This window comes from Schistocerca piceifrons, chromosome X (genome assembly GCF_021461385.2).
Source record: "Schistocerca piceifrons isolate TAMUIC-IGC-003096 chromosome X, iqSchPice1.1, whole genome shotgun sequence".
NCBI lineage: Eukaryota > Metazoa > Arthropoda > Insecta > Orthoptera > Acrididae > Schistocerca > Schistocerca piceifrons.
Window position 1 is genome coordinate 377,254,433 of NC_060149.1, and position 72,089 is coordinate 377,326,521.

The 72,089-nt window shown below is 39.7% G+C and overlaps 1 protein-coding gene across 1 annotated transcript; it reads left to right on the forward strand.

Annotated features, from left to right (window-relative positions):
• The first annotated feature begins 7,247 nt into the window (after window positions 1–7,247).
• LOC124721865 (lysosomal aspartic protease-like) lies at window positions 7,248–48,904 on the forward strand. The gene is made up of 9 exons (XM_047247001.1): window positions 7,248–7,404; window positions 8,373–8,523; window positions 23,178–23,301; window positions 23,386–23,504; window positions 38,149–38,348; window positions 38,467–38,589; window positions 41,335–41,494; window positions 44,155–44,247; window positions 48,607–48,904. The coding sequence occupies exons 1-9, from the start codon at window positions 7,325–7,327 to the stop codon at window positions 48,757–48,759; spliced, it is 1,203 nt and encodes a 400-aa protein (XP_047102957.1). The 5' UTR covers window positions 7,248–7,324; the 3' UTR covers window positions 48,760–48,904.
• The last annotated feature ends 23,185 nt before the right edge of the window (window positions 48,905–72,089 follow it).

Genomic DNA, 72,089 nt, shown 5'->3' on the forward strand with positions numbered 1-72,089 from the left:
TTGCCGCGCATAGTGTTCCGATACATATTAAATGACATATATTTTACAGCTAAACCAAAATAAGATCTATCACAACGTGCAGGTAACGGGTTATAGTTTGTTCATCACGAATTCAACTCCAATTTAAACCAATACCAGTTCATTACACTCAGTACACCTACACCAGGTGTTGTGACCATTAGAAATAAACGCTATTTAAGCATTAATTATTTCGTTGCTGTTCTGGCATGAAAGACACAACGAGGCACGCTAAAATATTCAAAGTCTTTACTATTTTTGTCAGTCACTGTGTTAAATTTTTAACTCGTATAGCTCTTGTTTCAAAATTCCTGCACAGTCGCTTTCTCTATTCGCCAGTCGTTTCCAAGTAGACTTGCTGTTCCTACGTGCTGTGAAAAGGTGTGAAAGTTGCTTCATATTCTGTAGTGAGACATAGGCATGTAAAACCCAAAACAGCAAGAAAGAGATTGTACTTAACGTCTTCAGGTCATTTATAGAAGAAAAGTCTTTAGAAAAAAATCCGTCCCTAGCGATATAGCAAATTTCAGAAATAACAGCTGAATTTACCGGAGTTTCTGACGGTTGTATTAGGTGTGCGGAAAGAAAAGTAAAAGACTGGTAAGTATTTTGTTGCAAAATGTGGAAGTGTTGTGCAGTCAATGTGCATGTATTGGAATTGGATGGCTTCATGGATGCTGTTGTTGATCGGTTCCTGATCAATACAGCAGATACAGAAGTCTTTGTCTACAGATAAACGATTAACTGCTGTCATGATTCCGTTGTGCAGCAGGAGGCACCCTTCTGAGGACATGGAGGACAGATGATGAGCACCTACAGGGATACTGCTGCCATGTTTATGATGCGCTGGGAATCCTTGCGCCTGAGTGCTGGACCACTACCTTCCTGCATGTCAACAACGGCTGTGTCAGGATTGAGTGATAAAAGACTGGAGATACAATTGAAGTACTGTTCTGTTTGAAAATACTATTATTGCGTAAGTCACAGTCGTGCTCATTAGATTTGCACTTCAGTGGATTCACCGACAGTCGTTGCTGTAAATATATGAGAATTTCGGCACAAATTCCGGGAGATTCCTATGGCTTCAACAGAACCACAATGCAGATCTATGCAAGAACGAAAAAGCTCGAGGATCAATGAGAGGGGCAAAAATTTTCAGTTTCTGGCAGCTCCTGCGATACCTTTTTTTATTCAACAATGTCTCCATCCATTCCTAAACAGATTTGTCAAGTAGCTTATTTCAATTTAATTTATATGTTTACAGTTTGATTTGCCACAAACCAGCATCAAAATTAGGATTCATGTAATTCTGTGATGAAGTGACAACATATCAAGATCCCCAAGAAATTTGTGCCTTTTAGTAAAATACAACAAAACAAGAGTGCCATCCACAAAATGTGTTGCAATGTACAGTGGTGCCTTTACAGGGCAACAGAGGAATTGGAAAATAGCCATGACATTAATGGAACTTGTTCTAAATGAAAAGAATAACATTGAAATCATGGACCCAAAGTACATGAAAAGTGACTATTCATATCTCCCCAATTATGGTGATTCTGCTTCAGTAGCAAACTGCAGTCACAGTAAGTGGTACAATATTATTGCCAAATGTAGGGGAAAAAATTTCTTTATATAACTATAATGACAATGGCTCCTTCTCTGTGGAAATCTTGCTGCAGTCAGTCAACCAAAAGAAAGCTGATACTTAAAAAATCCATTGTCATGACTATAGATGCAGTGGATTCAGTACCAAAAGAGTGAACGACTCACAATCTGTTTGCAGGAAAATATTTCAGTGGGTATGAAATTTTACAAATCGGACTTCAGCCAGGGATCTAAAACTGGATGCTAAGGTTCTATGACTCTATGACTCAGCTGTACACAGGACAATAGGCTGTTACAAAAGAGAAGAAACAGAACATGGGAGACCCTTTGCCCCTCATCTCCCCCATTTATCACCTCTACTTTCAAAGCTTTCTTCCTTCTGACAATGCTGAAGACATTGGGGCTCTGCATTGAAATTGTAGTATTGATTATAGTTAGCAAAGTTTATGTAAAATTGAGGTGTTGGTGACTGCCATGTATATTTTTGTAGTAAATAAAATCCTTTACATGTTTGTACCACAAGTGGCCTAACTTCATTTGAGACCTCAGATCAAGTCTGTGAATACATAAAATTTATTGAAGTTGGTAATTTCAAGCAGAATAAAGCCATTCAGATATCATATATTGTAAAAAAGTAATTAAAAAGTACTGCTGACATATGTATAATAATCCTCAAAATCCATTAAACATCTCAAAACAAGAATAATGTGAGTTACATCACTTGGGATTTAAGAGGCTCACTTATAAACAGAACTGACAGAATTGTTAGTGCCTCATTCAAGGTCAGTTCACACTAGACTTCAACAGAATGAGACTAAACGTCAGGCAACTTAAATGTCAATGGTGGAGTGTTCAAATTAGATGTAATATCACTACAAGATCAATCTCATAGCCTACTATTCAACAGTGAAAGTGAGGTTATAACACAGAATTAAGGACCTAAGAAAGACAAAGTTTATTGATGGCCAAATCAACTTCATAATGGATGTTCTTGAGCAATTTTGTATGGTAAACTGCTTAGATGTGAAATGACATTTCAAAACATCACCATTTATTTGCTAGTGAAAATATACACAACTCATACAATCACTTCAAACAGTATTTACAAGGGAATACATATAGTCTGTTTTCCTTATCCATTGTGTTTTCTTCGTCTGTGTAACAAATAACATCCAAAATAACTGTATTTCTCTCCATCAATAGAGGTAACTTTTTCAATTAAAAAATGTTTTAATGAAAATAGTTTTATCAATTTATGTTCTTGTTTCTACACTGTATAGCGCTCAGCTCTGTTAAGTAGCTGTAAAATATAATTAATTTATCATTTTCAGACATCTGGGCTCTCTTCTGGAACAACACACAATGTAAAAAATATTCAAGTCGACACTATAATACACCGTCCAGTCACATAACTAAAAAAAGCATGCCAAATTTAAAAGAATGCTAAATCTGCAAGATTGGCAAAGTTTTACATAAGTTCGAAATATGGCGCGTACTTCAATGAGAGATGCTTTTAATAATTTCCACAACGAAATTCTGTCTCGAAATCTGGCAGAAAACCCAAAGAGATTCTGGTCATACATAAAGCACGCCAGTGGCAAGACCCAATCAATACCTTCACTGAGCGGTAATAACGGTGAAGTCACTGATGACAGTGCTACTAAAGCAGTTTTTAAACACGGGTTTCCTAAACTCCTTCACCAAAGAAAACAAAGTAAATATTCCTGAATTCCAATCAGGAACAACTGCCAAGTTGAGAAACATAGAAGTAGATACCCTCGGAGTAACGAAGCAGCTTAAATCACTTAATAAAGGCAAGGCCTCCGGTCCAGATTGTATACCAGTCAGGTTCCTCTCAGAGTATGCTGATAAAATAGCTCCATATTTAGCAATTATATACAACCACTGGCTCACAGAAAGATCTGTAGCTATATACTGGAAAATTGCTCAAGTCACACCAAAACAAAAAAGGAATGTAGGAGTAATCCGCTGAATTACAGGCCTATATCACTAACGTGGATTTGCAGTAGGGTTTTGGAACATATACTGTATTCGAACATAATGAAGTACCTCGAAGAAAATGATTTATTGACACATAGTCAGCACAGTTTCAGAAAATATCGTTCTTGTGAAACACAACTAGCTCTTTATATTCATGAAGTAATAAGTGCTGTCGGCAAGGGATGTCAAACTGATTCCATATTTTTAGATTTCCAGCAGGTTTTTGATACCGTTCCTCACAGGCGTCTTCTAACCAAACTGCATGCCTGCATGCCTGAGTGATTTCGTGTCAGAAAGGTCACAGTTCGTAGTAATAGACGGAAAGTCATCGAGTAAAACAGATGTAATGTCCGGCGTTCCCCAAAGAAGTGTTATAGGCAATCTACTGTTCCTCGTCTATATTAACGACATAGGAGACAATCTGAGTAACCGTCTTAGATTGTTTGCAGATGATGCTGTCATTTACCGTCTTGTAAAGTCATCAGATGATAAACACGACTTGCAAAATGATTTAGATAAGATATCTGTATGGTGCGAAAAGTGGCAATTGACCCTGAATAAGGAAAAGTGTGAAGTTATTCACATGAGTACTAAAAGAAATCAGCTAAATTTCGATTACGCGATAAGTCACACAAATCTGAAGGCTGTAAATTCAACTAAATACTTAAGATTACAATTACAAATAACCTAAATTGGAACGAACATATAGATAATATTGTGGGTAGAGTTAACTAAAGACTGCGATTCATTGGCAGAACACTTACAAGATGCAACAGGTCTACTAAAGAGACTGCTTGCACCGCGCTTGCCCGCCCTATTCTGGAGTATTGCTGTGTGGTGTGGGATCCGCATCAGGTGGGACTGACAGATGACATTGAAAAAGTACAAAGAAGGGCAGCTCGTTTTTTGCATTATCTCGAAATAAAGGGAGATAGTGTCACAGACATGATATATGAATTGGAGTGGCAATCATTCGAACAAAGGCATTTTTCGATGCGACGGGATCTTCTCATGAAATTTCAATCACCAGTTTTCTCGGCCGATTGCGAAAACATTCTGTTGGCACCCACCTACATAGGGAGAAATGATCTTCACGATAAAATAAGAGAAATCAGGGCTAGCACAGAAAAATTTAAGTGCTCGTTTTTCTGGCGTGCTGTCTGAGAGTGGAATGGTAGAGAGACAGCTTGAAGGTGGTTCATTGGACCCTCTGCCCGGCACTTGTGAATAGCAGAGTAATCACATAGATGTAAATGTAGACCACTGCCTATGTTCGACGTAACAGCCACTCGCAGACGGCAGATTGCAGCACTAGCAGTGGAGAGGATGTAAAAAGTGTCCGAAGTATCAGGAAAACAGTGCAGTTATTGTTGTAATGCAGAAACAGAGCCATTTATCTGCCATCAGAAAGATCATAATCATTCGCTTTTAGGCCAAGGGTGGAAGCATTTCGGAAATGGCAGAATATGTAAACTGATTGCATGCCACTGTTGTTAAAGTATACTGTGCATGGCAAAACAGCGCTATCCAAAAGGGGCCTCGAGGCAACTGTGGTGCACCATGGGCCATAGATAACAGGGATGAACAACTGCTGTGGAGATGTATACGACCGAATATACATGCAGCTGATGAGGAACTGACCAGCCAGATGAACCAAGGGCTACCAACAGTGTCTCCACAACGACCATTCAGTGAAAGTTACTCCCCTTATGCTGACTGTTGCTCATTGGTGACGAAAGCTGGACTTTGCAAGCCACTATCGCAACTGGACGTCTGTCGAGTGGTGACAGATGGCCTTTTCAAATGAAGCACATTGTATGCTCCATCTGACAGATGATCTTCGGTGTGTACAGCCCAGCAACAACCACTGGAAGGCTGGAGGAGGGAGCGTTATGGTCTGGGAAATCATGAATTCTGGAAGGCACACTGGATCAACAGAAGTTTTTATATATCCTCTGGGACTATGTCCTTCCCTTCATACAGTTTGTTTTCTCTCTGCAAGGTGACATCTACCAACAGGACAGTGGAACATGCCACACAGCTCTCAGTGTACCTGCGTGGTTTGAAGAGCACCACGACGCGTTTACCATACTCCTTTGGCCATCAAATCGCCCTCCTATTAGGTTACACCCAATCGAGAATCTGTGTGACCAGCTCACTCAGGCTGCTTGCACCATGGCTCATTAAGTGTGAAACCTAGCACAGTTGGCCAAGGCCCCGGAACCGCCGTGGCTCCACGCCCCTGTCGATACCTTTCAGAATGTCACTGACTCCCTTTCTGCACGTTTTCGCTGCAGGAGGTGATTATCCATGCCTTTGAGATGTAGTCACATTAACGTGACTGGACAGTGTAAAAATAAAGACTTAGAAGACGCAAAAGCACAATGTCCACTACTATAACATAAGTGAGCACAGCGGAAATAGGTAGACTTCCGATGACTGCAGACGATGACGCCTTTTTCATACACGAATGTAAATGGCTAAATTTTCTTCTTGAGAATCCTCGACCTTGACGTTCCTTTCTGTGCAGTCCCATTACGTTCCATTGATGTCATCTAAGTGTGCCTCCATTTAAAATGCATTGTGGGATGTTTCCATATTCGGTGCCGATCCTTTAAGTGTGAATGAACCTTCACACTTAATGGGATGAAAAGGGACCGAACGGATTGTTAAAACATTTCCCAGTGGATGTATAACAGCGGCATTCTCGCAGGGCGTCAAAGGAAGGGGACATCAAAGACAAAGTCTCTCGAGAATAAAATCTGCTAACATCGGAATTAAACGTATTTTGGCTCACTCGCTCTTGCTGTAGTAGTGGTTTTGCGTTCTCTTAGTCTTTATTTTATTATTTTGCGGTGTTTTAGCAACCTATTGCAAGTGTTTCATAACGACTTGATTTTTTTTTATATTTAATGTTGTGCAATAAGAGATGCTAAATGTTTAAGAGTGATAAATTATTTATAATATTTAGATCTACTGAAGGAAAAAAATGTACTTATTTCCAACGTTGTTTGTGATATAGGAAAAAAAGATAATAGCTTAGTTTATCATTCTCCATGTATTCCTTTGTAAATATTGTTTTATGTATGGCAGCAGACCATACAAAATTAATCAAGAACGTCTGTGACGAAGTTTGCTTTGACCATTAATAAATTTTATTGTCGTTAGTTCCTTAATTCTGATACTATATTCTGACGTTTTATCACGAATGTTATCTCGTAATCACTCCTCCACCGTAAGCTACTGGCCTAACTGAACTGACATCGTTTTGACGGTCCGCCTAGTGTGAACACTCCACCATGTGACGATGATGTTTCGTCCCATTCCGTTGACGTCTGTTTTGGATCGGCCTCGAATCGACCTGTATCTCATACATTTACAGTCGTTCATCACTGTACACTTTGTGAATCGACACATCATATCGCACCGCTAGAAATGCCATGCAACATATTTCAGCCATAATTGTACTGATTCATTTATAAAAGACGTTATTTATCCATAATAGTAGATGCTGTAGGGTAGTTTGAATGATTTGTTTCCTGTGCTCTGTTTAGTACGTACATTATATAATGGAGTTTAGGGGAATCCCCGTTATGTGTCAACAAAGAGTCATTGAGCAACGCACTCATAGCGTCTCTGGATTCAGTTAAGGAGGAAAAGGAAAGGGAGTCAGTCAGCCACAAGCTCAGCCGGCGTGAGGATGGTGTTCGTGCGATGTGTTGTGTTGTATTCTCTTGTGGGAATGCTGTTGTTGTTCGGTAGATTTACCGAACAGCTAAGGTGAGATAATCGTCAATACATATTTACGTTATTCTGGTTTTGGTTCTCCTCTTTAGCGCAGAAAATAACAGGTAAATTTGTGCTATGTTTATCTTTCAAAAGTACCTAAATTAATTAGTCCGAGTACAATAACTTATTCATGCAATATTTTACAACCCCTTGACATACCGTTGGTATGTTGCCTGTAGACCAATTTACCTTAATTAGCCTACAGGTTTTACTTATAGCCGGTTGATTTGGGGGGGGGGGGGGGGGAGTAAGAAAGAGTGTACAGATTGTAACTTCACACCAAGCTGCTGTATACTGAAATCTAAATGAGGTTTCAAAAATCACTTCTCAGCTAAGACCTGGAGACTGCCATCAATATGGGATACTTTTGCATACATAGTTGAGTAATAAATAAACATAAATAATACTAACATGTAGGAGTGGGATAACAGGAGTCCGGGAGCTTAGAGTTCACTGATTGAATACAAACACTTATTTAGTAAGAAAGCTTTTAACTCACTGTGGGACAGCTTTACTTTGCAATTTTCAAAGGTATGTCACAAGTTTGTGAGCCATATCTGCCATCAAGGACTTTCATCAGTTATTTTTAATTTTGACCTCAGCCTGAAGTAGTTACCTATACTTCTGGTGTTGTAATTATATGTGTCACTGTCCTCACTGTGTTTTTGCTGTTCATAAACATGTAAACAGTTTATACAAATATAAGGAATATATAGTTAAATATTTATGTTGGGCAAAGGATCCACAACAGGACTCACTGGAACTTAGACCATGCATTTATCTAATTGCTCTTTTCTGTATCCCAATACCAATAGTCTATGCAGGTGTAGATCTGCCATGCCATAGAGCCCCACAATTCAGTACCATAATTAAGAAATGTGTAAGTTGTTCCATAGTAGATTACAGAGTAATATTATTGCTCTTACATAACATGGAATAAATAATAATTTTATTTCTAGCATACCTCTCAAGAGGATGAAATCACCCCTACACATGATGATGGAAGTTGGGACTGATTTTGAGCAAGTTGAAGAGCTAGAGAGAGCAATGTGGAACAAGCCACCAAAGCCCAAATATAATGATTCTGTTGCCTTGTTTAAATACCTTGATGTAAGTGTTTCGTAAGTGTATCTGTCACATTAACAATTTGTGTCGCATGGTATGTTGTGTGGTATTGCTCAGAACTGCCACAAGATTTACACACGGTGTTAATAATGCCACTTCAAGTTGCAGTTGGAACTTAAGTTGAGTTTCTACTTTGAAAACTTGAAATGCACACCTCCACCACAAAAATTCTTACTGACATTATGTTGGACACTCTGTCATGACAGTAGAACAAATATTAAAGGATGTTTCACGGTCTGGTATCATGTCATTTCCCTCATCACTGTCGAGGAACTATTACTGCTGTCAGTTAGTACTGTCAGGTGGAAATTCATTCATTCTCCTTCCACATGTTCATATGCACAGTGCTTGATTTATTTAAGTCTGCTTAAGTAGGTTGTGTTAGGACAAGAGAGTGGCTTCATCTGTAACTACATGTTATGTTATGAGTGTCTTTGGAATTAGTGGAGAGAGTTTTATGGCAATAGATATTCAAAGAAGATAGAATTACAAGAGAATGTAAGGAAATTTTTTTAAAGACTGAATATAAGATCTCAGTCTCTGTCCTATTATATGTTTACTGCCCCTATGTCATCTACATTAAATGTGTATGATACAGAACTGGATACAGTAATTCTAATGTCAAAATGTACAGTTATTTAGTTGTGTGAGTGATAGGTGGCTCATTCTAGAATTTGACAATTCCTTTTTCATAATGTATTAGTTTTAATGAAACATCATTTGCTATACCCCCCTTACTAAGCTCTGTATGGGCTTACAAATGACAATGTGATTGTAAAGCTGTACCAGTTTTTTTAAAAGCACTGTTAATTCAGCACAATAACTGTGGCTATTTAATATAAATGTTATAATGAAGTATCAATAACATATTTAATTTTTCTCTGAGTTTGGCTTCACAGTCACTTGAATGCACATTTTCATTTGTACACCAAACATTGAAAGGGATTCAAATTGTTTCTCCTTCATTCAACAATGATTTGCAAGCTACATTTTGTCAAATTGTATATAATTCTTTAATTTATGTATACATTTACCCTTGGTAGTTTCTGTTAGAAGTTCTCTCTGTGTCCATTTCAGTTTTATTGACACTACTCAAAATTGTGGAGCTGATGTGTGTCCATGAAATGTCGGAACAGTAGTTGGTGTTTAAAGCTGTTGGTGGGGATTGTGAATGTGCAGGACTTCAGTGCATTTGGAAATCCAACTTCATTCTTGTTTTAGCAGTCTCAAATTGGAAGTATATTTCTAAATACTAAAATATTCTTGGGAATAATACAGATCACATACTGCCAGTGTTTCCCTATAAAAGTGTTTCTTCTTGCAATAAGAAACCTTTCTTCAGAGGACATCACATCCCATTTCCTTGTTCCACAAATGACAGTATTATGTACCACCTTGCTTGTGTTGTTAGCTGTTGTATACTTGAATATAAACAGATGACAGATATTCATAAGCCTAAGAAGTGCCCTTTTTTTTTTTTTTTTTTTTTTTTTTTTATATAGGGAAAAACCTGTGCCTTGGAGATGGTACATACCAAGTGAAATGCCAAAAGTTCAGTTTGTGCCTTCAGTTTAAAAGCCTGAAATACATTATAAAAACTCGACTTAGTAAAAGACAACTATTTATCACTTGGTTCTGAAGTATTCTTCACTATTCTTTTGAGATATATTTGATACAAAATAACAATAGATTCCATAACAATTCAGACACTTATTTTCATTTCTATTTCCGTTATTTATTTCATTGTGATTCTTACTACCTACTGAGATCAAAGGTGTGATCTATATGCCTTGTGTAGCAAGAATAGAAGAAAATGCTGAATTTTTTAACCACTGTTCAGATATTAACAACCACTTTTTCATCTCCAGACTGTCATATTAATCACCAAACCATTAGATCAGTTGCATTAAGTTTTTATTAGCATTTTAGGTTTTTACTCAGTAGACTGCAGATTATGAACTGTCAGAAAACACTTGAATTGTGTATCATTTCTGGAGCAGTTATAGTAATATCTTGTGTCATTTTCATTTGAGGTTTTCACTTATTTTTGAGCCCAGTAGTGCCAGGGATGTTGCACAAGCATGTAACGACTCACCATCCTAGCATTTTCTTCATGAGCATTTTTGACACCTCTCGCCAGTAGTTCATAATTTCCTTGACTGCACACAGGTGATTAATAATTTGCTATTAATTCTTCAATGGAATGTAACTGTGATTTCATGAACCGTGTTTTCCATGAGATCTGCGAAACATTCCCCTCTGTGAAGTCACCAACCTCGTAGTGCTGTGCAGTGATAAGCCATCGACTGTTTTCTGGAACGACTGTGGTTCCAATCTCCCTTCAAGATTTAGGTGTGTCCCATGATTCCCTAAATGAATTAAGGCAAATTCTGGGATGGTTCTGCAAGGGTCCAGCCAATTTCTTTACACAGTTGGAGCTTGTGCTCTATTTCTGATGATGTCTTCATTGATGGGACATTAAACACTATCTACCTTCATTACATAATACCTCAGCCCCATGCTTGCTATAACACATGTCAAAAAACATTTTTCTTCTTTTCTTTACTTTGTCTTTCAGCTGAAGTTTGATATTCATTTTACATTCATTGATTGGTTAGTGTAGTCTTCACCCTAGAGATTGGTTTAAATTCAATAACAATTTGCTGTGTGTGGTCATGAACCTCATAACAATGCATGTGCACTTGCTAACTGTGCAGCTCATGGACTACTTGAAAGCCACCCCAGAACTAAACCTGTTTCTTCTTCTTTAAATTAAATAAATACTAACCCTTTCTTCCATCATAGTTTTCAGACTAAACAGCCTCAAAAATTTTCATACTATTGTAGTTGGAATTAAAGTAGATTAAGTAAACACCTATGTTTAAAGAATTTGGACGTGACACAGTGATACAAAATTTCTGTGAGCTCAGTCCCCCCCCCCCCCCCCCCAAAAAAAAACGTGTGTGTGTGTGTGTGTGTGTGTGTGTGTGTGTGTGTGTGTGTGTGTGTGTGTGTACTTTTGTGGTATATAGAACATTTTGGGAATGTATGAATGAAAAGTAAGAATGATTTCTATTCTTGTTTTTCACAAGATTAAGGACTGAACAAGTAAATCATTTATGTACACTAACCCATGTGCAAAAGTTGAACGATATTTGATTTCTATGAAAAATCATTGTGACACTGTGCAGGAAGTGGGAAACAGATAAGAAATACACCAGTATAAGACCACATAACTGTTCCTGTGTGCAGAGGTCTTGTATTAGTTATAATTGCATGTTACTGGAAGTTAGCAAGTAGTATTTGAATTACAGGGAATATGATGTTACATGTGACTGGATAATTGGCAGATTAAAGGCCAGCCATCCACAGTAACCACAAGGTGGACTGAGTTGAATGTTACCTGTGGCACCATTTCAAGATTGTGGAGATGATTCCAACGAAAAGGGAACACTAAGTGGCCCTATGGGCAAGGACTGCCGCATAGTAAAGCCCAGTATTAGACTCGTTATGCTTACTTAACTGCCCAAGGATGTCCAGTTAGTACAGCAGATGTCCTGCCTGTAGACCTAACTGCAAATTCTGCGTCATTTATGTACCTTCAGATTGTGTTTCATCAGCTTGAAGAGGCTGCACAGTGACCCACCAGATTCATTCTCCTTGTAGAAAGATACTGTGCACCTCACCATTAAGCTATCCAAGCTCAACTCACGGCCAGACCCAAATTTCCATATGTCGACAACCATGTGTCTACATCCTGTACTCGTTCGTTCATTATGTGTCACATCCCCCCATATGGGGGAAATATTTTACTTGAAAGTTGCTTGCTCGGCTTTGGCACATAAATAAAATATTGCAGGCTCTGTATTATTTTGAATTACAATGTAAAGTTCCTTTGGACATGCATACATGTCTGAAGGAACTTCACATCATAATTCAGAATAATACATGCACTGCTGTATCATAAAATGTCATTGGCAAACTTTTGAGTTTTTATTTCTTCTCTCTGTACTTTAATTCCTACTCCAAATTTTCCTTTTTTTTCCTTTACTGCTTGGTAACTGTACAGATTGATTAACATCAGGGATAGGCTACGACCCTGTCTTTATCCCTTCTCAACCACTGTTTCCATTTCAAGCCCTTCAACCCAGTTTCTGTACAACCTGTAAACAGTTTTTTGCTTCCTATATTTTATCCCTGAAACCTTCAGAATTTCAAAGACTTACTTTCTATAAGTCTACAAATGTTATAAACATATATTTGCCTTTCCTTAACCCATCTTGTAAGATAAGTCATAGGGTCAGTATTGCCTTGCATCTTCCTACATTTTTCCGTAATCCAAACTGGGATAGGCTACGCCATCCCATGTGGGGTTTCTGGACCCCCTCAGGCACCTCCCCAACACTGATATTAGAATATAAGGAAAACTCAGTTCTGAACTTCAAATAGAAGTCACTACATCTACAGCTACATACATACTCTGCAACCCACCACATGGTGCATGGCAGAGGGTGCATTGTACCACTACTAGACATTCCTTTCCCTGTTCCACTCACAAATGGAATGAGGGGCAAACTACTACCTATACACTGCCATATGATTTCTAATTTGTCTTGTCTTGTGGTCTTTACGCAAAACGTGTGCTTGTGGCAATAGAATCTTACCATAGTCAGCCACAAATGCCAGTTCTCTGAATTTTCTCTATATTGTTTCATGAAAAGAACATAGTCTTCTCCCCACAGATCCTCATTTAAGATCACAAAGCGTCTTTGCAATATTCACATGTTGACTGAAAATACTGGTAACAATTCTAGCAGCTCACATTCGAATTGTTTTGCCACCTTCCTTTAATCTGAGTTGGTGCAGCTCCCAAATACTTGGGCTGTCCACAAGGAAGGTCCTGCTAGTGTTCTACATGCCATCTGCTCTGTGGATGAACTGCATGTTCCTCAAATTCTCCCAATAAACCTAAATTAACCATTCACTTTCCCTATTCCCAACCTTACATGCTTATTCCTTTTCATATTTAATTGACATGACTGTGTCAAGCAGCATTCCACTAATACTGTATTTGACCATAAAGGTTTGTTTTTCCTACTCATCCATGTTAATTACCATTTTTCTACATTTAGAGTAAGCTGTCATTTCGCATACCAAATAGAGATTTGAAATTGATTGCATATGCAAAAGATCGGGAATAAATAACTGGCAAGAGGCAGCACAAGACAGGAGCATCTGGAGGAATCATGTGAGATCGGCATGGGAGCTTCGAGTCCCTTTGAAGCCTACTACTACTACTACTACTACTGCTGCTGCTGCTGCTGCTGCTGCTGCTGCTGCTGCTACTAATACTACTAATAGATATTTTGTGTAAGTCATCCTGTACCCTAAAGTCACTCACTGACATCACTTTCTCATACACTATAGCATCATCAGCAAAGAGTTGTAGATTGCTGCTCACCCTACCCATCAGATTGTCGATGCATACATAGAACAAGCAGTCCTATCACACTTCCATGGGGCACTCCTGATGATACTCTAGTCTTTTATGAATGTGCACTGTCAAGGACAACATACTGGGTTCAATTACTTAAGAAATCTTCATGCCATTCATATATCTGCGAATCTATTTAATATGCTCAGACCTTCGTTAACTGTCTGGAGTGGGTCACAGATTCTGCCTGTTGCCCTCTGTGCTAGTTCACAGGACATTGTGTGAGAAAAGAACGAGCTGAATTTTGCAGGAACAATGCTTTCTAAATCAATGCTGATTAGCAGACAGAAGCATTTCTATCTGGAGGGCTACATGTTAGCTAAATATGCTAATATAAAATCAGGTATTACATATTACTGGGGAGCGAAATGTATTTATTCCAGTCTGTTTCAATCAGTGAGGAACTGACAATGCCGAAGTTGTAAATCTGGGAAAATGAACACTATTACTTCACATGTGGCATTCCCTGTATGCCTTAATGGTAGGGACGAGACACTGTATGTTACTGATAAGATGTGTGAGCCAGGATGAACTGCTTCTTCCGTTTAGAGTGGGACCAGTGTCCCTACAAGATGTGAGAAGGCATGAAAGGGAGAAGGTGTTGTTAATTATAGGGAGCGCCATCATTGTCCATTAAACAACTTGGTGCAATGGCTAAGGTGCTGGACTCTTTATTTGGGAGGACTGTAGGCTCAAATCCAAATCTCACCATACAAATTTAAGCTTTCCAAGGTTTCCTTAAATCACTGAAGTTGACTTCTGGAATGATTTCTTTGAAAAGGACATAGCCAGCTTCTTTTCTGAAATCTGAGCCAGTGTTTTGCTTCCAGTGATAATCATTGATGGAATGCTAAACTGGAACCTTCCTTCATGAGCGAGGTAATGAAGCCACATAAAATAGCTACTGTCCTGTAAATTCAGCATATGTGTAGTATGTTTGCTGAGGGGTTTTGCACAAGATATTAATAGAATTTAGCAGCATTTCACTGACTATACCTTTCACCTCAATTCAGAGACTATCCTCAGCCACTTCTGAAATATGTTCAAAGTTATGACTGCCACTAATCTTGCTTATATCATGAAAGCAAGAATCATAATTTGCAGCATTGTTCCCAGGGCTTATCATGGTCTTATATTTTGGAATGGGATGGGCCCCCTAAACCAGAGGCTCTGTCAACCGTGTGACAACTTTGGATTTAGCTTTCTGTAACTGCAGTATTTGGACGGAGAGCTACAAGGCTCCCCTGACTAGGTCAAGCATACATTACTCTGGTAAGAAATTGCATGCAGCACTCATATGATCAGAGTTATACTAAGTTTGACACATTGAGCACCAACTTGTAGACTCTCACAGGGCAGTAAACTGATCTTCTCATTCATCATGGCAGAGGAGGAAAATACTTCCTTATAGGCCAGTCATAGAAAATAGACCTCATTGACTCAACACAGCTGTCAAGCATCCAAGCATTATTCACAAGAACAGTATTAATTTACATAGTGCTGCAAACAGATATCTAGCTACAACCAGATGTATGCTATAGTGAAATTCTTCTGTTGTGAATAGAACATAGGTAAGCTATATAGCCAAACTGGCTGCCAGTGTAGATTGTATGTTAGCTACCGTCAAACCTCTGTTAAATTAGTTTTATATATGATCAAAAATGTTAAGTGGATGGCTCTGTTGCCTCAACTGTCAAAAGTGGTGGAATGCATCAAAGAAAATCTGAAGGTTATTGCATGTATAGTTCTTTTTTGTGCCATAGTAATGGGAGGTAATTTCAGTCTCTCAAAGGCTGATAGGAATGCACACATTTAGTATATAAAAATTGCAATACAAAGCAAAGCAAAAATTTTAACTAAGTTGTTAGGTGAGGAACAAAAAGATTCTTTTTTCAAGCTCTTGGTGGTCAGACAGTTTTAAAACATTTGAGATGCTAATGCTCTGGACGTCCTGGCAATGAACAGGCATTTCATTTGTGTAGAGGAAGGAGTAAACACCTGCAAGGCTATTATAGCATCAGTCTAGATGAAAAAAGCATTTACATTTATACTCCACAAGCCACCCAACGGTGTGTGGCGGAGGGCACTTTACGTGCCACTGTCATTACCTCCCTCTCCTGTTCCAGTCGCATATGGTTCGCGGGAAGAACGACTGCCGGAAAGCCTCCGTGCGCACTCGAATCTCTCTAATTTTACATTTGTGATCTCCTCGGGAGGTATAAGTAGGGGGAAGCAATATACTCGATACCTCATCCAGAAACGCACCCTCTCGAAATCTGGACAGCAAGCTACACCGCGATGCAGAGTGCCTCTCTTGCAGAGTCTGCCACTTGAGTTTGCTAAACATCTCCGTAACGCTATCACGCTTACCAAATAACCCTGTGACAAAATGCGCCACTCTTCTTTGGATCTTCTCTATCTCCTCTGTCAACCCGACTTGGTACGGATCCCACACTGATGAGCAGTACTAAAGTATAGGTCGAACGAGTGTTTTGTAAGCCACCTCCTTTGTCGATGGACTACATTTTCTAAGGACTCTCACAATGAATCTCAAACTGGCACCTGCCTTACCAACAATTAATTTTATATGATCAATCTACTTCAAATCATTCTGTACACATACTCCCAGATATTTTACAGAAGTAACTGCTACCAGTGTTTGTTCCACTATCATATAATCGTACAATACAGGAATCTTCTCTCTATGTATTCGCAATACATTAAATTTGTCTATGTTATGGGTCAGTTGCCACTCCCTGCACCAAGTGCCTATCCACTGCAGATCTTCCTGCATTTCGCTGCAGTTTTCTAATGCTGCAGCTTCTCTGTATACTACAGCACAATCCGCGAAAAGCTGCATGGAATTTCCGACACTATCTACATTAAGAGAGACAGGGAAGTAATATTGACAATAAATTACAGGATGGAACTGTGTGCTAATTTCTGTTGCTGTCAACAGCATACTTTCAGTTATGGGGTGGAAATATGAATGATGTATGGAAAAAAATTAAAGTATACTGTAGGAACTGCACTAGAGAAGTACAGTAAAACTCAAAATGACAAAACCAAAAATCAATATTGTACTGCACGGAAATAATTTGAGGATGAGAATGTTATGGAGGGGTGGGCGCCCGACCTTGAGTTGCTTCCCCAGCCACTAACTCACCAGTCTAAGTATAGCTACACTGCTAACAATGATGAATTCAAGTGGTTGTTTACTTCTGTTGCATGTGTATTTTTATGCTATGGCAACTAAGCGGAAGTGTTTTGCGATTACTTTCACTGATAAATTAGTTGCTATCAAAGAAGTTGGGAAAGAAAGTTTACTGAAAACTGTCGTGGATAATCACAGAGTTGGTGTTTCTATTGCTTTGGAGTGGGGGAAGTCTAAGTTTCTAGAGCAAGCTGTGATAAATCTTTGCAAAAAACACTGAAAATGTCTGACTCTGAAAAAGTAGGCGGAGCTCTTTATATTTGGTTTGCCCAAAAACAAGAAAAAGGCATACCTGTCAGTGTCCAGATAATGCAATAAAAAGCTAAAATGTTTACTAACTTGTTTTCAAGCTCTCTGTGGTTAGACAGGTTTACAAACAGAGCATTCAGCAATGTATTGTATGTGGAGGAAAGTTCTTAGCAGACCCAGATGGAGTTGACATGTTGTAAACAGAATTTTAAGATTACAGTCGATGTTAGACTAAGGGCTATATTTACAGTGCTAATAAAATGGTTGTTAACTTTAAGATATTAACTGCAGCACCACTAGCTTTCTTGAAAGGAAGGTCTACCTCAGGACACAAAATGAAAAAAAGAATGGAAAACAGATCTTTTGGCATCAGACATTTATGGCACACATAGACTGCCTCCAATATGTTATCAGGAAGTTAAAAAACCTCGAGCATTGAAAGATGTTCCCAAAATACAGTATCAGATTTTTATAGAGCCCAGAAAACTTCTTGGGCATCTAGTGAACTCTTTGCCGAATGTTTTAGCAATCAGTTGTACCGAAAGTTGAAAAGTTTTTAACTGAAAACGGCTTCTCTAAAGTACTGAAATTAAAAAGTGTGAATTTGTTGTGTTTTTCCTTCCCCAAAAAATAGCAGTATAATTCAGCCAGTGGATCATGGCTTAATAGCAGCACTTAAATGCCACTGCTGTGGGCTATTTGTGAAAACCATCCTGCAAGGTAGTGACACGCGAAACAAAAATATGAATTAAATGATGAATTGATTGTTGTGGATCATTCACAAAAAGTCATGAACCAAGAAATTGTAGAAACAACCTTCCAAAAATATGTACTAATTATGAAACAAACTACTGCAGTACTTATTAGATATTCATAGCTTAACCAAAAAAACTGATATCTGAAATGGCTTACCCCCTTTAGTTTGGTTAACCAGGGTTGTACTGTGATAGTGGACGGCAGGAAAAGTTGACCATGATTTGGCATAAGTAGGTCTCCATATATTCAGCAATTAAATAAAAGCATTGTTGGAACAGTATGCTGGTGATACTCTTCCTGAATGAGTTCTTATCGTTTCTGACTGAGCAAGGCAATCTGTTATGAAGTATGCTTTCTATATCCCTCTGTCTCCATCTTTTCAGATGAATGTTAGTAGTCCCAGAAGTACACTCCGCCACACATCATTAGGTGACTTGTGGAGTATGATGTAGATGTACCACTAGTGCAAGCATAGTGATTGTGTACATCCTTTTTTTCCTCCATATCACTATAGTTTTTATTCAGAAATGAAAGTTACTAAGACATATATAGGCAGTATTCCCTGTACTGTGGAATTTAAAGAATGTTGGTTCTACATATGCTGTACAATTATTTGATGGGCAGAACATCATACGAGCTGTTTTATCCTTATTGAGCAAGAAATTGTTATCGTAGAGCCATTGCAAGGACCTGACACTGCTGCCAGCTACGTTAACTCCCACCTGCTCTGGAGAAATGTTGAGAGAGTGGAGGCTCGTATCATTGGTGATTAATATGCGTGCTGTTCATGAATATGGGTACTGTTGCTTGTAGGTTTTCTGGGAGCTCATTAATAAGAATAAAGAGTATTGATCATAGGGTTTGAGCTTTTTGGGACACCTGAAGTGACTGATATTATCTCTGAACGAGTTGTTCTTTTGTCCTGTGATGTTACTGCTACTGGCTGTCCACTTTTTGATAGGTATGACTGAAACTACTCATTGCAGACTCATCAAATGCCTTTCAAGGTGAATGAAAAGCCAAGAAGCATCACGTGTTTCATTAAGTGTATATACACTATGTGATCAAAAGTATCCGGACACCTTGCTGAAAATGACTTAGAAGTTCGTGGCGCCCTCCATCGGTAATGCTGGAATTCAATATGCCACTCTCGCAGGCATATGTTCAATCAGGAGCTGGAAGGTTTCTTAGGGAATGGCAGCCCATTCTTTATGGATTGCTGCACTGAGGAGAATTATTGATGTCGGTCGGTGAGGACTGTCACAAAGGCAGCATTCCAAAACATCCCAAAGGTGTTCTGTAGGATTCAGGTGAGGACTCTGTGCAGGCCAGTCCATTACAGGGATATTATTGTTGTGTAACCACTCTGCCACAGGCCGTGCATTATGAACAGGTGCTCAATTGTGTTGAAAGATGCATTTGCCATCCCTTAATTGCTCTTCAACAGTGGGAAACAAGAAGCTGCTTAAAACATCAATGTAGACCTGTGCCGTGGTAGTACCATGGAAAAAAACAAGGGGTGCAAGCCCCCTCCATGAAAAACATGACCACACCATAACACCACCGCCTCCGAATTTTACTGCTGGCACTACATACACTGGCAGATGACGTTCACTGGGCATTCGCCATACCAACACCCTGCCATTGGTTCGCCACATTGTGTACCGTGATTCGTCACTCCACACAAAATTTTTCCAGTGTTCATTTGTCCAATGTTTATGCTCCTTACACCAAGCAAGGTGTCATTTGGCATTTACCGGTGTGATGTGTGACGTATGAGCAGCGGCTCGACCGTGAAATCCAAGTTTTCTCACCTCCTGCCTTGCTGTTGTAGTACTTACAGTTGATTCTGATGCAGTTTGGAATTCCTGCGTGATGGTCTGGACAGATGTCTGCCTATTACTCGTTACAACCCCCTTCAACTGTTGGCGGTCTCTGTCAGTCAACAGATGAGGTTGGCCTGCACGCTTTTGTGCTTTACTTGCCACTTCACTGTCACATTGGAACCAGTGGACCTACAGATGTTTATGAGTGTGGAAATCTCACATACAGACGTATGACGCAAGTGTCACCCACTCACCTGACCACATTCGAAGTCCATGAGTTCTGTGGAGTGCCCCATTCTGCTCTCTCACGATGTCTAATGACTACTGAGGTCGCTGATATGGAGTACCTGGCTGTGGGTGGCAGCACAATGCATCTAAAATGAAAAACGTATGTTTTTCAGGGGTGTCTGGATACTTTTGATCACTTAGGGTACTATCAGGTCAATTTCATGAAAAGTGGGCTTCATATATGGCTTTATTTCTCCAAAAGCCAAACAGCTGTGCTGTTAGTGAGGAGTTACTTTCAAGAAGGTTCATTACTTGCCAAGGGAACTATTAGAGAAACAGCCAGTGGATGTGAAACCAAATGTCTCTCTATAATATTGTTAAAACGGGTTTTGAGAGAGAAAGAGAGATTTAAGTGTCATTTAAAATTCAGTTATGTGACTGAAACCAACTGCACAGCAGTTCTCGAAGGTACAGGTACCGGTACCAAATAGGATAATGATGTAATGAAAGCTGTTAATCTGAATCATAGATGCACATATAAGTGACTGCAGACTTCATGAGTAGTCAGTCAGTAATGGTAAGAGTGGTGGACCAGCTGGTATACCTATTGGATGCTATATAAGTGACACAGCATAATTAATCTCTCTTCTAGCAGCTCCTTGTATCAGCAGAAAATAGTTGCAAGATGCAGAAAAGTAGACAGTACTATCAGTAGTTAGTTCAAAGATTGGCTTGCTACAAGAACATGTTAATTTCAATAAGTGTGAACAGATGACAAGTTCCTGTATTATTGAGTTACACATTGTTCGTCATTAATGTCAGCTAAATGGGCAATTATTTTCCATCTACATTACTGAAGATGGAAAATTACATAAATCTAATTCCGAGAAAAGCAGATGTTGGGCAGTTTCATTGGAATAATCTGATAAAATCGAACTTATCTGTGATTGCAGCTTCTGGCAAAACTCTGTATTCAGATCAGTTATTGTGTTATTGTGCACAGTTTACCTGTCTGGGATTCTTACAAAAAATGGTAAATAGCAGGGAAGGAGCAGGAGATGGACAGACAGAGAGAGAAAGGGGGGGGGGGGGGGAGAGAGAGAGAGAGAGAGAGATGTTTGATTAGTGTGTTCCTGTTACCCTTATGGCTTGTGTAGTTTGTGGATGCAATGTTACTTCTATTCTTGCTGAGTTTGTTGTTGCCAAAGGAACTGAATAAACACATGACCCATTGTAGTATGTCAGTGACATGGAGTGCATGAAAACTGTGCAACAAAATTTTCTCTCTTTTTGGAAGATTACTTTATTAGTTTAAAATATGCAACATAATGTCAACTCCCACTTGATATTCTATATCATATAAACAGACAATAAGTACATTAATTTTATTTTTTAGTCCTGTAACATTTCGATTTGTCGTAGTAACCTTATTTGAATAAGTTTCTGGAAGAATTCAGTACGTGTCAAAAAAAAAAAAAAAAAAAATTATACATAGTAATTCTTGTAATCCCATGAGACATATTGATGGATGATGCCATATTATCGATACGTCTCGCTACACTTACTTCCAGAAGGGTCATTGTAAGTGGTGAGTAGGTTGGCAGGTCACATGGGCCCATCAGCCAGTCTTTTTAAGGCCAAATGAGCACAGGCCCATTCCCACTTTTGTTCAATAGCAAATGTGTTCCTCTCTGTGACCAACTGAAATATCAATGATGACTGCACTACAGTCATTATACCTGGATATTATATTTGGACTGATTGTGTTATTTTTTCATGACAACTGGACCTGCTTGGGATCTGAGTATAATGATATCTCCGTCTGTGTAGTACTATTAAGTTCTACTTTGTCAGACTGTGATATTGTTTTAACCAAGTGATTGGTATGAGCTTCACATCAGAGTGGTTTACATCACAATAATCCGTGTTGTATTAATTGAGATTGTTTTCAGTTGTAGTCATGAAAAATTCTTAGGATCAATAACTCCTATGACCTATACATCATTTATTTTGTGTTACAGCATGTTCAGAAAAGTGTTAATTTATTTATTTTGTGATACAAACTAGGACTACAAAATCAGTTCCTAAAAGATACAAACCTGTTCTTACACGTAGGCACTTTCTGGAACTACCACATTTATAGTGCTTGAAGTAGTCTTGTCAGATCACACAGAAATTTGAAGCCATCTGTAAATTTAGTGAATTTGATTGAACCTCACTGATCTTTAACTACAGTTTTTCTGGAAGTTATGTTTACTTTTGGTGTTGTTTCTTACTCTTTAGAAGTGTGCCCTTTCATATTATGTGGAAGGCTGTGTTTGTCTTAAACATAAATCGTGTTCCAATATTAATTGTATTTTTGTAGCTTGATGAATCAATGACTGGCTTAAAATATGTGGTGACCAAAAACAGTAGAATGTACACCTCTGTTTTAACCAAGTAAATTACTTAAAATCAAAAATGCCATCTACAACAAGTGATGAGTCTGATTACAGTTCGTAAGTTGAACTGGAAATAGTAGTATGAAATTATGCAGCTAGCACAATAAATAACCAATTTATTATGTACATTATAACATGACTGGTTGCAATCCCCTTTCCACCCATCCTGTTTTACATGTCTCTTAATTCTCTTTGTTAAGCCTATTTCTGTATCTGTTTGAACATTTGTTATAATAGTGAAATAAGAAATTATGTATCCTCCCACATACAGATTCATGGATTTCCCTCTCTCTCTCTCTCTCTCTCTCTCTCTCTCTCTCTCTCTCTCTCTCTCACACACACACACACACACACACACACACACACATGCGTGCAGAGAGAGAGTTTTACTGGATATATGTACATGTGTCATGTGTTGTTCTTCTTTGCAGAATGAATTTTATGGTGAAATTGGCCTTGGACACCCTGCTCAAAAAGTCAAAATGATCTTCGACACAGCTTGGGCAAATACATATGTAGCCTCAGAAAAATGCTCTTATTTTAATATTGCTTGCAGTAAGTAACTGGTGTTCTATATTTTATAACACAATACTTAAAGAATTGGAATTAATATCAGACTGTGTAATTTATTTGCTTTAGGGCTACACAACAGATATGACGCAAAAAAGTCTACAACCTACGTGAAAGATGGAACGCCTTTTAATGTTGACTTGGGTTCAAGTAATCTTACAGGTTTTCTGTCAACTGACAGGTTGAATGTAAGTTATTACTCAAATTATGAAATTATGTAAATAAGAAGACTGAACTTGTTCACAATGTGAAATACTATGACAAGCATTTAGATGTAAGCTGATTTCAAAACTGCAACAGGTGGTGAAATGTAATACCATCTTTGAATTATTACAAGGTTTTTTCGTTAGTGTGCATACTTTTTTTTTAAGAATGGTAGCTTATATTGGTAGAGCAGAGAAAAACAATTAAGGCCACATTTATAATTAGTATAGAGGTAGAGACACCAGTTGACAACTCCTTACATCTGCATCCAATTTAAACTAGAAAATTAATCATCTTGGAAATAAATAAAAAATTAAAGGCAGTTTGCAGATGAAGTTAATTTGTAATAACATTTTTTACTGAAGGAGGAAGGGCAAGTATTACTCTTAATAGTTTTTACAATTCACCAAACCCCTCTGCCGGGGGCTCACCACTTTTCGGTGAGTTCATGCTTGGCTACTGCGGGGCCCCAGCCTTTGCAGCACCCCTTCCTTTCTCATTCTGCATGTCTATTCTCCTGCTATTCTTTTTTCCTCCCTTGGGGAACATGTCTTGGATAGTTTCGGTAATGCATTCCCAAGTTTCGATAGTCTGCCATCAGGATAGCCCCTCATCTGTTTTTTCTTCCTTTCTTCATTCTCCATCTCCTCCCCTTCCTCCACTTCAGCATTTGAGGTTTCTCTTTGTTTCTTTTTCCTCCCTGTGCTCTCACGAAGGCCAGCCCATGCATTTGACACATAATAGGTGACTCGGTGATGCTTAAATCCCAGCTCCAGGTCAACAAGTATGGTTTGCACTTACCCCCTGGTATAGGCCAGGCCCAGGGAGGGTTGATTGCCTGAGCTTTTACCATCCTAATTGCCACTTGTGTCCCTCTGTCAGGAATTAAGGAGGTTTGACGTGAGGTGTCACCTTAGGCGAGTGAGCCCCCAGTTGGAAGGAGCATACCATTGGAGTTGCTGGCAGTCCTAGGGGATTTTTTTGCAATGAGCCAATCACAATCTCAGTCTACATCTACTAAACGTAAATGGAATGAGGCTAAAGATTCAAAGACTCTTCCAGCTGTACCTCGATTCCTCAGTGGTATCACATACCAAAGAAGGTCAGTCCTTTGCTACAATCAATCCATTTGTTATTCAGAAAGATCTTGATGCAGTTGCAGGCTCTGTGAAATCCTGCTCTCATTTACGTAATAGGACTTTGCTTCTGGAGACCAATTGCACTTTTCGAGCCCAATAACTGCTTACAGCTTCACTTCTCCACACCTGACCTGTTCATGTCAAGACCCATCGTACACTGAATTGTTCATGTGGTGTTATTTACACTCAGCTGCCTGATGGTCTGACTGGGGGAGAAATCCAAACTTCTCTCTCTGATTGGGGTGTCACTGTGATCCATCGAGTTGATGCAAACTTGGTCCCTACACACACTCGTTTTCTCACATTTGATCAAGAAGTGCTTTCATCGAAGATTAAGGCAGACTATGAAATCATCATGGTCTGACTGTACAATCCAAACCTGATGCGTTGCTACCAGTGTCAATGTTATAATCGCACTCACATGTCCTGTCAAAAAATGGCCAAATGTGTCACTTGTGGTAGAGGTGCTCATGAGGGTGATTGCCTGCCTCCTCCCTGCAGCATTAATATTAATGATGACCGTGCCACCTCGTCCTGTGTATCTTGATGAGGGGGCTATCCAGAAGATATGTATGAAGGAAAAAGTACCCTACCCTGTGACTCATAAGTTTTCGGCTAGTCAAAATCCCTGCATTGTACCATCTGGCATGTGTAGTGTTCTTGCTACACCTCACTCCAAGAAGGACATGACCATGCAGACTTTTGACCTCCAATTCAGTCGTGCAGTTGTGAAATCACCCAGTATCACAGTAGCACTCCCATCTCCTTTTCTTACATCTGTGCAACAAGCCACCAAATCTTCATCGCTGGTGGCAAAATCACCTGCTACACAACCAGCAGGCTGGAAAGGACAAAAAGAATACTCCCACAAAGACTTTTTATGTCACTCCAGCCAACAAACATCAGTCTTTGTCTGCCAACCATAAACACTCTAAGAAATCAAACAAAGCCAAATGGTCTTCTCCTTCCCTGACTCGAAGATCCTCTTCAGCGGTGTCGTCGCCTGATACCCTCACCTGGCCAACCTCAATTTCGTCAGTGCACACTGCGTACCATTTTTCTGCCCTGGAATCCCCAGGCCAACCCAGGGAAATGTTGACATCTCTATAGATCTCTTCAGACAGAATCCTCGGGCCCTGCGCCCTATAGCAGTAAGTTTTCAAAGGCTGTCACTCGGCACCCACCACAGTGACTGCCCTTCATTTGTTCCCTCCTCCCCATTCCCCATTATGACTCTTCTTCGATGGAACATTTCTGGCTTTAGACCCAACAAGGTGGAATAACAGCCGCTATTGTAATTGCAGCGTTCACTTGTTTTCTCCCTCCAGGAAATGAAATTGTGTCCTCATGACCGTTTTGATCTCTCATGTTTTCTTCTGGTGCTCTTTGATCCCACCTCCCTCCCCAAGGATGGCATTCCATCTCATAAGAGAGTCATGCTGCTCATCCAGCTCGATGTTCATAGCCAGGCCATCTCATTGAACACCTGGCTGCAAGCTGTTGAAGTCCACATATTCCTTCCTTGTTTCACCTTTTTTCTTTGCAAAGTCTACATCCCTTTGTCATTCTCTGTCTCCAGGGAAGACTTACTCCAGCTTATTGGTCTGCTCCCTCACCCCTTTTTTGCTGCTTGGCAACTTTTATCACCCATCATCCCCTTTGGGGCTCTTTGAGACCCTTCCTAAAGGTTCCCTTTTGACGAACCTTTTGAATCAGTTCCATCTCATCTGCCTTAACACTGGAGCACCCATGTTCCTTTCAGACTGCATGCACACCTATTCCCATTTGGTCCTGTTGTACTGCCCAGCTTGCCCATTATCTCAAGTAGTCCATTCTTTCTGACACATACTCTAGTGACCATTTCCACTGTGCTATCCATTTGCTGACCCTTACTCGACCTAAGTGGTCTGACTGATGGTCAGCCTACCCAATTGGCAGCTTTCTAAGGCCGACTGGAGGCTTAATTCCTTCCTGGCAGCCTTTGATGAACAGCATTTCTGCAGTTGTGATGACCAGGTAGAGCATCTTTCAGATGTTATCATTATCGCCACAGAATGTTCCATACCTCGCATTTTATCTTTACTGTGCCATGTCCAGTCTCGTGGTGGACTCAAGCATGCCATGACGTAATTCGCACACTGAGTCATGCACTCCACATTTTTTACCGCCAATCCTACAACGGCAAACTGTAGTCATTGTAAACCATTGCATGCACAGTGTCATTGCATTCTTCCCAAAAAAGATAGCTGGATTTCATTTACTAGTTCTTTGAATAGTTTCACTCCCTCTTCTTTCATGTGGGGCGAGCTCCGTTGGCTCTCTGGGACCAAGGTACATTCCCCGATTTCCAGTCTGACCATTGTGGAACCTGTTGCTATCTCCAACACCTTGAGTCACTATTTTGCGGGGATTTTGAGTTCCACCCCCTATCACCCTTCCATCTCCCCTCACAAATGAGTGGAGGAGGCTCGGGTAATATCCTTCCCATCTCAGAATCATGACTGTTACAATGCTGCCTTTACTATGAGGCAGCTAGACCATGCTCTCACTTCAACCTGATCTTCCACCCCAGGGCTGGGCAATGTTCACATTCAGATGTTGCAGCACCTCTGTCTTGCAGCTAAGTACGTTCTCTCTGGTACATGCAATTGCATTTGGGCACTGGTGTGAAACCACTGTCATACCTGTACCCAAGCTCAGTGAGGACAAACAGCTTTCTTCTAGCCACTGCCTCATTCCTCTCACCAGATGTGTTTGCATGCTGATAGAACATATGATTCGTGGCTGGCTGGTATGATGGCTCGAGTCTCACTACCTACTAGTCGCTGCACATTGTGGATTTCGAACGCGCCGTTCTGTGGTCGCTTTGTCAACCCATGTCATGAATGGTTTTGTGCAGAAATGCCAGCTAGAGGATTGTATCCTCCATACTCTAAACATGTGCGGCTTCTGAGGCCACCTGCCTCATTTCCTTCAGGAATTTTTTAACAGATGGAGTTTTCAATGTATCTATGGGTTTTGCCTTCTCGGACCACTTTATTCACGTGAATGGGGTGCCTCAAGGCTCCGTCCTGAGCACCATCCTCTTTGCTATAGCCATTAACCCTATTATGGACTGTCCCCCGCCAGGCATCTGTGGCTTCTATTTTGTCGACGACTTCATCATCTGTTGTGCTTCTCCATGGACTTGTCTCCTTGAGAGGTGTCTTCAGTGATGTCTCGATCATCTTTACTCATGGAGTGTCAACAATGGCTTGAGCTTTTCCACAGAAAAAACTGTTTGTATGAATTTATAGTGATGCAATGGGTTTCTTCCACAGTCTTTACATCTTGGGCCTGTTGCTCTTCTATTTGCTGAAACTATAATATTCCTGGGGCACATGCTGACTGGAGACTTTCTTGGTCCTCCCACGTGTGTTACCTGTCCGCATGCTATCCCTGATCCCTCAGTGTCCTGTGTGTCACTTCATGGGGAGTGGATCAAACCACCCTCCTCCATTTGTAGTGATTTCTTGTCTGTTCAAAACTGGACTATGGATGTTTCATTTATTCCTCTGCATGCACGTCCATCTCACACCATCTGAACACAATCAACCACCATGGAATATCCAGAATGAGATTTTCACTCTGCAGCAGAGTGTGCGCTGATATGAAACTTCCTGGCAGATTAAAACTGTGTGCCAGGCCGACACTCGAACTCAGGACCTATGCCTTTCGCGGGCAAGTGATCTATCAACTGAGGTACCCAAGCATGACTCACGCCCCATCCTCACAGCTTCACTTCTGCCAGTACCTCGTCTCCTACCTTCCAAACTTTACAGCACTTGCCCACGAAAGGCATAGGTCCCGAGTTCGAGTCTCGGCTCGGCACACAGTTTTAATCTGCCAGGAAGTTTCACCATGGAATATGTTTGGCCACTGGTGCCATGTACACTAGCCTGGTTGAGAGACTCTAAGCAGAAGCTGCCGAACTACCACTGTCATACCAGTGTGATGTCCTCCTCAACAGACATGTATGCCATTTGTCTGCCATGCCCAGCCACCCATCCTATGCCCACTTTTTTGATGACTCCCTTGTCTTCTAGGATGGGGTGCACCTTTCTTCTATGTTACCTCCTGAAGTTTGTTTTTGTCTACTGCTCCAGCAGCTTAACTTCACACTACCTGCCACATTCCAAACGGTCATGAACCGTTCACTGCCTTGACTTGGTGTGGCGGCCCACATTCATCTTGGACTTCATTTGCTTCCCAAGGACACTACTCCAAATTTAATCTGTTGCTGTAAGTTTCTTGACCTTCACACAATAGCGCTTTAGTGTACACTGATGGCTCTAAGACTGACTGTGGTTTTAGGTGTGTCTTCAACATTGGTACTGACCATTTTCAGTATCGGCTTCTAGAACACTGCTCGATTTTTAAAGCAGAGCTTTCCGCCATCTATCAGGCTACGCAGTACATCCGGTGACACAAGCTTTCTAATTGTGTTGTACGCTCTGATTCTCTCATTGCCCTTCAGAGCCTCTGTGTGTTGTACACAGACCACCCCTTATTGCAATGGGCCCAAGGAAGCTTCAGCTTGTTTACTGTTTTGGAGCCATTGTGATGTTCGTATGGGTTCCGAGTCACATCGATGTGATGGGGAATAAGGCTGCTGACGCTGCTGCCAAGGTTGCAGTCTTCCTACCTCAGCCTGCTAGCTCTTTCATTCCTTCGGATGATCTCCATGTTGCTGGCTATCAGCAGATGGTGTCACTTTGGGATCACCACTGGTCTTCCCTGCATGGAAACAAGCTCCGGAGAATTGAATCTGTGCCAGCAGCTTGGCCAACCTCCTCTCAGCTCTCTTGTTGCAAGATCTTTTTATCTAGATTGTGTATTGGACACTGTCATTTTAGCCAGCGCCATTTGTTAAGTGGTGACCCCCCATCACCTCATGCCCATTGACAGTTTCTGTAACTGTTTACATTTCAGTGTGTGTTTGTCGTCTCAGTTATCGGCCATTTTAGCGAATGACGCGCGAGCTGTAAACCACGCTGTGCCTGTGGCATATTTTGTGGTTCTTTCTCCAAGGGGAAATCCATGTTTTTAGCTCTCGTTCCTCCCATTGATTGGGATTACTTTTAACTTCTTGTACTTATTAGTGTTCTAAGGTTATGACATGATTGATTAAGACCACAGTTGTTCAGTTGTTTTTGCGCTATGAAACCCCCCCCCCCCCCCCCAAAGAAAAAGAAGAAGAAATTACCAAAAGAACAAATATTGTGGAAGTCAGTAGAAACTATGTTATTAAGACATAAAGTACTAAAATTTTCAGGAACTGAAAATGCCTTGTAATAAAATTGTTTATTGTGGAAACCAAAAGGTAAATAGACTAATTATTCACATTAGAAGTGATAAGTCGAAGAAAATATAGGTATATTAATAGCAAGAGAGCCTCAACTTTCTTTCATTAAAACAGTGAAAAACATTCAGTATTTTTTGTGACACAGTGATGAATAAATGCAGTGGAACTGGTTGATATTTTTATAAGTTGTCTATTTATTAAAATTTGATAAGGGTTTCAAAATAAGTTCAATTAGAAATGGGTGACCCATTTCATTCAAAGATATGATGTGCCCTTATAAGACAAATCATACTGCCAATTTTTCAGCTGAAAATTTGAAATCAGGGTGCAAGACCATGCTTTGAATTGGCATCTGTCATCCCCCCCCCCCCCCCCCCCCCCCGCCTCTCCTGCCTCTTCATTGTTTTCGTGTTTACAAGTATCATCTTCCCAGTACCATTTTAATTCATTTATTATTAGTTACAGTTGGCACCCAGTAGTTAGCAGTAATTTTCTGAGAAAAGCATCATAAACTAATCATTTGCTTAATTTTGAGAATAAGTTATAACTATGTCTTCCTTTCTTGGCATCATCTCTGCAGTCTTACCAAATAAAAGATCTAGTTCTTTACTTCTTTATGTGTATGACATTTGTGTGACGTTCTGGGCTAATAAGGAGAGATCCCCAGCAGTGGCATCGACATTTTGAAACAATCTATGTGCTGATGTAGGTAAGGTCCAAGGAATTACACCCTGCAGCCTTGAGCCTGATGGGCCCTCATTGTAAGTAATCGCTATTGTTATGCAATTAATTGGTTTACACACAATTTCTTTTATTTGTATTCCTTGGTCACATCATTTTAATCAACATTATAACTTCTTCGATGGCTCTTATTATTTCTTGCTATCATTCTTTTTCCACTTGCAATCTTCGTGCATGTGAATTTAACTATTTTTATTTATCTGTCTTAATGTTTAAACATCTAAAAGTACCAATCTGTCAGTAAAAAAGAAAGAAAGATGAAATAATCTTTTATATTGACTGTACATTGGTGTCAAGAATGTATTTGTTGTTAAAAGTTGTATGTCTTTTTGAGTGGCAATCATCATGCAAACATTTAAAGCGTAAATTCTTATTGCACTATGCACAAAATAAAATGGATAATGATTTAAATAAAAGCAGGGATTATAAGTGAAATGAAATTCAAGCAGAATGAGAAATAGAAATAATGAATGCAAAAACATGGATGCCAAAAATGTAAGATGATGTAATATAAGCAATTAAGTCAAAGTTAGTACATAACAATAATGAAAATCACACGAAGAAGGGTTCCCAGTGGACAAAGACTGAATAGGAAGAAAAATGAGAGCAGACGATTAATTTTATTCAGTGACTAATATGACGTGACAAAGGAATGGAAAAAAAATTACATTTAAACCAATTAATTGAATTAAAATAGTCATTGAAGTCATTTTGATAAAGATTTAAAATATAATTCAAAGCACCTGGCAAGATTCAAACCCTCAGCCTTTTGCCTGACAAGGGCCCACCAGGATGAATGGCTGCGGAGTATGGTTTCTTGGGTCTTAACCTACAACACCATATACAGTGAAACCCTGCTTTTACACTTTTCAAGGAACTTCAAACAAAAAGGTGTAAAATGTGGGAAACAACGTTTTAAGCTGTAAAAGTTATGTATAGGATACCCCCTTGCATTTTCGCACTTTATGCATGTGCACATTATAGGCATCAAAATACTCATGCCAGGGACTTGTTTATTACCTAATAATGGTCTGTTATCTAATAAAACTGCTGATATAATGGGATCTGACTATTGGGAAGCAGAAACGTTTGACTAAGTTTCATACGTCATTATCGATGTTTTTGGAACGCCACAGCTGTCATTCATTATTTAAATAATGAAACATTGCATCAGTTACATATTTTTCATGCTTAGCACAGTGCGTTTTGCGAACTTTTTATCGATATCAAGTGCAAATATTTACAGAAGTATTTTGTGTGGTGTTTGCATATGTGTTGTTCTGCGTCTCTTGAACTGTAGGCATCTTTCTGAGGTTATCTGGTACTATGCTTCCTCAGTTATGTAGAAAACCACACACACACACAAACTATCATTCACATTGCTTTTCTGCGTAACATCACAAAAAATACGTAGGTAAATATTGCACTTAACATCAAGAATAAATCCTTGAAACACATTTTGCTCAGAATGGGAATATACGTAATTCACACCGTGCTTAAACCAAAAAAATTTGAGTAATGCAAACTGAATGAAGGTGTCAGCTAGCGCTACAAGTGGCCAAAAGATGAAAACATTAAATATGGTTTGACACAGGTGTGACAACAATTACAACAATCACAAAATTGTGCATACACTGTAGAGAGAGTTTGCAAGTGGCTGCGATTGATCATGATACCTTTATTCGTGTGAACCTAGCTACTTCTGTCATCCACCATGCAGAGTAGAGTTTGACAGTGGCAGGAGATATGGCACGAATTGTTCCAACTTTAACATGTTTACTGGTTTATATCTGCTAATTAGAGCACCCTGGTGTCAAGAAACTTGACCACATGTTGTTTGTAAACACTACTTGATGGTCAACATCATGCCAGCGTCATTTTACGTCAGTTTTTATTCCATGAACATTTTTTCATGAAGTGTAAATCACAGGAAAATTATAAATATGATGACGCAAAATTGGATGTGAATTAACATTGTGGACATAGGAAATTTGATGGGAGTGATAAAAAATGTCGTAAACAGCAGGAAAATGTTAATTTTGTGATCGTAAAAGTGGAGTTATACTGTAGATTGTTTCAAAAAGTCGATCCCACCACTGGGGACCTCGCCTTGTAAGTAACGCTATCTCTTCTTCATCCAGTACATAGCTGCTTCCTTACACCTTTTAGGGCAAGTGGTCATTCCCAGAAAATCACCTGAAGTGTATCTGCTGGTATGGAACAAAACAGTCCAGAAAATTTTAGGAAGACTCTGTTGCACTCTGTTCATTGCTTATACCTGCATTACAAGTAGCAGCTCAAAATTCCACACACTTAGTAGTTCAACTTACACTATTGGGTACTGTGATGTTGAGTGTTCGCACATCACTTTGAAGAACCAGCCCTTGGGTGTAAATTTACAAATTGGCTCATGTTGTTAAAACTTGAAACTGGAAGGAGAATAGTCGTTCGCTGCACTCAAAAAAGTGCTTTGTTCTCAGTTTTGTATACATTTCTGTTGCTTGTACAGAAATTATTTGAAGGAATGCAACTGTATAGACTTCCACTACAAGCTGTTCTACTAATTTTGAAAAATAAAAAAAAAAAACATGATATCATAATGTATTTTGCAAACTTCTGATGAAAAAATTGTCAAATAGTCTTCGATATAATTCTTGAGGTAAGTTCTCAAAACGTTTTTATACTCTGTCGCAACAAATATTTCAAATGATTTTCTGACAAAAGCAAAATTTACATAAAAATAGGTATGATGTATTGTAGTTGTAGTGACAGTTTAGGCTGCAAAAATAATGATTTATTATACAATTTCTATCCGCAGTTGTTTAGATGTAACTTTTGAAGACATGAAATGACAGTTCATTCCTACACTAGTAGGATTTCATCATTGCTTCTGGCACTGCAAAGCTAGTCAGCAGTCTGAAATTTTAACTACTCTTACTTCACCTATTACTTTTACAAGTCTAGTAAAACACAATATTTCTAGGTCCAGAGCTTCACCTACACCCCCTAGAATATTAAGAAGTTTTTGGGTCCAGTGACAGCTGGCAGGCAGCAAATATAAAGGGACACATGTAATTGTACTCTGGGGGTATGCAACTAGTCACACTCACAAAAGTTCTTGGCTCTAAGCTTTATATTTTTCAGTGGATACTCTAGAACAGGGATCAGGATTCCTAGAAGTTCTCAATTCTGACTCTGTCATCTCTGTACATGTACCCCCTCATAGTATTTGTGGTTAATAATATGGACTTGTTCAAGGGAAACTGCAGCAGTCACTGTGCGAATACTGGACCCAAAAACAACTTGTATGTGAGTAACCATTTTGTCTGTTTGTAATGATTGTGAAGAAAAGTGTGCACCATTCTACAGGTTCAGTTTTCAGGAAACTTCCAACAGAAATGATAAGTGAATGATAAACCTCAGGTTTTCAGATCTGAACTACAGGAATTCCTTTGACACTTTCCTTCTATCCTTTACAGAAATTCCTAAATTCCTCACAGCAGCTTAGACATCCTCGAGTACACACACACACACACACACACACACACACACACACACACACACACACACACTGTTTATAAAACGTCAGTGTCTGAAACTACTCCAGATAGTCTAACTGAATCATACTCATCAACTTTTTCACTCAGCTAATGGTGAAAGAAATATATGTACTTTGTTTTGCTTTTGTGGAGCTGATGCACAGACTATGCAACCATTGTTAGCGTTACAATCTTTCTACTGTAGTGGCACCACCGTTTAGGATAGGGAAAGTTAGTTTTGTGCAATATTCTGAGCACAAGTTACAGCCAGGGGCAGGCGAGATTGCAGTGAGTTACGCATACCAACAGTTGCAAACTAGAATAGAGGCCACAGGGCCATCAAATTGCTGGAAGAGTATACGTAGCGGTGTGGCATGTGACAAATCACAGGAAGAAGGAGCCCACTGGCCAACCTAGCGTGTTATGAGTACGTGACGCGAAGCGGCGCATATGGCAAAACAGAGGTGCACAGCTGCATATAAATAGGTGCAGGTTTCTAACAAGATTCATTCAAGTTTGGCAGCTCTCCTGGACGGCAGGGTGTGTCACACCACCAGCTACACGCAGCAGCAGATGGGGTGCCAGCATTCCAGTCCATGGCAGGTTGCTGGTTCGACCCTCTGAGGCCAACGCGGGGTCCGTAGCCAGCCAGTGGTGGGCCACTCCACAGCTCACTACCGCGGGCAGTTATCCTGGCTTCCAACACACGCCGGAGGCATCCCGAGGCGAGGGCTGCAGATTCGGACACCGGATTGTGGGCGCTTGTTGTCGCCGCGATCTCATTCACGCCAGTGAAAAGCATGCAGCTGGCCGCCTGCGGCTCACACCAAGTGGCACTGAGTCGGCAGGGACGCCTACCGCTGAGTCAATTGCCAGCGTCCTGATGATGCCGCAACTACGCTGGCATACAAGGCCGACACACAGTGCGTGCATGGGTTGCTGGGGCAGCCATTGCGCGTCAAGCCGTTTCGTAGACAGCGAAGTGGTGTCCTTCAGCATTGCGGGACCCAGTGACGCAGATCGAGAGGAATGGGGGCACTGTAGTTGAAAACAATAAATCACTTGGAAAGTTTGGATGAGTCTTAATACGATGCCTTCTACCTCTTCCCACTATATTTGGTCATCCTGATACATTCAGTGGCAGAAGCTCCCACTGTACAACATCTTATATATGATGCCTGTTCAAATTTCACACCAGTGGCATAAGAGTGGCACTAGTAGCACCACTATGAAGATGGAAATAGGATTTACTTTAAATACATACTATAATGGTCATGAGCATTTCCCACCTTTGAGGTTGGAGGTGGTAAGTTGATGTAAGTCAAGAATGCCTTTAAGGTAAAAAAAAATAATAATAAAAAAACTGTTATCAGCAGCTCATTTCTGCAGTACTGGAGACAGACTTGGCAAGAATGTAGCCACTGTACATGATTGTTGGCAGCAGTGGTCATGAGAACGTAATGATGCAAGAAGACGGATTCCTGATGGCCATGTGGCAGTACGGAGAAGGAAGACCATTGTGTTCTGGATATGGCTCTGGCTGCACTGTACTGCACCTGCAGTAGCAATTTGAGCCGCATTTGGCAACACAGTGACACAACAAACTGTTAAAAATTTGTTACTTCAAGGACAGCTCCAAGCCAGACACCCTGTAGTGTGCATTACACTGATCCCAACCAAACGCCATATGTGACTTCAGTGGTGTCAAGCGAGAGTTCATTAGAGGGTATGGTGGAAGGCTGTTGTTTTCTAATGGAAACTAGTTCTGTCTTGGTGCCAGTGATGGCTGTTATGTTGGTTAGGAGGAGGCCAAAGGGCCTGCAACCAACCTGTCTGCATGCTAGACACACTGCAGCTACACCTGTGAATTATGGTCTGGGGTACGATTTCATATGACTGCAAGATCACTCTCAGGATTATCCCATGCACCCTGACTGCAAATTTTGTATGTCAGTCTGGTGATTTGACTTGTTGTGCTGCCATTCATAAACAGCATTCCAGGGAATATTTCCCAACAGGATAATGCTCTCCCACATACCGCTGTTGTAACCCAATGGCCTTTACAGTGTGTCTACATGTTGCCTTGGTATGCTTGATCACCAAATCTCTCTGCAATCAAGCACATGTGGAATATCATCGAACGACAACTCCAGCGTCATCCACAACCAGCAGTAACAACTGTCTCTGTATTGACTGATCAGGTGGAACAGGCATGGAACTGCATCCCACAAATTGACATCTGGCACCTGTACAACAAAATGCATGCACATTTGCATGCTTACATTCAACATTCTGGCAGTTACACTAGTTATTAATATACCAGCGTTTCACATTTGGAGTGGCTTATCTTGCACTTACATTAGCCTGTGATCTTGAAATGTTGATCATTTAAATATGTGACGTAGACAGATGTACTCCCTATATTTCATTACTTTATGTTAAGAAATTTTTGATGTTGCAATTCTTTTTCCATCAGTGTAGTTGGAGCTGTTGTGTTGATTGTTAACATACTACATCATTTAACCAAACTATACATCAACTCCTCCTGACTACACCATAATTACACAAAACATAAGATTGTTGATTTTAATTCATATGGGGAAGACATCAAGACCTGAAATCTCACTTTATTCCAGTGATGTAATATTCTGTGTAACCTATATTAGATTGCCTCTTATGTTGTCTCACTTTAACCAGCCATATTTTTAGCAATGTGTCCTTTTATGAGTGGATACCAAGTGTGTAAAAGAGTAATGATCACTAAATCAAGGGAGGGAGACCAGATTAATAGATGATTGCATTCTTTCTGTTTATGTTAGTGTTTTTTTTTTTTTTCAAATTACATCTTCATAATTTAAAGTAAATATAAATTAGTATTTCAGCATACATGAAGCAGATGTGATTACTATGAAAGAAAAATTCACTCAAGGGAAAGATTACCAAAGTGGTATAAAATTTATTGAGCAAAGAAATAGTCAGTTTTCCACTAATACTACCTGTGTCAAAGAGGGATAATAGATTGTTTTGTAGGGCGGGCAACCACAGCCAATCTTCGACATTTTTCCAAAGAAAATTCTACACTGACTGTATGAATGATTTTTATTAATTTTTATTAAATCTGCGACTGGTTTCGCACCACATTTTTCAGCATCGTATTTTATTTTTATTTTCTAGGTCATTGCCGTTCGCATCATTTAAAAAAGACTTTTAAATTTTAACTACCGATTTCACCAGATGACAGTATATTGGACGTGAATGGTGGGGAGTGGCTACAGGGCAATGTACAACATTACTATGTTATAAATAGTGTTTGTGAGTACTTTTCTTGTTTCATTCAAAAAAATGGTTGTTTAAAAGTTTAATTTGTACCTCAGAATTGGGGGATCGAATAGTTTATATGAGCTCTTATTATATTATTTTTTGTACAGATTGCCTGAGAATGCACCGAGATGTGGTGCGAAACCGGTCACAGATTTAATAAAAATCATTCATACAGCCAGTGCGGAATTTTCTTTGGAAAAAAGGGATAATAGAGCCTTAGATCATAATTAAAATGAAAAACAGCAATTGCAGAGTTTGTATTTGTATTTAATAAACATTATATAAAAAAGTGGACTAATTTATTCTCTCTAACCACTGGTCATAGAGTTCTTCTATAAATTAATAAGCTCTTTGGGAGTCTGGTGGAATTTACAATCCCATTGGCACCTATCACTTCAGAGTCTGTGTTATGTAATAAAATGAAAGTGAACTTTACAACAGAGTTAATACTGTATGGCATACTTCTTTGGTATGACTAGTAAATTTGTTTACTGTTATGCGTCACATAAACTTTTGTCACATGAACTCTATTATTCTGTTTCAGATTGGTCATCTTGTAGTTGAAAATCAGACTTTTGCCGAAATTGTGAAGCTGCCAATGATATACTTATTTAGTATTGCAGATGGGGTAGTGGGACTGGCATATGACAGTCTTTCCATAGATAATGTTGTTCCAGTCTTTTACAATATAATGAAACAAAACCTGATCAAAGCCCCTCCAATATTCTCTTTCTATATAAACAGGTAAAATAAAATAGAAAAATTATTCTGCTTTTTAGAATAGGCAGAACTCCAAATAATAGAGATCAATTATCTTTATAGTGTAGACATGTCATTACATAAGATTTTCTTTGTCCCACAGAGACAGGACAACAGACAGAGGTGGCAATCTAATACTAGGAGCTTCAGAGAAAAAACATTACAATGGAAGCTTTACATATCTGCCAGTAACAAAGAAGGAGTATTGGCAGTTCCATATGGATAAGTTAGTGTCGGAGAATTTTTTAATTATCAACTTATTATGAATATAGAAATACAAGATAGTATAATCAGAAAATGTTGAGAAATTTGCTGTTGCAACACCAGAGGACACCAGTGAAGCATTTCTTCATATGTAAACTGCAGTTTGCATTCCATTTGTCTCTCCTCCCTCCTCCCTCCCCCCCCCCCCCTCTCTCTCTCTCTCTCTCTCTCTCTCTCTCTCTCTCTCTCTTTCTCTCTCTCTCTCTCTCTTTCTCTTTCTCTCTCTCCCCCCCCCCCCCCTCTGTCATATTAGAAATTTTTGTAGCATGTAACAGAATACCATGTATATCTACTTCAGTACATGATATGTTACTGCTTTGTTCCATTATCAACACATTGTTTTTGTCCTACTTTCTGTGCATTAGAATCTTTAAACTACCAAGTAACAAACTTACCATTAATCAGGGATTCAGAATAAAAACTGCAACAGAATAATATATAGAGCTCATACAATTTCTTTGGGTGGAAAGTACAGCTGAAATATCTAATCCCACCCTTTTCGGGTTATAGTGGAGTTTATCATTAATAACATGCAACTCTTGGCCAATCAATGTCAATTTTGTTCACTTATGACAAAGTTGGAATTGAGGCACAAACTAACATGTAACTGTTAAATTTTGTTGTCTAACAGATTTGTTGGTTGCTAAGACAATGGAGTTGGTCCAAATATTTATGGAATAGGACTATCATTTTCATACGGGTCAGGCTTCAGTCATTTATGACAAGCACAGAGGCTGTTGCACAAACATTTGTACCTATGACAACAGTGTCACTGTTACCTAAATGGTCAAAGATTTTTAAAAAATTACACTGTAAATGAGAGTGAACTGTATGCTCAGGAGTATGAATTGTCAGCTTTGTCTCTGGAACAACTATTGTCTTTGAATGTGTTTTATGAGCTGGGAGATACATTGTCTAGGTGTCTCACGTAACAGTGTGGAAGCCATAGTAGAAATGGCACTAAGTTCAGCATCATTGTACATGTCAATCTGAGGCATGGATGTAACAATATGAACACGTGGATAATAAAAAAAAAAAACAATGTATTCACAACAAGAAAACAATGTCATGCAACATATCAGCCTATTTCACAGTTTTAATCTGTCAGGAAGTTTCATATCAGCCTATTTACTGCAATATACTCTTTATTTCAAGTTCACAGTGTTATTTACCTAGGTACCCACTGCTACTACAACTATATTTCAGACATAGTCAGGTGTTGGATTGTATGAGAGACAAAAATAAAAACAGGATACAGTGTACAGACAAATTTTCCACCAGGAAACCAGCAGGATGGATGATTGTCTCTGAGAGGAAGACTCTTGCAATTGTAGTTGATGACAAACACAGTGGCCAGTGTAGACAAGTGACTATTGTATTAATTTTATGGGACATTACATTACATACAGAAGGTAGCCTGGCCAAAGTAGAGTTAAAGCAACAGATCTTTATGAGAATGCAGTATTGGGTAATGATGGTTATCTTCCCTTACTATAAAACATGTTGTTGAAGAATGTACATTCCAAGAAAGCAAATTGACAGAAAAGATTGAGCAAGGGTAAAGGAAGATAAATGGTTTTATAATGTGTTTGTGACTCCATCTTGAAGTACTGTGAAAATAGTCAATAGATGTGTTAAAAGACATTTAAAAAGAAATGCAGTTTTCAAGAGTAGGTGTTAAAATTCAATTACCATATCTGTAGTGAATTATTTTGCTACTCACATATATCAGTGTCAGACAAATCAGAACTGGGGCCTGCTCAGATAGTTGTTTTTTTCCAAGCTCCAGCTCTGGTAAGATTAGGAATACTTAATACTGGAGTCAGTTACTATCACATACTATACAGTGTGTATCTAATGGGCTATTAAGGCATGTGTAATGTTTCTCAATAAGACAGCTTTGAAGTTTTGTGCATGTTTCTTCCACCATCACTTTCAGTCATCTAGTAAATGCTTTGTACATTGAATGTTAAGATTTATTTCAGTACATGATGCTATCCAAACATGCTAAGAATTTTGTAGAAAAAAGTAGTAAAAGTTCTTGTTTACTAAATTTCTTTATGATTCTACTTGTTTCTCTTCATTGGAATTGAAGTGTTGGTTTCTCAACTGGAAAGGAAGAGATGTATATCAAAAGAGCGGGTGTATGTCGAGTGGTTAAGAGCAGTGATCATGTTGTTATTTGTCAGGAAGGCACTAGTGTTCACTTGGCATTGTTACATACTCAGTATGCTTTTTCCAACTGCAGAGAGGACAGTGAAAATTGCATATTTATTCCATATGTGGCATTATTAGTCACTTACCAATCTCTGATAAGACTTGGGTACCTGTAAGACGGGTGCTGCATCAGTCAACTGCTGTAAGAAAAGAAATATTAACTGTACTTGACTCTCGGCTTACTCTTCTGGAATTAACAGACACTGATAGAAGATGGTAATGGCAGTCTTTTCTCATAATATTTAAAATTATTCAAAGAAGATAGTTCAAAGGGGGAGTTTTAACATAGAGAGTGTTTCTTGCACCTTCTAAGATTGAAGCACTACTTTGCTTTCTCAAAGATGATTTGAGACATAGGTGGATAACTGAAATATTGATTCATCACGTAGCATACATTATATTAGAATGCTGAAATTTATAGCAAACTTCTTCATGCCTGTGGATATATTCAACTTGTTGACATAACTGTTCTTTTCATTCATATGTACAGAATAGATGTTGACCTTGGAACAAAACTGATTCCATTTTGTGAAAATGGTTGTGAAGCACTTATTGATACAAGTACCACAACAATAACTGGTCCAGCATCGGAAATTGAAAAAATTCATGAACTATTGCCAGTGTCACCATTTGTCCTGGGACGGTATCGGGTAAGCACTGCTTTTCCTTCCTCATCGTGTAATGATATAAGGAGTGTTGCATTTATTTACTGATGTACATGAGAAATTTACATGTTAGGACATAGAGTAATTTTGATTAGGACACCACGTTTTGACTACATGTGCTTTTCTGGAGAGTCAGTAATTTGTATTAAAAATTTTTCAAGACATTCACATCCTGAGAGTAACTTATGAAAACTGTTTGTAGAAGTTGTCTTCTGACAGTAAACATGATCAAAATTTGCAGGTAAAAGGTGTCCTGGTCTTTGTTCTTCTCATGTTTTATGTGCAGGAAGTTACTTATTTGTGTCTCTAAGATTTCCCAAAATTGAAAATGCTGGCAACAAAACAGTCTGGATCAATGCAATAATTGAAGTTTTGCAAGTGATGGGCATGACAAGATATCCTGCAAAGCAAAACTAAATGCCTTCTCTCAAAACCACTCATCGTGAGAATTCATTCAATCTCATAACAAAAAATAGATCTGACATATTTGAGGAATGTTATGTAACTTGAAGGTGGAGGGGGAGGGAAAGGAAAGGTAAGGTAAGGTAAGGAATTCATGACATCAGCTGCATTGGGACTTCGTGCGGAATCAGTGCAAACGAGTGTCAATTTTGTGCCAGATTAGGATTTGAACCCAGGCTCCTCTGCTTAGTAGGAAGTTATGTTAACCATTGCACCACCCAGACACAGCGTTTATCACAATTGCGTCGACCATCTCAGTATGCCCCTCGGCTGACCAACATCCCCACCAACTGCACCTATCTGGTTTCCCCATCCATGCCCCCCCCCCCCTCCCGGTCGCTACTTTGAGATTCTCACAGGAGGTCAAATGTGATTGTGCATATGCTCTGAAGGTGACAGATTCATAGGCCATCGAGGCAAATCAGTTATATTAATGCATGATATCTTTTCTTTTGGACATGCCCGAACATATTCTGACCTCAAATATAATGAGTTACCTTGAACACAAGGTCTTCTCCATCAAACCCATACGGATTCCAAAAACATTGGCCATGTTAAATGTAACTTGTGCCTTTTTCACATGACACACTGAAATCCATGTATCAAGGCAGTTGTGTAGCTGCAGTATTTCCTGACTTCTGAAAAGCTTTTTGAGTCTGTACTACATCGACATTTATTAACAAAAGTGCGTTCAGATTGGGTTCCAAACTAAATTTGTAGCTGGATTGGGTATTTGTTTGTAAGGAGGACACAACATGTTGTGGATGGCTAATCATAGACTGAAGTAGAAGTAACTTCAGATGTGTCCCAGGGAAATGTGTTGGTACTCTGTGTTTTCACTTATACAGTTGGCAGTAGTGTCACATACACGAGGTATAAAAGGGCACTGCATTGGCAGAGCTGTCATTTGCACTCATGTAGATCATGTGAAAAGGGTTCCGACATGTTTTTGGCTGCACAGTGGGAATTAGCAGACTCCGAACACGGAATGACATTTGGATCTAGATGCATGGGACAATCCATTTTGGAAGTCATTATGGAAGTCAGTATTTTGAGATCCACAGTGTCAAGAGTGTGCTGAGAATACCACATTTCAGCTATTATATCTCAGCACAGACAGTGCAGTGGATGATGGCCTTCGCTTAATGACTGAGAGCAGCAGTGTTTGTGTAGAATTGTCAATGCTGTGTGAAATAACTGCAGAAATCAATGTGGGACAAATGATGAATGTCTCGTCTAAGACAGTGCAGCAGAATTTGACATTAATGAGCTATAGCAGTAGATGACTGCCAAGAGTGCCTTTGCTAACAGCACATCATCAGCTGCAGCACCTCTCCAGGAATTGTGACCATACTAGTTGGATCCTAGATGACAAATGAATTCTAATTTCAGTTGGCAAGTTTTGCTGGTAGGGTTCGAGTGTGCTGCAGACCCCATGAAGCCATGGACCCAAATTGTCAACAAGGCTGTATGCAAGCTAGTGGTGGCTCCATAATGGTGTGAGTTGTATTTACATGGAATGGATTGGGTCCTCTGATCCATTTGAACGAATCATTGACTGGAAATGGCTATGTTCGGCTGCTTGGAGACCATTTGCAACCACTCATGGACTTCATGTTCCTGAATAATAATGTAAGTTTTATGGATTACGATGCACCATGTTACCGGACCACAATGTTCACGTTTGGTTTGAAGAACATTCTGGACACTTCGACCTAACAGTTTAGCCACCCAGATTGCCCAACATGAATCCCATCAAATGTCTATGGGACATAATTCAGGGGTCAGTTTGTGCACACAGTCCTGCATCGGCAACACATTCACAGTTATGGATGGCTGTAGAGGCAGCATAGCTCAGTACTTCTGCAGGGTGTTCCAACGACTTGTTGGGCCCATGCCATGTCAAGTTGCTGCGCTACACTAGGCAAAAAGAGGTCCAACATGATATTATATGTACCCCACGATTTTTGTCACCTCAGTGTATTATTGTATTTTCAAATGTAGTCAAGTTTTATATAAGTCGACCAAACATTAGCTGTGACCAGAGTATTATTTTATTTTCATATGTAGTCAAGTTTTGTATAAATCTGCCAAACAAACAAACTCTAAATAGTTTTCCATTATTGAATTTATTAATTATGTGGGTTTTTTTTTTTTTTTTTTTTTTTTTTTTTTTCAAAAAGGTTCCATGTAACAAGGTGATCAAACTCCCTGCTATTCATTTTGTCCTGCAGGGAAAAAATTTTACGCTCAAGGGTCCTGATTATGTACAAGAGGTAAGGCTCAATATGTAATAAATTACTTTTCCATAGTATCTGTATTTAATTAATGTAAAGGTTTGAATAAATGTTACCTTAGTCTGGATTATCTACAGTGGCTCTAATTTCCAAGAACGTTGTGTGAATTTACACTCTATAATTTTTTGCTTCTCTTTCAGATAATATAGCTTTTCTGAAAGTAACTGTGTTATACATTTAGGAGCGCTAAAGGTTCTGAAAATAAGATGCAATATAATTTCATGTAGAGGGAAGGAAACTGCATGTTGACCATAGTGGAAACTAATATTTTTTAAAGTAAGCTGAAGTTATATGAAGCAACACTGTAGTAATGGAATCAGAAGTCAACTTGCTCACCACACTATCAACTAAAAACAGCAAAATAATCTCAGCCTCAAGAAATAACAATATTACTTTCAGAGAGTATATTTCAATGCTGTCAGCTTCGTTTTAGTAGCTGTTTATGGTAGGTCACTGTTGCAATACTGAATAGGTCAGACATTGCAAGAATAGTGCATTCCATGATACCTGAACATAATTAATTACATGTAGATTTCAAAAACAAACAAATAAATAAATGAGTGCCCTCAAGCTGTCTATCCTCTTACAGAAAACCCGGGCTGGTATTTATGGATGCCAAGCACATCATGTTTCATTATTTTCAGTGTGTTGTGACTGCCCGAAGGCTGACAGACACAATTTCAGAATAGGTACCAATTTTATTCAGTTTGTATGAAAGATTCAAACTAAATGAGGAGATGCCTGGGATTTCAGGCTTTCAAATGCAGTGAAGACAATAATATTGAATGTGATACGAAGAGTGGCTGTGACTCAATAAGTTACAGAATAACAACTGGCACTAGCAGAGATATTGATCAGCTGCTGATGTAGCATGCTGTGGACAATGCAAATAAAACTAGCACTCTATATAAATTCCACTCAAGGCAGGTGACACTTAAAAGGAATAACCACTGGAAATGCAGAGCACATGACATGATCTCTCTCTTTGGCCACTGGGATTAAGATGTGATCTACCTCATGGAAATGAGGAGAATGAGTTTTAAACCATTGTAGATCTAAATTTAAACTGTGATGCCAGTCATATCACATGTAGCGGTAAGTGCAGTATAATGTGTAGGCTCTCACTTTTGCATCTGCATTGAACCTTTAATGGAAGGGTCACAGAGGCTGGTCCTATGGCTGGCAGTAAATTTCCACTTTAATGTCAAAATTGTTATTACCTGGCTAGAAAATGGGACAAGGTATCTGCATTGATGTGGCAGGATGTATGTTTAAAATGAATGCAGTGATTTTAATAACACAATAACAATGCCTTAAACTGAAGTCATTCTGCTATGTGATGAGAAATATATCAGTCAACCCCAGAAATCATCAAAAGGGCTTGTGGATGATAACCAACTTGAAAGGAACTCTGTAGGTGGACACCAGGTGGCTCATGTGGTTTTCTCTATTTGAGAAAAGCACTTTTAAGATGTCTGCTGGTTCTTTCAGGTGTGCGAAACAGAATGTGTACATCAATACAGTAATTGTGCCTGCATCTGGGATGAATCTTGAGATATTAATTAATGTTCCAAATCACAAATTTTAATTTGGCAGTGCTACAAGGTATGGAGACTCAAAGGATGGCATTTAGTTGAGGAGTAATCAGCCATAGCTCCTATTTAATGAGAATATGTTCCAAATACTCTACTTCTGGCTTCAAGAACCTAGCTGTTCTGTCAGTTTCAGTACGGACTTGTCTGCACTAGTGGTGAGAGAATGTTTATATTGCCGATTATTGTATCCACCTGTAGCTCTGATGTCGGCTGCATGGTTTACCTGGTGCTGCTACGACATTCTGATGTCATATAAAGGGGCATTTCAGTTAGGGCATTTTGATCTTGTGTTGCTTGAGTACTTGGAGCAGCATGACAAATAACAGTGATGCTGGTGACTCATATGAGAATGGTGAAATTGAACTGGTGGTGATGTAAATGATATTTTCAGCTGCCTGCATAATTACTGCTGATCAACAATTTTGTGGACTTGTTAGAGTGAAGGACAATTCAGATTCAGCACTTCAACACATGACTTTAGGTCTATCACATTTGGTATAAGACAATGTTATATGAGACACATCATCCTGAGCTTGAGCAGACAAAATGCCAACATCAACTTATGCCTTGTTGCTAAGTCCCTCATTGTGTGCTTAGCACACTGGACTTGTTACTGGGAGGAAAATGGTTCAAATTCATGTCTGACCATCCAGATTTAGGTTTCCTGTAATTTCCCCATATCTCTCCAGACAAATGCCAGGATAGTGCCTATGAAAGAGCATGTTTGTAAAATCCTTGAGACAATCTGAGCTTGTGCTCCGTCTTTAATGACCTCAATGGCAGTGATACATTAAACCCTAATTTTTCTTCCTTCTTTCCTTCCATCCTTCCCATTACACACAAGTGTGGTGCAGTGGCAATTCCTACTGAAGACACAAAACCTCTCAAGACACTTGATTGTATGAGTTGTACTGCCATAAATGGAAAAGACTCCTCCTGAGGAGAAAACGTGTCCACCAGTGGAGTGAGTTCTTGAGCACACCAGGCTAGAAAGTAACGGCAGTGGCAGTATGTTCACAACTGTTCCTCAGTGAAGATGCAATCTACATAACTTCAATCATAGATGAGTAATAATGTTGTTATGCTCTAAAATCCTTGTAACCAATTTGTTGTATCAGTTTTATTCAGGTTCTACCAGAAGTTCAAGCCAAAGAAGTTGTTGCTTGGTATTTCAATTTAACTTAAGAGGGTAATCAAGAATAAAACAGTGAAAAAATAGGTTTTGTTTCCAAGTTGGATTTAAAAGGTAAAGAGCAAAAAATGAGGGATGCTGAAATATGATTAGCAATGAACGCTGATACCCTAATTGGGTGTAATGGATAAGTCCTAGAGTGGCTGTTGGCAGTGGCAAAATTGTGCAGGTGTTATGAAGACAATGTGGATAGAACTGGCACTCGATGTAAATTCACTAAGTGTCGATGAGTGCTGGCTTATAATCATAGTGAAGAAGAATTAACTCTCAGTAATGCAGCCTACACATTGTAATGACCTCCTAAGTTGATAACATCTCACAGTCTGCCAAGGGGCAATGACAATAGAAGTCTGATACTGATGGATTGCTTTCCATTGAAGAATTCTGAAATGTGTAATTTATTCAAAAATGAGGTGATCTATAGATATTTTTTGTGCAGTTTATACTTTAGTTTAGTTTGAATATGAGGAGACCATACCATTTAAAATTATCAAAAAGGCTGAAAATAAACAAGTGTTATATGATTCACTGTGTCTGCTCCATGTTGTTTGTAAAATGCTTGGTTAATCATACATCTAGGATGCTACAAGAAAGGCACTTTTCCTACAATAACAACCTCATATTAATTTCAAAGTTTATTCTTGTATGAGGGCAATTAGGTGCCCACACCCTCCATCCACATTTTTGATCCAAGCACCACAGTGAGAGAGTTGAAAAAATTACAATACTTACATTGTAATTCTGATACTCTGATTTTTTCCCCTTGCACATTAGATGTGAATATGAAAAAGAGAAAGGCAAGTGGCACTGTAAAAGTTGCCCACAGCAGCACATTCAAAAGTTGCTTGTGGAGGGGGGGGATAGTAGTACTAACAAGGACAAGAAGAAAATATTTTGGCCTAGTTAAAAGATGGTACTGATATCAGTGAAATAAGCTTTATATTTTTTGGTATATGTTGCATAATAATGGAAGTAGAGAGGCAACTTGAGTTTTGCAAGTCTTTTCTATATGTTCTAAAGAAGCTCAATTGTGTATGCTATATTTAAATGGGCAAACTGGAACATGGTCCAGTCATAAAATTCTTTTGTCATGAGTGGCTCATAATTGACATAAATTTATCCAAAACTGGTGGAAGCTTATGTGCAGTTTTCATTTTCAACAGATCAGAAATGGGTGGCTAAATTCAAACATTGCCATACTTTGCTTGAAAATTATCAGCTTGAAGGATATCACAGAGCTGTAATCATAGGTGAAAACATGGAAAGTACACTTTTTCTTGTAACTGTTGTGTCCTGATACAAAAGTAGTGTGCTTTTGATATGTTGGAATCCATTTTTTGTAGGCTTCCTGAGAAAGTTTCTGTTGAGATAGTGATGGAAGCTAATACTGTTCTTCAAATATGTGTTTATAAAATGTCCAGTATAATGCCACATTTGAATAACCATAGCTTTCAGTATCACGTGCCTACTGGTACGTAAAAGTGAAAGAGGCTATTATACAATCATATGATAAATGGGCATTTGATACATAAAAGTTTATTTTTCTTTCAGATTACAAAGTGGGGCTTCACTGTCTGCCTATCTGCACTGGTTGGAAATGAAGCGAGTAATATTTGGTCACTAGGAGCATCATTTATTGCACAGTATTACACAGAGTTTGATATGAAGAGTGACCGTATCGGATTTGCAAAAGCTAATGTATAGCATAAAGTCAATGATAAATTTGCGGTCTCCTAATTTGTGTTCATTTCAATTATATCACTGTTTTTCTGGCTGAAACAAGCTGCTGTATTGTACAGACTGATTTACTATTCATTTGTTTGATAATTATGTGATTTATTATAAATAAAAATGCCATTTAAAAAAAATCCTCTGCAGCTATAGTCATTATTACAAATGATTGAAGCAATTTCACGCGGTGGCCGTGCGGTTCTAGGCGCTTCAGTCCGGAACCGCGAGACTGCTACGGTCGCAAGTTCGAATCCTGCCTCGGGCATGGATGTGTGTGATGTCCTTAGGTTAGTTAGGTTTAAGTAGTTCTAAGTTCTACGGGACTGATGACCTCAGATGTTAAGTCCCATAGTGCTCAGAGCCATTTGAACCATTTGAAGCGATTTCACAGCTCTACAATAACTTTATTATTTGAGATATTTTCACAATGCTTTGCACACACATACAAAAACTCAAAAAGTTTTTTTAGGCATTCACAAATGTTCGATATGTGCCCCTTTAGTGATTCGGCAGACATCAAGCCGATAATCAAGTTCCTCCCACACTCGGTGCGGCATGTCCCCATCAATGAGTTCGAAAGCATCGTTGATGCGAGCTCGCAGTTTTGGCACGTTTCTTGGTAGAGGAGGTTTAAACACTGAATCTTTCACATAACCCCACAGAAAGAAATCGCATGGGGTTAAGTCGGGAGGGCGTGGAGGCCATGACATGAATTGCTGATCATGATCTCCACCACAACCGATCCATCGGTTTTCCAATCTCCTGTTTAAGAAATGCCGAACATCATGATGGAAGTGCAGTGGAGCACCATCCTGTTGAAAGATGAAGTCGGCGCTGTCGGTCTCCAGTTGTGGCATGAGCCAATTTTCCAGCATGTCCAGATACACGTGTCCGGTAACGTTTTTTTCGCAGAAGAAAAAGGGGCCGTAAAATTTAAACCGTGAGATTGCACAAAACACGTTAACTTTTGGTGAATTGCGAATTTTCTGCACGAATGCGTGAGGATTCTCTACCGCCCAGATTCACACATTGTGTCTGTTCACTTCACCATTAAGAAAAAATGTTGCTTCATCACTGAAAACAAGTTTCGCACTGAACGCATCCTCTTCCATGAGCTGTTGCAACCGCGCCAAAAATTCAAAGCATTTGACTTTGTCATCGGGTGTCAGGGGTTGTAGCAATTGTAAACGGTAAGGCTTCTGCTTTAGCCTTTTCCGTAAGATTTTCCAAACCGTCGGCTGTGGTACGTTTAGCTCCCTGCTTGCTTTATTCATCGACTTCCACGGCCTACGCGTGAAACTTGCCCGCATGCGTTCAACCGTTTCTTTGCTCACTGCAGGCCGACCTGTTGATTTCCCCTTACAGAGGCATCCAGAAGCTTTAAACTGCGCATACCATTGCTCCTGTCGCCATTTTGTCTCACTGCGCTCTCGAGCGCTCTGGCGGCAGAAACCTGAAGTGCGGCTTCAGCTGAACAAAACTTTATGAGTTTTTCTACGTATCTGTAGTGTGTCGTGACCATATGTCAATGAATGAAGCTACAGTGAATTTATGAAATCGCTCCAATCATTTGTAATAGCCCTGTGTGTGTGTGTGTGTGTGTGTGTGTGTGTGTGTGTGTGTATATATATATATATATATATATATATATATATATATATATTCTTGTTTTTCTAATTGTTGTGTATGTTACAACATTGGTATCAGTAAAAGTAACAGCTGACTTTGTAAAGGAATTATTGAGCTGTCAGCTGGTATATACTGTAAGTTCAACATTGTAGCTCAGCTATTAAATCTGAATGGTTCTTTAGACCGTAGCATACAGACATAACACAACTATATTATCACAGCCTTTGAGCTGAAAGGAGGTGATAAATCCATCTATTTGATGGATGTGGAAGTGCTGAGGCTTAAGGTAGTGTGAGGATAAGGAAAAGGGATGGACAGCAAGGAAGTAGACATGAACGTGGCGACAGAGGAAACTCATTCACATGCAAACAGGGAGAGTTTCAATTTCTACACGAGGAAATAGGTTGCAAAAGGGTTGGGGGGGGGGGGGGGGGGGCAGGAGATTGGTGGTTAAAGGAGCAGAGGTAAGTGGAGGATGTGGACTAATGAACTTGTAGCCCAGGAGAATCGAGAGTAGAAAGACTAAGGAACTGTTCCCAGTTGTATAGTTCTGAAAAGTTGGTAGAATGAAATTTTCACTCTATAGTGGAGTGTGCACTGATATGAAACTTTCTGGCAGATTAAAACTGTGTGCCGGACCGAGACTCGAACTCAGGACCTTTGCCTTTCGCAGGCAAGTGCTCTACCAACTGAGCTACCCAAGCACGACTCACGCTCCGTCCTCACAGCTTTACACAGTTTTAATCTGCCAGGAAGTTTCATATCAGCGCACACTCCGCTGTAGAGTGAAAATTTCATTCTATAAACATCCCCCAGGCTGTGGCTAAGCCATGTCTCTGCAATATCCTTTCTTTCAGGAGTGCTAGTTCTGCAAGGTTCGCAGGAGAGCTTCTGTAAAGTTTGGAAGGTAGGAACGAGGTACTGGCAGAAGTAAAGCTGTGAGGATGGGGCGTGAGTCGTGCTTGGGTAGCTCAGTTGGTAGAGCACTTGCCCGCGAAAGGCAAAGGTCCCGAGTTCGAGTCTCGGTCCGGCACACAGTTTTAATCTGCCAGGAAGTTTCTGAAAAGTTGGTTTTGTGGCATAGTTTAGTAAGATGCCATTGTAATCAACCATTCTGTGTTGAGTTGCATGCTCTGCAACCAGTCAGTCAGAATTTGGCAGTGGCTGTTCATACCAGTGGAAGAGTTGCTTGGTGGATATGGTAATATACCAATTCATTACTACTGGTTGTACAGTGAATTGTCCCTGGAATGGGTGTTTGTCATTATTGTAAATGGAGTTGCTTTGAACTAGGTATACACTTTACTAAAATGCAATTTTTGCGTAGCTGATTGTCTTGAAGTTGACTTCCTTGTCCTCACATAGAAGTACGATAATGGCACAGGCCTACTTTGTATGAATAAAACCACTGTTGGTAGGATTCTGAAAGCCTTTTGAATCTCTGTTTATGAAACAAAATAAATATCTGTAAATATTTGTATTTTAACCCTTCAATCATCAGAATAACGAAATGTAACATTCATTTGCTTCTGTGAGCTGTCAGGTCCAACTACAAAGTGTTTGCTTTCGACTGCTTCACAAACACGACATTTCTCCATTACTGGACAGCTTTCCACCAAGCATTCCCAAAGAACTAGTAAAAAGATAACATTTAAAGCCAGTAGATTGAAATCATTATCAAAGCTGTTAACTAATAACTGTTTAGCAAAATTTAGTATATTTAAATTTACAGTTTTTATGTTAAATCTTCTAAACATAGAAGATATAAATAATTTCTGTTATGTTGGAAGTAATCAAGTTTAATGGGTATAGTTGTATATGAACACACAAATTTATAGAAAAAAATTACCAAAACCTCGCATAAAGATATATGGATGAGAATATGTCAGCACAGTGATTGCAGCAAGCCAGTACTAACAGAAACTCCCTTTTTTCCAATATTGCAAGACAAACTGGAAAAATTTTCAAAATTTTAGATTACAGCTGTTTACAATATGTACAGTCTTGTCTTCTGGTCTTGACTTACAATCAGTTCTTCTGACTTCTTTACCCACAGTCATGGTCTTCACTCTGTTATCCATTAGTTTATTACCTCTTCATCATAGTGTCTTTTGCTCAAGCATGGTAATAGTAGTCTTTCACTTCGTTGAGGAACCATCAGTTTGTCCTACAAAATATTCCTTGCATTAGTACACAGAACCAGGTTCCCCTAACACATAACAAAATATATTAAAGCAAAGCTTAGTTGGAATTGTAGGAATGAGAAGACAAACTACTCAAAGAATGTGAGGTAAAATTTCTTAACATATACCACTTAATTTGCAACAAAGCAATTGTAAACAATTATTACATTGAAGATGTTTTCACGTGTAAAGTTAGACAATCAATAGCATCTTCAGATGACAAACAATGTAAGTGAAGATAAATTTTATATACAAGAAACTGTCATCATGAAATATCATAAGTTGGTGTGTATACCAATAGTTAAACGACCAATCATACCCATGTACTGAAACATGAGGATATGAGAGAGTGTTTCGCAGAATGTATGTTGATCATATGAAATAACTTAGCAAAGCTTTTTCATATATAATTTTGCAGTAATATCGACACCCCATATCTTTTGATTCATTTTTGTAGTAATTTAACATTAATACAGTTCGAAATACAGACCATTATGCACATAAGTAAATAAATCCTAAGCTGTGCCTAGATGCATTGCCATGGTACAAAATACAAAAAGGTTGTCACCTGACAGAAGTAACACAGTGAGAAAACTGCATAAATAAAAATGTTAATAAAGCTAATGGGATTGATGTGTCATTCCATATCTGTGATCAGTATTTTCATTGTGAAATTCTTTTTTGGAAGAAAATAGACAAGCTGCCTCCATATAGTGAAAAAAGAAGTATAATATTTCATGAGAAAATTAGTAATGCTCACAAATATTATAGCAATTAGTGTGTAACATGTGACTAAGTGTACGGACAAACCATATCAGTGCATGGTAAAATATTGAAAACTACAAATAAGTACAAATTGAACTAAAATGTACAGCTCCTTAACCACTCACGTATGCTGGTGATATTGAATGTTCATTCATAAGTATTCATTTCCTGAACTATATTGAAAGTCAAGGTATTATGTTTGCATTCTTACACAGCAAAGTCAAATAATGTAATCACTTTGCACAAATACTGTCATGTAACATTGTGCATTTATAACCACCACAAACTGTAATGCTCATTGCTGAGCATCATGTCCCCATGAATCAAGCGTCTACATCCTGGACTTTACCAGCTTCTCTTAGAGCCTGCTGGAGGCATGAGGGACTAGTTTTTGGAAATTGAAGATGTCAGGTGACTGAGGCTTTGAAAGGCCTGTGGCCAGGTTCCTCAAAGCAAGGGCTGCCTGTCTGCCACAGCCTTCTGAGTTGGTGGTCACTCATGGTACACACTTTGTCTGAAACCACATGGACAGACCTCGTAGCGACAATGCGGCCAATGTTAGTAACACCTTCCAGCAGAGCAGAAGATGCCCTCAGCCAGAGACAGCATGCATGCCACCTTCCCTTGAATGCTGCGCATGGATGTAATTCAAATGCTGTGCCCAATCAAATTGCATTCCACTAGACCTACACAGATATGCCTTGTCCTGTTACAACAAGCTGTGTCTGAATTTAGTAAATGTCCATTATACAGCTAACAGTTCTTTTCTAGTTACATTTTGGATTCTTTCATGTTTTTGGAGCATCGTACATGCAGAAGCAACCATCAAGTGTTTATGTTCCCATCCAAAATTTTTATATAGAACAAATCCATAATCACTATCATCATAAAATAGACAAAATGTTAAGGAAGAAAGATTGTGTTTAATGTCACATCAACATCGAGGTCATTAGAGACAGAGCAGAAGCTCAGATTGTGATGAGGATGGGGAAGGAAATCGACCATACCCTTTGAAACCATCCCGGCATTTGCCTGGCGTGATTTAGGGAAATCATGGAAAATCTAAATCTGGATGGCCAGATGCAGGCTTGAACCATCCTCCTCACAGATGCGAGGCCACTGTGTCAACCACTGCCTCACCTCACTCGATAAACAAAATGGTAAGGATAAGTCGAGTCTGTACAGAACGTTGCAGTTACTGAGCACTTGTTATAGAATGAAAAGCTTCCTCACACTCTGTCCCATATCTAGACAGAATTCTTTTTCAGTAAGTTGTAGAAATGTGATGCATTTGTACCCTTGACTACTAATGTATTTTCTATGATATCCATACATGACGAAAAAGGATTTCAATTGATCCTTATTGTTGGGTACTGGAAACTCAGCAACGGCTTTAGAAAACTCTGTCCAAACAGGCCTCAGAAGGCCCAACAGTACCAATAGACCGCCATATCATCCTCAGCCTAATGGCATCACTGGATGTGGATATGGAGGGGCATGTGGTCGGTAGGTGTACTTTTCTCAGTAATGCAGTATCCCAAAAACTTCAGTTTATTAACTACAAATTTATATTTTTCTTATTTTAATGTCATCCCTCCTGATCGCAATTTGTCAAACACTTCTTTTAATAACAGGAAATTCTCATCCCAACTCTGAATGTAAAGCAAAATTTCATTAACATATATGGTTAATTTAGAAGACAATTTCTGACCTAAAACATGATTCAAAGCTCCGATGAACTCAGGTAATTTAAACCAAAGAATACATCACAGTGCTGGTAACCTTTACCATTGTACAAAAATGTCGTATATTTCTGAGATTCTGGAGCAAGTGGAACCTGATGAAATCCAGAGATCAAATCTAAGCTTGTCATCAGTTTAATATACTGAAACTTTTGTAATAACTCATTTATGTTCTCCAGCTTGCTGTTTCCTCGGTGTATAACTTTTTTCAGATGTCTGGAGTGTAAAACAAGTCTAACACATCCATCACATTTTGCCAGAACCTTCAGAGGTTTATAATAATCACTGTTACTTCTCTCAGTTATACCATGCTTTTCCATCTTTTGTAACTCCTTTCAATTGGTACATTATATAGTTTTATAAAAAATGGGCCAAGAGGTTTCAGTTTTAATACACATTCAAAATTCTGTATCCGTCCTGGTGTATCACTGAACACATCCCCATCTTTCCATAACAAACCTTTTTACTCATTCTTTTGTTCATCATACAGCCTCTCAGTTTCAGATACCTTTCCCTCAATTGTTTTCATTAACCCTTGAGTGGGTGTGACTATGTATAAAGTGCACCAACCACAAATAAAATTGTTTTGCATTGTTCCATTGTTGTTTCACAGTTGTAAGCTCATAACTATACCTTCATTACTGCTTTAAACACAGTGATAAATTGTGTTGTCATATGTGCAAGTGAGCAGCAATAGTATAAAATGAACAGCAAGCTAAGTGAGAAAAAAATTAGGATTGGTGCAGGAAAGTGACCCAGATTACAAGATAGCAGCACAGTTCTACAATGAGGCTTTTCTCAATGATATAATTTGTAATCGAGGAAATGGTTGGGTGGGATCTGATGCATCTGCACTGTTTAATGCTTTGAGTGAGTCATTACTGTAGGGTAACTCCTGTCCATGGCATCAGAGTGTTGCAATCAAAGTTTATTTCACTATTGTTTAATTAATCAGTGCTTTAGCTTATATCATGTAAGTTTATTTTATCATTGTTTAATTAAACTAAGATTGAACTGTGAATTTGCTCATACATATTTACCTTGGTATCTTGAAGACAGCAATTCTTTACATGCATACAATGTGCGCTGCATACCTGCTGGTGTTATGAAAAATAGTGTGCCAGCTTGAGGGTTAATTCTTTGGCTTCAACTTCCTGTTCTGAATTATTCTGTACTATATGATCTCCCTCCTTCTTAAATGACAACCTATTTATGTTTTCACAAGCAACTTCCTTTCCCTCCTTTATAAATTTTGCTCGGATTATGTTTCCCTTTATGTCTGTCACACATAAGGTTTTCCCTTTCCGTCAAGAGCAGCACTAACTTTGTGTAACTTACTGCTCCCAAAATAAAATCTTGATGTAGTTCTGGAACTATCAAACAATTGTGTTCAAATTCTATACACTTGATTTCAAATGTCAGTCAAATTTGATTTCTTACCATGTGCTTTGTCTACCAGTAGCACCTCTAACCCTATTATAACTGGCATTTCAATATAATTCTTATATTGCCTAATTTCATTACTTAAAGCCTCTGACAATTCAGAAATTCTGCTATATGAATCAGCTAATGTTTTTTCTTCCAAATTCCCTATTTTCAAGAAAGCATAGGGGTTTCCTATCTCATCCGCCCCTGTATGAATGCCTTCATCTAGAAAATCCCTTACAACTTCACTCAATTCCATATCCTTGCTATTCTGGATACTTTTGTTCCTGTTTCTAGTAGGTAAATCTCTTACCATCTTCAGCCAATTAATATTTAAACCATAAATAACATTGCTTCTTATATTATAATGGTCATCCCACAAGTTGCCCAAAAGCTCAATTAAATCTTCACTCACCCCTATGTTTCTTTTATATGATTCATAAATTACATTGCAGTTTTCTTTGCACAACATTGCTAATTTTTTCAAAGTGAGTAAGTAAGTAGCTCTTCCCTAACATTTATGCGAACTGTGTACAGAAAACTCTTTATCACTAATTTCCAGATTTAGAACTGAAGACTGATTAGACAACTCACATCCATATTTGTTCTGAACACTTTCTGTGACTGATTTATGAGCATAATTAGTATTCATACATATATTCAGACACTTGGTTTGTGGGACCAATGACCGTCACAGTCTGGTCCCTTTAATCCCACAGACCAACCAACCAGCTTGGTTTGTAACTTCATTTACATTTTTACTTGCCTCTAACAAACTTAACGAATAATGTGGAACGATATTTCTTCTCATCTAACAAATCATCTTTTAATCCAACAAAATAATGTACTTTTTTTTTTTTTTCATACTATGCAAGCCACCTGACGGTGTGTGGCAGAGGGTACCCTGAGTACCTCTATCGGTTCTCCCTTCTATTCCAATCTCGTGGAAAGGAGGATTGTCGGTATGCTTCTGTGTGGGCTCTAATCTCTCTGATTTTATCCTCATGGTGTCTTCGCGAGATATACATAGGAGAGAGCAATATACAGCTTGACTCTTCGGTGAAGGTATGTTCTCGAAACTTTAACAAAAGCCCGTACCGAGCTACTGAGTGTCTCTCCTGCAGAGTCTTCCACTGGAGTTTATCTATCATCTCCGTAACGCTTTCGCAATTACTAAATGATCCTGTAACGAGGTGCACTGCTCTCCGTTGGATCTTCTCTATCTCTTCTATCAACCCTATCTGCTATGGATCACACACTGCTGAGCATAATTCAAGCAGTGGGCGAACAAGCGTACTGTAACCTATTTCCTTTGTTTTCGTATTGCATTTCCTTAGGATTCTTCAGTCTGGCATCTGCTTTACCGACGATCAACTTTATATGATCATTCCATTTTAAATCACTCCTAATGCGTACTCCCAGATAATTTATGGAATTAACTGCTTCCAGATGCTGACCTGCTATTTTGTAGCTGAATGATAAGGGACCTGTCTTTCTATGTATTCGCAGCACATTACACTTGTCTACATTGAGATTCAATTGCCATTCCCTGCACCATGTGTCAATTCGCTGCAGATTCTCCTGCATTTCAGTACAATTTTCCATTGTTACAACCTCTTGATACACCACAGCATCATCTGCAAAAAGCATCAGTGAGCTTCCGACGTCATCCAAAAGGCCATTTATCTATATTGTTAATAGCAACTTTCCTATGACACTCCCCTGTGGCACACCTGAAATCACTCTTACTTCGGAAGACTTCTCTCCATTGAGAATGACATTCTGCGTTCTGTTATCTAGGAACTCTTCAATCCAATCACACAATTGGTCTGATAGTCCATATGCTCTTTCTTTGTTCATGAAATGACTGTGGGGAACTGTATCGTACGCCTTGCGGAAGTCAAGAAACACGGCATCTACCTGTGAATCCGTGTCTATGGCCCTCTTGAGTCTCGTGGACGAATAGCGCGAGCTGGGTTTCACACGACCGTCTTTTTCAAAACCCATGCTGATTCTTACAGAGTAGATTTCTAGTCTCCAGAAAAGTCATTATACTCGAACATAATACGAGTTCCAAAATTCTACAACTGATCGACATTAGAGATATAGGTCTATAGTTCTGCACATCTGTTCGACGTCCCTTCTTGAAAACGGGGATGACTTGTGCCCTTTTCCAATCCTTTAGAACGCTACGCTCTTTTCATTAATCTTAATTCCTCCCTCTTCAGTAACATCATTTACATTACAAATACCAGTTGCATTTTCATCTACCATGTATTTCTCATTCTGCTCATGCTCCACTATTTCTTCATTTTTGGAAAAGATATAGTAAATGTTTAAGTTGTTACCACCAGATTCATTAAAATTTTCTCCCATGTCAGTACCATAAAAGTTTTCTTGATCACCTTCTTGCAATTCATAATTAAGATTTTTTTTCTATTGTGTTCTAGTCTTTACCTCAATCTGACCAGAAATTACTCTAAAACTCTTGATACACTGTAATTCTATTATTTTGGTATTTTTGTGTACTTACCCTGAAGTTGTAACAATCATTCTCTATTGGATATCTGTCACAACTACTGGTACATGAATTAAGTGTATTATTTTCCACTCTCACATTGTACACCTCAAATGCAGTGAGCATTACTTTACCAGCTCATTAACTTTAGTACTGTGACCCAAATGCTGAGTTGCATGTTGATTATTATTGCAGTTTCTATTACTTTGTTCATATTTTTTATTATATTGTCTCCCTCGCTTATCAAATTATCTTGATGCTCCCCTTTCTTGATTTCTATGATTATTACCTTCATTTCCCCCATGATAATAATTATTTCCTCAGTTTCTATTGTAACCTTCTTGTATGAAACGATTTGGACCAAGACCCTATCTGTTATTTCTTTCAACACCTGTATCCAATTTCTCTATATATTTGAGAAACTGTTCAGCTGATTGGTCAGGCCCATGCATCAAACCCTTTGGACATTCTTAGTTAACCTTCTCTTTAATGAGTCGATTTCGTCAGTTTGTCAAAAGGTTGGTTCAAATGAACAAGTTTCCTTGATTGATTTTTACAAAATTCTTTCATACCCCCTCTGTAACTTGGCCAGCTGAGAAATTTGCTTTTGATTGTAGCCTGTTCTGATTTTGACCAAAATTTATTAAGGAAACTCTTTTCAAAAATCTTGTATGTTAAATATTGTATGCAAATCTAATTTGCCCAATATTATGCCTCCCTATCAGAACATCTTTTTGCAAATTTAATTTTAAGATTATGAGTCAGATCTGCATAAAATTTTATTTATGTTATTCTAAGAAACCAAAAGGATGCAAACAACCATATCTACATCTATATGTATATCCATACTCTGCAAGCCACCTGACGGTGTATGGTGGGGAGGGTACCTTGAATACCTCTATCGGTTCTCCCTTCTATTCCAGTCTCGTATTGTTCATGGAAAGAAGGATTGTCAGTATGCCTCTGTATGGGCTCTAATCTCTCTGATTTTTATCCTCATGGTCTCTTCGCGAGATATACGTAGGAGGGAGCAATATACTGCATGACTCCTCGGTGAAGGTATGTTCTTGAAACTTCAACAAAAGCCCATACCGAGCTTCTGAGCATCTCTCCTGCAGAGCCTTCCACTGAAGTTTATCTATCATCTCCGTAACGCTTTCATGATTACTAAATGATCCTGTAAAGAAGCATGCTGCTCTCCGTTGGATTTTCTCTATCTCTTCTATCAACCCTATCTGGTACGGATCCCACACTGGTGAGCAGTATTCAAGCAGTGTGCGAACAAGTGTACTGTAACCTACTTCCTTTGTTCTTGGATTGCATTTCCTTAGGATTCTTCCAATGAATCTCAGTCTGGCATCTGCTTTACTGACAATCAACTTTATATGATCATTCCATTTTAAATCACTCCTAATGCCTACTCCCAGATAATTTATAGAATTAACTGCTTCCAGTTGCTGACCTGCTATATTGTAGCTAAATGATTAGGGATTTTTCTATCCAGTGAAACTTTTCACCGGCACATTGGGCTTAACATTACAGCCTGTATTAAAAAATGTTTTGCACCAACACCTTGATGTAAATTACGTGCCATAATTGTTTTTGAACTTTAAGAAAATTATTCTGTAAATATGACACACTGATTCTTACATTCACTGGTTTTCCCCCCTTCAAAAATCATCTTTCCAACACAAAAAAACTTTTGTGTTGAAATTACAAAATTTTGTATCAAAACTGTTATTAACAGATAAAACTTTGTTACATAAATTGTGCTTTATCTCTGAAATCTCACCTCACAAATTAACTTCCAGATCAGCTACTTTTTGATTGACAATCTGAGCAAAGGATATCCTGTGTTTGCGACTGTTGTCTAATCCTGCAATTTTATAATTTGCAGTTTCAATTTTATCACTTAATTAGTTTTTATCCGCTCATATCTGATTACGTAGTTCTTCCTGGAATGCCAGAATTTGATTCCCTGTCTCCAGTTTAACAGCATTATAATTTTCGGAATTTCTGTTTTCTAACTCAGTTTTGGTTGCATCACAGTTCTCAGAAATTTGTTTGTCCATTTCAGAAATATGTTTGTTTCAGTCATTTTATTGTTTGTTTCAGTAATTTGGTTGTCTAGAACATCACCAGGCAACATGTTTCCAGTCATCAACAGTCCAATGTCAGTGTTGAAGGCCCCAGGTGAGGCATAAAGCTTTGTGTCGTGCAGTCATGGAGGGTACACGAGTGGGCCTTCAGCTCCAAAAGCCCATATCGATGATGTTTTGTTTTATGGGTTGCACGCTGACATTTGTTGATGGCCCGGTATAGAAACCTGCAGCAATTTGTGGAAGGGTTGCACTTTTGTCATGTTGAACAATTCTCTTCAGTCATCGTTGGTTCCATTGTTGCAGGATCTTTTTCAAGCCACAGCAGTATCAGAGATTTCGATGTTTTACTATATCCCTGATATTCACAGTACACTCGTGAAATGGTCATATGGGAAAATCTCCACTTCATCGCTACCATGGAGACGCTGTGTCCCATCACTTGTGCGCCGGCTATAACATCACGTTCAAACTCACTTAAATCTTGATAACCTGCCATTGAGTTGTAGTAACTGATCCAACAACTGCGCCAGACACTTGTTGTCTTATATATGTGTTGTTGATCGTAGTGCCGTATTCTGCCTGTTTACATATCTCTGTATTTGAATACGCATGCCTACACCAGTTTCTGTAGCACTTCAGTGTATATCCTCTGTCACTGTTACTACTTTGATGAGATAATTAGGAAAGATAGATGAAATAGTGCACCTTTACTTTCCCTGTTGTGTGTCCATGTGTGCCATCTTTGTTCCCCAGTTCTATTGTTCAGAACTCTTAATTGCCTTTACATTTGATCTCCACTTCATTGCTTTTGCATTCATTGTAAAATTTTTCACTTTTAGGTTATCTGAAAACTACATCAGTAAGTAATATTTCTTTGTGCGATATTAATATCTCAGGATGGTGCACCCACATTTAGTATAGTGTAACACTGCAGAGTTGATAGAAATGGTGAAATGAAGAGAGGGAATGTAGCATTACATAGCCACCAAGAAAAGAACAATAAATTTAATGATATGACAAGTTTATCTGTGGTACCAACAAACCTTTTCTCATCAGTATGTTGAGATTTTTATAGCCAAAGTTCATAGCTGGGAAATAGTAACCTTGGTGATGTCTGACCATGTAATTGTTACCATTAACCCTAGGAGCACAAAGTTATTTAGGTTTTCTGGAGCACCAACCCAGGGCAAAATTTTCCCATGTTACAGTAGGTCGTCAGTCATGTAATACATATTTATTTTAGGTGATTGTGTTTCCAATTTGTAATCAGTTTAAAAATGCCCAGTGACATTATGACTAAAAACATAATGTTTTGAACATACAGGGCAGATGCAGCCAAGATTTCGGCTCACGAACTGTGCCCTGGCATGAGTGCCATAGTGCTCAGCTTCACTGCACTCTTCCCGCACCAACACACCACACTGTCTGAGCATAAGGAGGGGGAAACTGCAAACGTGCCACATTTAAATGGCAGTGCAGTCACACTACATATGACTTGGTTTTATATTTTTTCTCAACAACATGGATGACAAAAAAATAAATTTTCAGCATTATTTAATTATTTTTGGCTTGCTGAAGACAGAACATAATTTTTGTGTGGTACAAACTATTGGCATATGGACAGAAGAAGACAATTTTACAGAGTTTTGCACTCAGGTTGCCACATAATCATGACCTATTTAGTTTTATAATTAAATAAAGGCCTTGCACACAAATATATCAATAGAAATATTGTAGCAGTTTGCAACCTTATTATGGAGATGTGGAAATTCTACCTAAGGAAAGTGATGTAGATGCCTTGGACAGTTTTAACATAAAAGGATTTATTATTAAAATGGGAATTACCTTGCAGATCAATCAGACACATATGCACTTGCACAGGGACACTTTCAACTAAAATGGCAAATGGTCTCAAAAACAGATGTAAGATTGGCAGTGCCATCAAAACAGTTAGGAAAGGCCTCTTTGCATACCATTACATGCCTTTCAGTCTTCGTAACACAGCGCAGACTTGGCAGCGATTCATAATTGAGGTTCTCCTTCACCTCGATTTCTGTTTCGCCTATTTAGATGACATACTCATGTTCAGCCCTTCACTAGAGGACAAGAAGACCTATGTACAAACTGTACTCGATACCTTGCAGGCAGCAGGTATCGAAACAAACAATAAGAAGCTGCAGTTACACCGGACCTCCGTCGACTTCCTAGGGTTCGTGGTGTCACCAGCGGGCATTACCCCCCACCCGCTAAAGTGCAACCAGTGTTAGAGATGCAACGCCCAACTACTTACAAGGAATTGCGCCGTTTCTTAGGAATAATAAACTATTACAGGAAGCACCTACCTGCCGCGGCAGAAGTCCAGGCTCCGCTTACAGACGCACTCGCAGCATGCTTAACTTCAGGCACACAACCCGTCCCTTGGACAGAAGAAATGAACTCCGCTTTCAAGAAATTAAAAAAACGTTTGGCCTCAGCGTTTACCATAGCACTCCCTCATCCGGAGGCAGAACTATTCATAACTACAGATGCTAGCGAAAGCGTGGTAGGCACCGTCCTGAGTCAAATGGTCAGCGACTCTACCTCCCCACTGAGTTTCTTCTCGAAGAAATTGAACAATGCGCAGAAGAAGTACTCTGCCTTCGATCATGAACTATTAGCAGTCTACGAGGCCATCAAACATATTCGTCCAGAAATCGAGGGCCGAGGACTCTATGTACTAACGGACCACAAACTGTTAGCCGGTGCCATACAGAACCCCACTAAAGACCCGCCCCCATGCCGTTTTCGATATTTCGACTTCATATCACATTTTACCACTGATGTGCGGTATATCAGGGGTGCCGACAACGTCGTCACAGACTTCCTATTGTGAGTGGACACAGAGACGTCATTTTTCAGTATACCGAACCTTGCTACCTTGCAAGCAGCGGACGAGGAACTCTTGACACTGATTTCAGACCAAAACTCGTCACTCAAACCAGTGCACATTACTTACCCAGGCGTAGTTGGCGAGATTTGGTGCGACAAATCCACCGGGACCCTACAACCGTTCAACCCGCGCGCCTTACAGTGCAATGTGTTTCTCAAGCTCCACAATTTAGCGCACGCTAGCATCCGCGTTTCCACAAGACTCGTGACGGAATGTTTTGTTTGGCACAACATGAAGTGTAACTGCCAAGATTGGGCCCGCAACTGTACGCAATGCCACCAGAACAAAATATTATGCCTCACCATACTCCCACTGCATAGTTTCCCTACACCCACAAGCCAGTTTCAACATGTCTACATAGACTTAGTGGGCTCCCTCCCCCCTCCGAGGGCTATAGGTACATCCTTTCAGTAATTGACAGGACGACATGGTGGGTGGAAGCAGCGCCCCTGCCGAACATTACCGCAGAGACTGTAGCACGAGAATTCTTCTCCATGTGGATCACTCATTTTGGTTCCCCTGCCACCGTCACCACCAACCAAGGTCACCAGTTTGTGTCCACATTGTTCAACTCGCTCTGCGCTCTTTGCGGCACACCACAGCCTATCCATTGGATTAGCTGAGCAATGGCACCGGATGCTAAAGACTGCGGTTCGATGCCACGGAAAGTTATAAACAGAGGCCCTGCCATTCGTACTGCTTGGCCTCTGCGTCACCTACAAGGAAGACTTTAAGGGCACAACTACCGAGTTCGTGTATGGACAGACACTCATCTTACCTGGTGAACTGGTCAATCCCTCATTTGAACCCATCCTCTCCGAGCTACCTACTTTACTTGAATGCATCAAACTGCATTGCTCTAAACTCCTATACCCCCCACACCAGCCACACTTCCCCGCACACATACATGCCACGAACATTGGAAACCTGCTCACATGTAATGCTCCGCGCCAACACAGTGCGGACCCCCCTAAAGCCTCCCTATACTGGCCCACATAAAATTATTAAATGCACAGACCAGACGTTAGACATCGAGGTCAAAGGCAACCCAGTTACTCTATCACTTCACCAAGTAAAACCAGCAAACGTGGAGCCGACGTCCCCGCCCCCTCCTGTTGAGGATGCAACTTCCTCTAATCACATTTACAGCCCACAATCGAGCTCCCTTATTTCTCCCCAGCTGCACCCACTTCTAGGCCCCCTGCAACTTGCAGCACTCCCAGCTCACCCTTCCGAGGTTTCTCGCCCCGACCTTCACTGTCCAATTCATCCCGAGCTGAGTCCAGTGACACCAACAGCTTTCCGTCAAGCTCTTTACCCCCCTCTCAGACCTCTCCCCCCATGCTGGGAACATCAAGGTACTCCCAACCGAGCACATATTATCCCCACACTGCTATACCCCCCTCGCCGGGTCAGGACAAACCCCTGACCCCTCCCAGCTCCCCATTCCGATGTTTCTCAGCACCCCTACACAGAACTGACCAGGGCCTTCCACTGGAGACCAGCATGATTGAGCTGCGGGTGGACATTTACCTGGAGGACATCACGAACCTGTCTATCACCATCCGAGGTGATTGTTGGTAAAACTGAGTGTGTCGCCCCCTACTTGCACACCAGCCACGTCAGTAGTGCGACGATTCCCGCTCCCGCCCTGCACATCCGTCGATGCTATCAGAGCATTCGTGTGCCCTAACGGGTTCGTGTTCCTGTGCATGCCGTGTGCGTCACAGATCTCCTCACCACACCCACACTCCAGGGCTGGCCGACGCCTTTGCCACCCTCAGAGATTCGACGACTACACCGTCCAGTGGCCCCCCCTCGAGCTGCGAGCACAGCCATCACCACCGATTCCAGACGACACCGAGGAGTTACCAATCACTCATCTGCCTGTCGACCCCCTGCCCTGCCCACCGCTGAGTACTCCATACTGCAAGGGGGGGGGGGGGGGGGGGCTATGTGGTGACGTTCACAGAAGTAGTTAAACATCGACCGTCACCAGCTATGAACATTTGATTTCTCTTTGCCATGTTCTTTGGAGCGTCAAGCAGAGACCCACGTCTTGGCACACTTTTCTCTGTCTTTGTGCTGTATACATTGTGCCATCAAGTACAATAAATCAGTGTTTTTATTCATGGGTGTATTATTCGGTATTATAGTACCTACTTATACCCCATACACTTAATCAGTGATATAAATGTTTATCCAGGAGTGAATGGCATATCTGGCCATATTGTTCTGTTTGTCACACTTGATAACTTACCTGATTACAGAGAAGTGGTGGGACAGAAAATAGAGTATGTATTTAATGGAGACGTATATGATGTAACAAATGTCAATTCTAAATTTAATGTATTTGTTGATGGATTTCTATGAATCTTTAACAGCTGTTCTCCCAAGAAAACAATAATACGACAGAAAAGCCTTTAAATATAAAAGTAATCAAAATAACATGCTCAAGGAAATGAAATTCATATGAAATTGTTAGGACAAACAGAGAAGTAGGACTGATTTCATATTACAAAAAGTACTGCTCTAAAATAACCTTCCATACAATGCCTGAAATTGATATTTCAGATTATTATCTGAATTATTACATCAGAGATGTTTTGATTTTTTCATCTGTTTGGACAATAGCTAAAAAGAAACCAAGAAATAAATTAAGGATGTGACATCTTTGTTATTAGAGAAAACAGTCAAATAACAAATTTTAGCAGTCAGCTACTCAATGTATTTAATTATCACTTCCTGGAAGTAGCTGAGAAAAAAGGTGTGGGCTGATCAAGGCATAAAGTAATAGCATTCATGCAAGAAACAGTGTCGGTGCCATATACCTATAACCAGATCACGATGACTCAAAAATGCTCAGCCAAATAAATGAAGAATGTATTTAATACCTCCAAAAGGGGAAATGATAGATTATACACTGATGAGCCAAACCATGATGACACTAAGGGCATGTTGATGCAGAAAGAGAAGTAAGGGGTGGGGCAAATAAAAGTGGCCTGGATAACAGAGTCCCAGGGTACAAAGAAACACAGCAGAGCAGAGGAAATATAGTACTAACCTGACTATATTAGATGTTTAAAGTGACCACCATTCATCTATGGGCACTTTTGGACCATGGTCAGCAAGCTGCTGAAGCCAGATTGATTGCTGCAGTTTCATCAAAAATGTTCTGCTGCAGTTTTTGAAGACAATGAGGGTAGTTGCAATACACCTTAGACTTGAGGGCTCCCCACATGAAGTAATTACATACCAACAGATCAGGTGACCTGGGTGGCCTGCCAGGGTCACAATCAGACTGGCCTCTGCTAACAACTCTGTGAGGTGTAAAGACTGTGTAAATGTACTCCAAGGTTCAGCTGGCTGTATGGGCAGTTGCTCCATTCTTTTGGAAGTTGGTGTTAGTGTTGTTATATGCATACATTCATGCCAAGTTGTATCCACACATCCAGGCTGTTTATAAGCCCCACCCTGTACATGAGTGGAGCAGAGACAAGTAGTGCAGATACGGAAATCCACTGACTTAAGTGACATTGACAAAAGCCAGATTGTTGTGGCCCAGAGCCTGGAAGCAAGTATCTCAGAAATGGTGAAACTGCTCAGCTGTCCACATGCTTCTGTGACGAGCATCCCTGGCCCTGGAAAGTGGTTGAAGAACATTGAAATAATGAGTAGACAACAAGAAGTTGAATGTCCATACCTCATCACAGAACACAGGGATAGGAGGCTTGCCCACTCTCTAAAGCAGGATAGCGGTGATCTGTGGCAGGTCTGGTGACAGATTACAGTGCTGATGCAGGCCTAAAAGTTTTGGAGCACACTTTTCAGTGCACATGGTGTTCCACAGCAGAAGACCCCTACATGTTTCCATGTTTACCCAACGACATCACCAATTATGATTACAGTTGGCATGGAATCATCCAGATTGGACCACTAATCAATGGAATCATGCCCCCTGGCTGGATGAATTCCTTTTACTGTTAAACCAGGTCAATGGTTGTGTCCAGATATGCCATCATCCAGGCGATGGCTGCTCGAGGCATACAGCATGCCACAGCTTCAGGCCAGTGGGAGCAGTATTATGTTATGTGGGAGATTCACCTGGTCTCTGTTTCTATTCCACACACTTAATCACTTTGATAAAGTGCAGTAGCTGCCTAGGGAAGTACAACATCATTAATGTGATGGTCTGGGCCCCCTGAGGCTGTCAACCCACCACAGCCCTTCTGTCAGCACTTCAGATCACATACGCAGCACCAAGAGCACAAACCACCACCCATACATCTGTGCTGACCATGGACAACAGAGTGAGGTATGTTTTCCTCACTGAACCATGACATGTAATGTACTGGAATTAAATGAAGGCATTCTTTAGCATCAACAGTGTTTGCACTGGGCCCACCAGCTTGTCACCACCACTCACTCACCCCCCTGAGTGCAACTGCACTTTTCATCCAAATCACTTATATCTCCTACATTTACACAGTGAAGCTGTAAAATTTTGACACACACTTTAGTCTTGTAAGTTTATCACAGATGGAATGTAAGTAAAAAAACATGCAATCTGATTTTGATGTATTACTGACCTTTGTAGTCAAGGTTGCAAATATACATAGTGTGGTCACATGCAGCTAGAGTAGCTAATTCGAATCCTAGTAGTGAAGGAGCAGAGATTATTGAGAGTTGCAGAGGGAGAATTATGCAATGTTTTGCTGAAACTGGAAGGGAATACGGTAGAAGACCAGTGGTTAGCTTTGAGAGATGAAATAGTGAAGGCAGCAGAGGATTAAATATGTAAAAAGACAAGGCCTAGCAAAAATCTGTGGACAACAGAGGAGGTACTGAACTTAATTGACAAAAGGAGAAAATGTAAACATGCAACAAATGAGGCAGGCAAAAGGGACTACAGGCAAGAACAAAATGAGATTAGTAGAAAGCAGAAAATGGCTAAGCAGGAATGCCTGAAGAACAAAGTCAAGGCCATAGAAGCATGTATAAATAGGTGAAAGATAGATACCAGCTATAGGGAGATTAAAAAGACCTGTGGAGAAAAGGAAGCAACTATATGAATATCAAGGATTTAATGGCAAGTCAGTTCAAAGGAAAGAATGTGTCCGGGTTCAATGTACCTGATGCCGAACGCTGGAGCTTGGGTTCAGTTACCAGCCAGGTTGAAGATTTTCTCCACTTGAGGACTGGGTGTTATGTTGAAACTTACTGGCAGATTAAAACTGTGTGCCGGACTGAGACTCGAACTAGGGACCTTTCGTGGGCAACTGCCCTACCATCTGAGCTACCCAAGCACGACTCACGCCCCGTCCTCACAGCTTTACTTCCACCAGTACCTCATCTCCTACCCTCCAAACTTCACAGAAGCTCTTCTGCGAACTTTGCAGAACTAGCACTCCTGGAAGAAAGGTAGAGTCAGTCTTGATAAAACTTATCTACCTGCTATGTAAGACACTGATCAGCCACAACATTATGACCATCGATATAAAACCATCCATGCAATAGCAACGTCACCTAGCAAAGAATGACTGCTAGTCACACACATGCATCATGGATGTAGTATCAGTGAGTGTGCTGTCAGTGGGTAGAATGTGGATGACGTGAAATCTATCTGAATTTGACTGAGAGCAGATTGTGATGGTCTGAAGGATCAACATGAACATTTTGAAAACCGCACAACTTTTTGGACATTTGAAGAGTGCTGTGGTGGGTGTCTTCAACACATGGCAAAACCAAGGTGAAACCACATCCAGATGTCATGACATTGGGTGGCCACCCCTTATCACAAATGTCGGACATCGTAGGCTGGGCAGACTGGTAAAACAGGACAGTTGGCAAACTGTGGTGGTACTAACATCAGACTCTAATGCTGGGTAGAGTACAAGTGTGTCTGAACACTCCTAATGATGGGCCTCTGCAGCTGGTGACCCAAGTGTGCACCAATGTTAATACTATGAAATCGGCAACTACGACTGAAATGGGCAAATGACCATCGGCACTGGACATGGGTGCAGTGACAGAACATTGCATGGTCTGATGAATCCTGATACCTTCTTCACCATGTCGATGGGATGGCATGAATCCATTGTTTTCCAGAGGAAGAAGCTTCTTGAAATCTGTACTGTGGGGTGGAGACAAGCTGGTGGCACCTCCATTACACACTGGGGAACATTAATGTGGGCATCCATGAGTTGAGTGGAGCTCATGAAAGGCACCATGACACAAGGTGTATCGTACACTGGTTGTAGATCACATACACCCCATCATGACAAACATGTTTCCTGATGGCAGAGGCATTTTTCAACACAACAAGATAATGTGCCATGTCACAAGGTCAGGAGTATGATGGAGTGGTTTGAGGAACACAGTGGCGAGTTTCAATTGATGTGCCGTACTCCCCCCCCCCTCCCGCCCCCTCCACCCCACGTCCTCCAGCTCGCCAGATCTGAACATACCTGGGATGTGATTGAATGTGATGTTTTATCAAGTATAGTTTTATCAAGAATGTGGTGTGCCCTGGTATTTATGGGAATTATGTAAATTGTGTGTGCATATGTAGTGCCAGCACCCCTAGCGACCTACCCAGACCTCATTGCTTCCATACTATGATGCATCACTGCTGTTATCTGTGCCAAAGGTGGACATACTGTCTGTTAGGTAGGTGGTCATAATATTGTGGCTGAGCAGTGTATATGAGACAGGTGAAATATCCTCACACTTCAAGAAGAATGTAATTCAAGTGAAAGCATGTTCTGATAGGTGTGACTTTTACCAGAGTATCAGTTTAATATGTTATGGTTGTAAAATAATGACAAGAATCATTTAAAGAAATTCAAAACATAGTAGAGTCTGACCAATGTGGGTTTCAGAGGAATGTGTGAGGCTGTGTTGACCCTCTGACTTATCTTAGAAGATCAGTTACAGAAATGCAAATCTATGTTTATAGCATTTGTAGACTTAGAGAAAGCTTTTGACGATGTTTAGTGTAATTAATTTTTTGAAATTCTAAAGGTAGCAGGTATAAAATATGGGGAGTGAAAGGATATATACAGTTTGCACAGAAAACACACTGCAGTTAGAGGAATTGAAGGGCATGGAAGGGAACGAACTGGACAGTGTCTTGAAATGAGGTTTTACGATGAATATCAGCAGAAGTGAAACAAGGGTAATGGAATTTAGATGAATCAAATCAGGCGATTCTGATGGAATTAGATTAATAAATGAGACATTAAAGGTACTGTGGTAAATGAGTTTTGATATTTGAGCAAGAAAATAACTGAAAAAGTGTTTGAACAAGACATCACAACATACTTACATGCATTTGCCTGGAAATATTTGAGCTGTGATGGATGCACATTCACTGTTAGAATCATGGCAGTTGTTTTTTAGCAGTCGATTGACTGATTTAGTTCTTGAATCAACTGACTGTAGCAAGGAAAGCATCTGTGAGAAACAATCCAGACTGACTGTAGCAAGGAAAGCATCTGTGAGAAACAAGAATTTGTTAACACCAGACATAAATTTAAGAGTTTGAAAGTCTTTTACGAAGGTCTTTATCTGTAGTGTAGCCTTTTATGGAAGTGAAATTTGGACAATAAGCATTTCAAATGAGAAGAAAATAGGAGCTTTTGAAATATGGTGCTATAAAACAAAGCCAAAGATTAGATGAGCAGATCGCATAAATAATTTGGAGGTACTGAATTGAATGGAAGAGATAAAAAAGATTGCACAAATTAAATAAAAGAAAGGACTAGTTGATGGGACACATTCTGAGGCATCAATAAACTGTCAGTTGTGGTGTTGGTCGGAAGTTTTGTAGAGGGGGACCAACAAGGTATGAATACAGTACGCAGGTTCAAATGAATGTAGGTTGCAGTACTATTCAGAAATGAAGACGCTTGCACAGGCTAGACTAGGAGTGGAGAGCTGCATCAAACCAGTCCTCAGCCTGAAGTCTACGGCCACTACAAAATGGTACAAAAATTCACCTTCTCTGTT

Bases quoted from the DNA above. Each gene is read 5' to 3' on its own strand.
- LOC124721865 (XM_047247001.1), top strand. From the start codon at position 7,325: ATGGTGTTCGTGCGATGTGTTGTGTTGTATTCTCTTGTGGGAATGCTG. The intron at 7,405-8,372 runs GTGAGATAATCG...TTTTATTTCTAG, and splicing joins AGATTTACCGAACAGCTAAG to CATACCTCTCAAGAGGATGA. The intron at 38,590-41,334 runs GTTAGTGTCGGA...TCATATGTACAG, and splicing joins TGGCAGTTCCATATGGATAA to AATAGATGTTGACCTTGGAA.